Source organism: Sminthopsis crassicaudata, chromosome 2 (assembly GCF_048593235.1).
Source record: "Sminthopsis crassicaudata isolate SCR6 chromosome 2, ASM4859323v1, whole genome shotgun sequence".
Lineage (NCBI taxonomy): Eukaryota > Metazoa > Chordata > Mammalia > Dasyuromorphia > Dasyuridae > Sminthopsis > Sminthopsis crassicaudata.
This window is the reverse complement of record NC_133618.1, coordinates 271,456,055-271,525,167: the sequence shown is the minus strand read 5'-3', so window position 1 is coordinate 271,525,167 and position 69,113 is coordinate 271,456,055. Positions and strand designations below refer to the sequence as shown.

The 69,113-nt window shown below is 47.5% G+C and overlaps 3 protein-coding genes and 1 pseudogene across 8 annotated transcripts; 2 read left to right on the top strand and 2 right to left on the bottom strand.

Moving 5' to 3' along the window:
- Window positions 1-15,864: 15,864 nt before the first annotated feature.
- RPAP1 (RNA polymerase II associated protein 1) lies at window positions 15,865-40,454 on the top strand. Of its 6 annotated transcripts, none has more exons than XM_074289340.1 (26): window positions 15,889-15,957; window positions 17,832-17,861; window positions 24,327-24,592; window positions 25,555-25,703; window positions 25,936-26,028; window positions 26,236-26,368; window positions 28,252-28,464; window positions 28,797-28,934; window positions 29,910-30,025; window positions 30,283-30,384; window positions 30,565-30,666; window positions 30,876-31,043; window positions 31,331-31,501; window positions 31,669-31,803; window positions 31,887-32,057; window positions 33,289-33,446; window positions 34,425-34,595; window positions 34,798-34,999; window positions 35,396-35,505; window positions 36,911-37,106; window positions 37,313-37,465; window positions 37,657-37,799; window positions 37,937-38,693; window positions 39,530-39,706; window positions 39,912-39,971; window positions 40,128-40,454. In XM_074289340.1, the coding sequence occupies exons 3-26, from the start codon at window positions 24,412-24,414 to the stop codon at window positions 40,272-40,274; spliced, it is 4,146 nt and encodes a 1,381-aa protein (XP_074145441.1). In that variant the 5' UTR covers window positions 15,889-15,957; window positions 17,832-17,861; window positions 24,327-24,411; the 3' UTR covers window positions 40,275-40,454. The 6 variants fall into 6 exon arrangements, with proteins under 6 accessions (XP_074145439.1, XP_074145441.1, XP_074145437.1 ...); XM_074289336.1 differs by having other exon boundaries at window positions 40,098-40,454; XM_074289337.1 differs by lacking the exon at window positions 15,889-15,957 and adding an exon at window positions 16,164-16,247 and having other exon boundaries at window positions 40,098-40,454.
- LOC141552800 (ubiquitin-conjugating enzyme E2 N-like) lies at window positions 22,323-22,793 on the bottom strand (annotated as a pseudogene).
- A 184-nt stretch (window positions 40,455-40,638) lies between the features above and the next one.
- LTK (leukocyte receptor tyrosine kinase) lies at window positions 40,639-57,748 on the top strand. Its single transcript, XM_074284786.1, has 21 exons — window positions 40,639-40,750; window positions 46,411-46,587; window positions 47,731-47,877; window positions 48,123-48,327; window positions 48,742-48,892; window positions 49,021-49,167; window positions 49,323-49,482; window positions 49,589-49,771; window positions 50,772-50,870; window positions 51,718-51,870; window positions 52,475-52,573; window positions 52,713-52,908; window positions 53,208-53,298; window positions 53,719-53,783; window positions 54,038-54,167; window positions 54,355-54,452; window positions 54,676-54,768; window positions 54,898-54,999; window positions 55,172-55,306; window positions 55,410-55,500; window positions 55,809-57,748. Exons 1-21 carry the CDS (start codon window positions 40,639-40,641, stop codon window positions 56,310-56,312), a joined length of 3,138 nt encoding a protein of 1,045 aa, XP_074140887.1. The 3' UTR covers window positions 56,313-57,748.
- Window positions 57,337-68,261, bottom strand: ITPKA (inositol-trisphosphate 3-kinase A). Its single transcript, XM_074289335.1, has 7 exons — window positions 67,201-68,261; window positions 58,919-59,015; window positions 58,526-58,742; window positions 58,208-58,412; window positions 57,961-58,062; window positions 57,763-57,834; window positions 57,337-57,683 (listed from the first exon to the last, which is right to left on the bottom strand). Exons 1-7 carry the CDS (start codon window positions 67,921-67,923, stop codon window positions 57,480-57,482), a joined length of 1,620 nt encoding a protein of 539 aa, XP_074145436.1. The 5' UTR covers window positions 67,924-68,261; the 3' UTR covers window positions 57,337-57,479.
- Between the last annotated feature and the right edge of the window lie 852 nt (window positions 68,262-69,113).

The window sequence follows — 69,113 nt, the reverse complement described above, 5'->3', positions numbered from 1 at the left end:
AACTGGATTTTTAAAATTATTATTATTTCTAATTTATTATTTTCCTTTTTTTCATAAATAGATCTCCATTAGCATCCAAATTAATGAGATCATAGATACATAGTACTATTTAATGTCAGCTATTATTATTAGTCTCTTAGGTTCCTGCTAGGTCATAGGGTCATATAAAGTATGATCATATGTGTGAGGGGATATGTATATGTTATCTTTGTGAGGTGGGAATGAGTATGAAGGACAGTCCCTATTTTTGTGGGCAATATGTATAAAATAGTTTGCTTAAGTTTTGTGGATAGACAGGGAGAAAATTTTTATGTACATGACTGGGGGAGGTGCTTGTACAACTATATGCCTATAAAAAGCTTTCTCAAATTCATAAATTCATTGCTTGGAAGGAGTCTAATCAAATCATCAGGAAATGTATTTGGCCAAATGCAGCAGCAACAGCAGCTGTCTTAGAAGTTAGGACATAGTGCAGAGCCAGATCTGGACAATCCCATGGGGACATGGAGGTACCATGGAAGGCTGTGTGAGTGGGTAGAGACAGGAACAAGCTCTAATGATGCTTAAAACCAAACTTAGAGATTGTGCTGGACCCTGCTGGACATCTTTATGCTTCTTTCCAATCCAAGGGATCCTGACTCTCTGCCATTAAGAAATTTTGTACCTGGGGCAACTATCATGAATCCAAAAGAGTCAAGTCATATGGGAATTTAATTCAAATCTAATCTCAAATACTTACTAGCTGCCATTGTCTGGGCAAGTCACTTAATTCTGTTTCCCTCAGTTTCCTCATTTGTAAAATAAGCTGGAGAAGAAAATGGCACACCATTCCAGTATCTTTGCCAAGAAAATCCCAAATGGGATCACAGAGAGTTGGACACAACAGGAAAATGACTGATCAACAGCAAAACCTATGACACCCATTCTGTGATTTTAGGAAAATTTCACCTGCTCGTTGATGAAACTGTAAAATGAAAGAACAAACTTTTCATTCTCTTCTCCATCTATACTATTTTGCTTGATGAATTTATCTGCTCCTATGGATCCAATGATCATCTCTCTGAAAAAAAAATTGATTTTCAGATCTTCTTATGTAACTCTAGCCTTTCTTCTGATCTTTAGTCTCAAATCTCCAAAGTGCCTATTGGACATCTTGAACTAGATGGCTATAAGATGTCCAAAAAAAACTGACTCCCCAAATTGATCTTACTAAAGCTAAGACCAAAGGTGCTAGTCCTCCTTGAGCACCTTTTTCAGAAATGCTAATCCACCTCTGGGGTCTACCTATCACCCAACTTGTGGCTCCAAGAAGCTGTAGAATGCCATCCTAATAAAACTATCTCAGCAGATAGGCTAAATCAGATTTCTGAGGGTAACTGACAGGCTCCCAACTTGTCAGTGACTTAGAGGGCATGCCTACCCAAACCACATGAAGATGTCTCCCCAAAGAATGGGTGGGTGAGAACAATCTGTCCCAATGATGGCCACAGAGGAGGCTGAAGTAACCACTGTGGCAAGCTTAGAGCTTGGTCAGCACAGAAGATGCCATCATCATCCAGTGCATCCTGGCCATCATCAGTCATCCTGACTTTTGCCTTGCCACTGGACTTTGATGACTGGAAGAGAGAACATGGCTAACAATTTTGTGCAATTCTGCCTTACTTAACTCCAATTCACTCAAAGGTCAAGACACTAATTTTTGCACCCTGATCCCAACATCCTGATGTCATTGGTCTTCAAAAATGTCAACAACTAAAACTTAGGTTAGATCTGACTTTAATTCATTAATTCTAGTGGCTCCCAATTACCTCCAGCATCAAATGTAAAAATCTCCTTTCAGGTTTTCAAAGCTCTTTATAAAGTATCTCCTTTCGAACTTTCCAGTTTTCTTATTTTTTACTTCCTTCAATATACTTTATGAGCCAGTAGCAGTTACTTTCCCCCCCCCCAAGTAATTGGGGTTAAGTGACTTGCCCAAGGTCACACAGCCAGGAAGTGTCAAGTGTTTGAGACCAGATTTGACTCAGGTCCTCCTGACTTCAGGGATAGTGCTCTATCCACTGTACCACCTAGCTGCCCCTAGCATTTACCTTCTCATTATTTTTCTTACACAATACTCCACCTTTTTACTAGGTGTCCCTCATGCCTCATCTCCACTTTCTGATTTCCCTGGCTTCCTTCAAGTCCTTGCTAAAATTCTACCTCCTATAAGAAACTTTTTCCTCTTCAACAATTTATTCTGTATGTAGACTGTTTGTAGATAGCTATTTGCATATTATCTCCTCAGACTTCCTAGAGAACAAGGATTGCCTTTTGCATTATCAATGCTTATTTGTATTATCAGTGCCTGGCACATAGTAATTAACACTATTTATAAATGCTTTATTAGTTGTGTGTCTGTGGGCAGATCATTTAGACCTATTTGCCTTATTTATTCATCTCTAAAATAAACTGGAGAAGGAAATGTCAAACAAAGACAGCATCTTTGCCAAAAAAATCCAAAATAGGGTCATGAAGAATCAGGTATGATTGAAAAATGACTGAACAATAACAACAAAATGAGTGTTGACTTCATTTAGTTTGCCTTCACTTCACAATTAAGAGTAAAACTTAAAATGCAGTTCTTCGACTGGTGTGAGTAAAACCAATCAATTAGTGATTTATTGATTACCTAATATATAGCAGGCTAGTCTTTGGGAATACAAAGACAAAAAGCTAAATAATAACTAGTATTTATATCACAACTAATCTTTCTAAAACTTTACTTTTCTCTTTTTACTTTTCTTTACTGTTTTCTTATTTGATACTCACAACAGCCCTGGTACGTAGGTGCTATTATTATCCCATTTTACAGATGAGAAACTGATACAGACAGAAGTAAAATTGTTGGGGATGTGCAGGCTTTTGATGAGACAAGGCACAGGTGAAGTAAAAGAATTTACTAAATTAAAAGTAAAATTAGAAGTTTAAGTTTATTATAAATCATGGAGAGATCTCAAATGGAGCAGAACTCTTGGATGGAATTAGAGTTCTGTCCATTCTTCCCACCCTCTTATATAGGATTTGAGACAATACACAGCTTTTGGGTTTGAATAGGCTTCAGTAAAGCTATAGAAAGTTTGATTAGTGATAGTTCAAATTGTATAGAGCTTAAGTGGAGGTATTTAATGTAAATTCAGTTCTACTGAAAGTTAAGTAGGGGTACTTAGCATTAGTTCAGCTCTATAGAAAACTTGGGTAGTGTCAGTTGAACTCTATAAAGGTAAATTAGTGGTACTTAACAGAGGTGGGGTAGGTCAGGATAACGTGGAAAGTGACTCTTTTCCAGAGTCTCCAGCCTCAGTTTCCCTTGTCAGATTCCCGTCAGATTCCCCCCTGAGACAAGTCCCATCAAATTATTTTGGGGAAAAGGGACGAAGGTCTCATCTTCTGTAGCTTCTTCAAGCTGGAAATGGTCATAGAGATGTCCCTAGTTCATTTGGGGGGTCCATGTCAGGAAGGGAAACACGGGATCTGAAGATAGCAGCAGCTGAGTCTAGAGGGTGTGTGTGTCTCCTTGAGTCCCAGAGTCTGCAGAAGCAGCTGAAAGGTTGAAGCTCGAAGCCTAGAAGAAAGGACTCCCACCAGTAGTCTGAAAATACAAGGACCAAATATGAGTGACAAGACAATTATTAAAAGTGGAGTTAGGATGGGGGTTAAGAACCAGGGGCCCCACCCAGAGGAAGAGTCAGGAGAAGTAAGGATTTTCTCTTGAATGTCTTTCATCCAGCCAGCCTTTTATAACCTCTGTCTCTGTGGTGTGGTGATGGGTAGATATGAGATCCTTCCCAGCCAGAAAGCAGGGAACAGTTGGGTCAGAGTAGTTCCCCTGGGGGTTGGCTAGCACAAAAGGGGTGGCATCTATTGAGGAGCTGGTGGCCTGTGGGAACGGAGCCTTTGCAAAGAATGCATTAGGCCGCATGTGGGACCCACCCTGGGGGTGATGATGGCACACCCAGCAGTCCTGGACACCCCCATTCCCCGAAGAGTTCCCGAGTCTGACTAGAAAGTTGTCACCCCATTTCCCAGGATCCACAGAGTAGGACCAAGAAAGCTGGAGAGAAAGTATCAAGAATAGAGTCCTCATAACGAGAAAAAAAGGAGATTAGCCTGAGAAGCTTCTTTCTCCAGCGTCTTTCCTGGGTGTCTTGCAAAAGAGAAACTTCAGGTCCTCTATAGGTTCACAGGAATAAACTGGGTTATCTGAAACAGAAGCAACATGTTTAATCCTAGAAATATGAGTCCAGCTGGGGGACCCTTCCAGTTTAACTGCATTTGGAGCAGTTAAGATGACCTTGTATGGGCCTTTCCACTTCACGCCTAGGGGGTCAGACCCCTGGGCTTTCCAGCTCTTTAAATAGACCATATCCCCGGGATTGACAGGGGAATTGGCCTGAGTAGGAGCATCTGTGGGTTTGGGGAGATGCTCGTTTGGGTCGACAAGAATGTCAGTTGTTAGAATGTCTTCCATACAAGAGCTCAAATGGCCTGAGCTTGATAGATTTTCTGGGGGCAATTCTGATTCTAAGACGGGGAGATTTTTAATCCAACGCTTAAGTCTCAACGCTTAAGTCTCAACGCTTAAGGGTGTGGTTCATTTTCTCCACCTTCCCCGAGGCTTGGGGTCTCCAGGCTGTGTGGAGACGGTAAGTAATTTTAAGAGCCTTTGCTACAATTTGTGTCACTTGAGAAATAAAGGCAGGCCTATTATCACTTGGTAACGAGGCAGGTAAACCAAAGCAAGGTATAATTTAGTTTAACAGGCATTTGGATACCTCGTGGGCTTTCTCAGTCCTGCAAGGAAATGCTTCTACCCAGTTAATAAATGTGTCCACTAACACTAGAAGCAACTTGAAACCTCTGCAGGGGGGCATATGCGTGAAATCTAGTTGCCATCCTCGCCAGGGTAAGTGCTTCTCCTCTGAATTGGCTTCAGGAGAGGTGGGGGTTTAACGGCTCCCTCAGGATTCACCTGGGCACAAATTGGACAGGCCTGGCAGACTTTCCTGATCGTTTCCCCCAGCTTATGGCCAGTGAAAACGTGTTCAACCAAGGAGTGAAGGGCATTCCTCCCCAGATGTGTAGGCTGGTGCAGACCAGAGATCAGTTTCCACTGATTTGCCTCTGAAACTAAGAGGTGGTCTGAGAGAGTCTGGTACCAACCAGAGGGAGAAAGAGTGTACCCCCTTTGTTCTGCCAGAACTTTCTCCTGTGTGCTATGGGGAGGAGTAAAGACTCAGTTAGCTGGGGAATTAAAGGTGTCAATAGAGGCTTAAGGGCAGCCGTCTTAGCAGCTGCATCTGCCAGCCTATTTCCCTTAGCCTGAAGTGACTCTCCCTTCTGGTGCCCTCTGCAAAATATAACTAAGACCTCCTTGGGTTCGTGGACAGCTTGTAATAGGCGTAGAATTTCTCCCTAGTGTTTAATGGGAGAATTCCTTGCTGTTAACAAGCCCCTTTCTTTCCAAATAGCTCCATGAGCATGCAAATCATGAAAAGCATATTTGGAATCAGTGTAAATATTGACTCTCATCCCCTTCCCCAGTTCTAAAGCCTTGGTTAATGCTATAAGTTTGGATTTCTGTGGCTTAGCTTCCAGGGTTCTATAAAGGGATACCACTGCATAACCCGCGTTGCTCTCTCCATCCTTGAGGAAGCTAGACCCATCCGTGAACCATTCCTCATCTGGGTTCTCAAAAGGAATTTCCTTTAAGTCAGCTCTGCTAGAGTATACAGAGTCTATAATTTCCTCGCAATTATGGACAATCTCTCCAGATTGAGAGACGTCAGGGAGGAGGGTAGCAGGATTTAGCGTGTGGCAAATTTGAAGAGTCAAGTCAGGGGTATCTAGTAAGAGAGCAGGGGGGGGGGGGTGGAGGGGGTGGTGGTTAAAGCCTATAATGGCGACCCCAAGGTCAGTTTGGAGGCTTCCTTTATTAAGAGGGCTGCCTCTACTACCGCTCTAAGGCAGGAAGGCCATCCTAGAGAAACTGAGTCCAGCTTCTTTGAAAAATAGGCCACTGGCCTGGGATCTGGTCCCAGAGACTGAGTAAGGACTCCCAAAGCCTGCCCAGCCTTTCATCTACATACAGAGTGAAAGGTTTCTGTAAGTCAGGCAGGGCGAGAGCAGGAGCAGAGGTTAACTTAGCTTTAAAGGTTTTAAAAGCATTGGTCTGCTCAGGTCCCCATTCGAGAGGAAGGTTATCGGGACCTTGACTAGAATCATAGAGGGGCTTAGCAATAATCCCAAAGTTTGGAATCCAGATCCTGCAGAAGCCCGCCATACCTAAGAAGTTCTCAGCTGTTTCTTAGAAACAGGAGGTGGGATACTTAAGATAGCCTGCTTTCTCTCCTCAGTTAGAGAGCGAGAGGTGGGGGTGAGGTTGTGACCCAGATATTTGACAGATTGGCGGCAATGTGGGCCTTGGATAGAGAGACCCTGTAACCTCTTGAGGCTAAGAAATTCAAGATTTTTACAGTCGCTGCCAGAGACTCCTCCCTAGTAGGGCTACATACAGAGCAAGATATCATCCACATATAGAATAAGGCTACTGCCGGGCAGCTCAAGATCTCTCGAATCTTTAGCTAGGGCTTGCCCGAATAGATGTGGACTATCTCTAAAACCTTGAGGAAAGACCAACCAGGTTAACTGGCCAGGAAGTCCACCTGGCTTTGCTCATTCAAAGGCAGAGAGAAATTGGCAGTCCTCGTGCAGAGGAATACAAAAGAAAGCATCCTTTCGGTCCAGGGTAGTAAACCATTGAGTATTTCCTGGGATCTGGGTAAGTATAGTGTAGGGATTAGGTACTATGGGATGGATTGGGATAACTGCTTCATTAATTGCCTATAAATCTTGTACCATACGATAATCCCCATTTGCTTTCTTAACAGGAAGGATAGGAGTATTACAGGGAGACTGGCAAGAAATCAGAAGTTTAAACTTAAGGAACTTCTCAATCAAAGGCTGTAACCCGATCCTGTCCTCCTGCTTAATTGGATACTGCCGTCTATGTGGGAACACAGTAGGATCCCGTAGCTTAACGAGGGCTGGTGTAGCATGCGTCGCCCTTCCAGGAATGCCCTGATCCCAGACGGAAGAGTCTGTGTCCTCCCAGATTTCATAAGGAACATGGGACGGTCTCAGAAGGAGCACAAATATATCACTTGGAGATTTGAGCAGAGAGAATTGGGTTCCCAGCTTCTCCATTAAATCCCGACCCAATAGAGGAGTGGGACAGGAAGGAATAATTAAAAAGGAGTGTGGAAACAGCAAATCTCCATATCTACAAGGTAGAGGGAAAGTTTCCAAGCAGCTCTGGAGGTTCCCTTCAATTCCCATTACTTTATGGGGGGAGGGGCACATTGGACCAGAATGGGATAATAGAACTGAAAAACAGGCCCCAGTATCAAATAGAAAATTCATGTGCTTAGCTGCCACGTCTAGAGTCACCCTGGGTTCAGCTGTGCTGATGGAGAAAGGTGGGGCCTCGCCGAACCCTGGGCCCCGTCATACTGAGTCCTGAGAGGACTGGAGGGCGAGGCTTGAGGCAGTGGCTCTGCCCCTCTCTGGGCAGTCCCTTTTCCAGTGTCCTTCCTTGTGGCATGTAGGACAAGGACCTGGAGGCTTTTTCTGGGGGCATGTTCTCGCCCAGTGACCCTGCCTCTTGCATATAAAGCACAAACGGGTCTGATCTCTAGAAATGGCAGCCGCTAAAAGCTGAGCCTGTTTTTTATTTCTGGCTCTGGCCCTGCGATCCTTCTCCATTGCTGCTGCTTGGTCCCTATTATTAAACACCCCAAAAGCAACTTCTGATAATTGAGTCATGGGGGTCTGAGGCCCTAGGGCCAATTTTTGTAGCTTCCTTCTGATATCTGGGGCAGACTGGTTAATAAAATGCATGCTAAGAACCGTGACACCCTCCTGAGAAGTGGGGTCCAGATTAGTGTATTTTCTCAGGGCCTCTTCCAATCGACCTTGGAAGAGGGCAGGATTCTCCTCAGCTGTTTGAGTAATCCCCCTGAGCTTGTCATAATTGACTTGCTTTTTGATTCCTTTCCTCATGCCCTCAATGAGGCAGGCTAGTAGGTGGTCTCTCCTCTATCCCTGCTCCCCTCCTGATAGTTCCATGAGGGGTCTGATGGAGGTACAGCAACAGCCCCTGCCTGGTACCCAGCAGGGTAGGAGGAAGCCATCTCGTCCCCAAATTTCTGAGCTAAATCCCAGATTCGCCTTTTCTCCTCTATGGTACAGGAGGAGGAGATTATAATATTAATATCTCCCCAGGAAAGATCATATTGGAAGGTGATGGCTTTGAATCCATCAATATATTTAGTAGGATCCTCAGAATATCTGCCCAGTTTTTCCTTGATTTGGGAGAGATCTGACATGGAAAAGGGCACTTGTACTCTGAGTACTCCCCCTGAGGGTCGGGGACTTTCCTCAAGGGGAAGAGTTTAGAAGGAGGCTCCTGATCCACAGCTGTAGCAGGATCAGGCTCCCTGGAGGAGAAGGGGAATCTACAGCTTCAGCCCGAGGAGGGCAAAGGCCTTGAGACTGGCCTGCCTCAGAGGGAGGCGGAAGGGATTGGGTTGAGGAGAAAGGCAGCCCACTTCCTGTATGAGGACCAAGAAGTGGAGGTTGGGCATTTCCAGAACTCGACTCCCGTGGAGAGGGGAGTCCTATATCTTTGGACCCTGAGGGGTCCTGTTTCTGATAAGGAGGAGGTTCTGGAGTGCAAGCGTTCTGCTGAGAGCCAGAGGGCGGAGCAGACGCTTCTCCTGCCCTTGAAGGAGTGGAGAAGAGAGGATCCTCTAAAAGGTCAATTTCTTCCTCTCCATTAGATTTGAACTCAGTAGCCTCAGGTTCATGTGAGCATATGACAACCTGAACATATATAGGTATAGACAAAATGCAAAGTCTTCCAAAAGTCTTAATGCAATTTCAAAGCTAATTAAAACTATTGTAAGACTTTTGGAACATATGTCACTATGAGTCAATTTTCTCCCTCTAGCATCTGGGTGGGGATGGGGCTTTACCAAAAGGAGAAAAGAGGGTATTGGGGATGCTGAATGATTCACTCACACCTGAAATGCAGTTATTTTGCATATATATATATATATATAGTCCCTTCGCCTTTTCACTCTGTTTCATTTCTGGGGAAAATAGAAAGACTTGGATCCTATTGAGGGTATAATCCAACTATATCTAGACCCTCAGAAAAGCCTAAATTGCTTCTAACATATTTTGAATACCCACAGTCCTCTCTCCTTGGACCTCTCTCCTTTTTAGGTATGAAAAGTCCTTTCCGTTTTTTACCTTGACTAGAGAGAGAGAGATTACTGATACAAACTGTCCTATTTCCCCAATCTCCCTCTCTCCCACCCCTTTCATACTCAATGAAATAACAGAAAAATAGATCATATTTTTACAGTTTCGAGTTACAAAAATATTTCTCCACAAACCTCAGGTGGATCTATATGAATAAGGTGGGTTGTTGATGGTCCTGGTTATTTGTATGGGGAGGTGCTGAGAGTAGAACTATAGATTTGGAAAAGAGGGTGGATGTCTGAATCTGTCTGATATTCAGTGTAACTGGTGGTGTTATTCTTGGGAATGCATAGATACTGATCAGGATGCACATGTACATCTAGGTGCTATTGGAGGAGTCAAATGTAAATTCTTTTGAGATAGGGAATATATCACCTAGGTATTTGCATCTTCACTGCTGGGCACATTTGGGGTGCTAGATCTGTAGTTTCAATAGTATGTGAAAAGTGAATTTCTCAGGAAGATCCAAAGAGATCTGATTGCTGGCAGGATCCAGCCTCAGAGCTAAGATACTATGGACTTTCTATAGCTAGGTAGATACATATACATACATACATACCTATATGAAAGACTTTCTATCCCCATTTTAGGCACTGGCAGGCGTTTTATAAATATCTTATTGGATCAGTGGAACAGGTTAGGTTCACAGGATAAAACAGTCAATAACTATAGCAAGCTAGTGTTTGACAAATCCAAAGACCCCAACTTTTGGGATAAGAATTCACTATTTGACAAAAACTGCTGGAAAAATTGGAAGCTAGTATGGCAGAAACTAGGCATTGATCCATACACACCAAGATAAAGTCAGAATGGATTCATGCTCTTGACATAAAAAATGATATTATAAACAAATTAGAAGGACATAGGATAGTTTACCTCTTAGATCTGTGGAGGAGGAAGGAATCTGTAAGGGCCCTTTAAATGGGCGGACACAGTGCATCGGGATTGAGGCCCAGAAGTAATTTCTGTGGATATTAGGACTGCCCTTGGGCGGGATCCTGGCCATATTGAGATAGTTTTGTAATGGGTGACTCTCTCGCTGATTGGCTGTGTGTGTGACCTCACAGGCCCTATATAAGCCCACTGCAGGCAGCAACCGCCCTCTTTAATCTCCTGCTGTTCACCCTGGCTCACCAGCCTGGGTGGCCAAGCCAAGATGGGTAGCCGAAAGAGGTAAGGGTTTTGGTAGTGAACACATGGGTCTTCTGACCAGGTGTTCACTAGGGAACCAACAAGTCAGGGCATCAGTCAGGGCATTATGTGAGTAGGTATAATAAAGGCTTTTAAGATTACACGTGGTTGTTCTTGAGTGCGCTACCGGTTACTAAGCTATAGATTCAAGAGATTGTGGCCAGAGACCTTAGAAGGCCTCAGAGGAGGCGAGCCGGGTAGAGCTCACACTGCAAAGGACAGTGGTCAAAGGTGCTCTGGTGGGTCTAGGACAGACTAGTAATTGTAACTGCCAGGAGAGCACGCTACAAATGGCGCCCAACGTGGTGGACGCATCAGGAATTATCAGGTTTTGAAAATATTTAATATTCAGAATTAAGATTCTGAAAGATCCGGTAGAAACGCCACTTAAGAGGGAAGACAAAGAAGCAATATGGACCCAGGTAAATCTGGGATCAGACTCAAGGACACAGCTGAACATAATGCTAATATCAAGAGGTTAAAGAGCCAGATGGAAGATCTTTTAACAAAGATCACCACTGAAGAACAGCAGGAAGCTTGTAATCAAGCTCCCAGAAGGCTATCCCCACACCCAGTAAATATAGCTCGGAGAGGGAGCAACCTAGAGCTAGTGCGTATGTATGACAGTATAGAGTATAAAATGCCACAGCAAGAGTTGCTGGAATTGCAGGTTAAACTACAGATGGAGATAGAGAAAGAAGAAAAAGCTAGGTTACTACAGATAGAACAGGAAGAGTTCAAACCAGTGGCTGAAACTAAGGAAGGAAATAAAGGAACCACAAGGACTTCAGTTGTAGAAATTCTTCTTAGCGTTTTGTTGGTTTACCTCCTGCATTGTTGTTTTAAGGAATGTATTGATTACTCTTCCATTGAGAAGAAGTTTAGTTCTTTTTATGTGCAAAGCTCAGGTTTGATTTTAAATCAGCCTTTGGGGAATTTTCCAATTCTTCTTCCCTCTGCCTCACCTTCTTGGGCCAAGGGAGAAGGGGGAGGAGGAAAAGGAAGGGCGATAATATCATCAGCACTGCCCATTAATCCATTCAAAACTCCTGTGTCTTCATTTCAAAGGACAGGAGTAGGCTTTATGCCCCAAGGCAAAAAGGAATTGTGGGGTATTGAGTATAATCAGAAAAGTTTTAAAAATACAGTTCAGTTAATTTCTAAGAAACCTTACAGGGATAAGATCTTGCAGTTAGAGAGAGTGGAATTTTATACTTGTAAAACTGCTAGGATCGTCTTTGGAGAGTTGGAACTCCTCTTTTCTTACCTCGTGGATTTTCCACTTCCACAGGTGAGCTTGATTTCCCAACCCCCTACGGGTACTTATAAAACAGTGTTTATGCCTAGAATGGGTTGGAAAATTGCTGTTTTAATCACTAGAATAAATAGACAGTGTGTGATCTTTGACCCAGGAGGAAAATATCAGATTTATTGATTCACACTCCTGGAGTACAATTCGGTATCAGAAACTCAAACTTTGATTTTTAGGCAAAAGAATTCAGGGATATAGTCGAGTGTTCTAGTAAAGTCATTACTGCACAGACTATCCCCAAGATCTCTTCTAAACAAGAGAAGGGAATTTTGGGATATGTGATTGCTTACAATTTTTAAATTTTGATTTTACATTTTTAAACACTTTTGATTTTACATCTTCAAAGTATTTTGATTTTACATTTTAAAGTTATTTTGGTTTTATATTTTTAATCTATTTTGGTTTTACACTTTTAAATTATTTTGGTTTTACATTTTTAAATTCTTTGCCTTTTACCTTAGCAATGCACTTCGGGCATACACAGAAAGTGCAGCTAAGTGACAGACTTACTAACTTTTGTCTGACTTTTGTTAATCTTTTTGACAACAACTTTGTTTCCACTGTGATGTGGAAAGGCCTGGATGGCATTTGGAAAGGCCCAAGTTGGGCCCCGAGTACATTCCTTCCTAGGTGCAGATCCAGCAGTAGAGTTCATCCCCACCAGAGACTTTTGTAACCTGGGGATCCAAGAGAAGGACCAGACAACAGTCCAGAGAGACCAGCCAGAAGTCCGCAGCCCTCCAGACATGATGGCAGCAATGCCCCTCCTGACCATGACACCAGAGACACCAGACACAGTTCCAATGTTGCAGCTGAAATGGACTGTTTTGGGTGATACGCAATATAAAGACTGTAAATGGACAATGGGCCTGCTTGCTTCTCCCGTGGCCACTTGCCATATGGTGGCCTGGGAAGAGGCTTTGCCCTATGCTTTCTATTGAAGGACTATGCTTTTAAATTAGTGGGTGAAAAACCAACACACCCACCTGCCGTTGTTATTGAGACAATGTTACTGGACATGACTTTGCTTATGTGCACCTGTGAAACTAGAATTGTTCTAGAATTGTGAAAAGTGCAATAGAGAATTGTGATAAGCTAGAATTGTTCTAGGATTGTGAAAAGTGCAATAGAGAATTGTGATAAAGCTAGAATTGTTCTAGAATTGTGAAAAAGTGCAATTGAGAATTGTGATAAACTAGAATTGTTCTAGGATTGTGACAAGTGCAATTGAGAATTGTGATAAGCTAGAATTGTTCTAGAATTGTGACAAGTGCAATTGAGAATTGTGATAAGCTAGAATTGTTCTAGGAGTGTGAAAAGTGCAACAGAAAATTGTAAGAAACTAGAATTGGTCTAGAACTGTGATAAATGTAACTAGAATTGTGACAACCTACCTCACTGATATTTGTTAACTAGAATTGTGATGTTTTACCTTGTTGACTTCCCACCTCAGTGTTGACATCCTACCTCATTGGCATCCAACCTCTTTGGCATATTATCTCGAGTATGACTTTGATGAATGGGTTGAACACTTGGGCCACTGTTGAGCCTGGTTCTCATTGTCATACTTCTGTTTACTGATCTGCTGCTTTGAACCTCCTTGGGCATAACACTCTGTCATCTCATGGACCAAGTGAACTATAGCTGGTGCTAAAAGTTTAGCTTGGTGAGATGTGCGGTTCCCGCAAAACAAGAGAAAGGGAATTGTAAGGGCCCTTTAAATGGGCGGACACAGTGCATCGGGATTGAGGCCCAGAAGTAATTTCTGTGGATATTAGGACTGCCCTTGGGCGGGATCCTGGCCATATTGAGATAGTTTTGTAATGGGTGACTCTCTCGCTGATTGGCTGTGTGTGTGACCTCACAGGCCCTATATAAGCCCACTGCAGGCAGCAACCGCCCTCTTTAATCTCCTGCTGTTCACCCTGGCTCACCAGCCTGGGTGGCCAAGCCAAGATGGGTAGCCGAAAGAGGTAAGGGTTTTGGTAGTGAACACATGGGTCTTCTGACCAGGTGTTCACTAGGGAACCAACAAGTCAGGGCATCAGTTAGGGCATTATGTGAGTAGGTATAATAAAGGCTTTTAAGATTACACGTGGTTGTTCTTGAGTGCGCTACCGGTTACTAAGCTATAGATTCAAGAGATTGTGGCCAGAGACCTTAGAAGGCCTCAGAGGAGGCGAGCCGGGTAGAGCTCACACTGCAAAGGACAGTGGTCAAAGGTGCTCTGGTGGGTCTAGGACAGACTAGTAATTGTAACTGCCAGGAGAGCACGCTACAGGAATCTGTGACCAAAGAAGAATTGGAGATCATTATTGATCATAAAACAGATAATTTTGATTATATTAAAAAATTTTTGTATAAACAAAACTAATGCAGACAAGATCAGAAGGAAAATAATAAAATGGGAAAACATTTTTACATTCAAAGGTTCTGATAAAGGCCTCATTTCTGAAATATTGAGAGAATTGACTCAAATTTATAAGAAATCAAGCCATTCTCCAATTGATAAATGGTCAAGGGATATGAACAGACAATTTTCAGATGAAGAAATTGAAACTATTTCCACTCATATGAAAGTGTTCCAAATCACTATTGATCAGAGAAATGCAAATTAAGACAACTCTGGGACACTGATACATTGTTGGTGGAATGGTGAATACATCAGCCATTCTGGAGAGCAATCTGGAACTATGCCCAAAAAGTTATCAAACTATACATACCCTTTGACCCAGCAGTGCTACCACTGGGCTTATATCCCAAACAGATCTTAAAGAAGGGAAAGGGACCTGTATGTGCAAGAATGTTTGTGGCAGCCCTCTTTGTAGTGGCCAGAAACTGGAAACTGAGTGGATGCCCACCAATTGAAGATTGGTTGGGTAAATTGTGGTATATGAATGTTATGGAATATTATTGTTCTGTAAGAAATGACCAACAGGAGGAATACAGAGAGGCCTGGAGAGACTTAAATCAACTGATGCTGAGTGAAATGAGCAGAACCAGGAGATCATTGTATACTTCAACAACAATCCTGTATGAGGATGTATTCTGATGGACGTGGCCCTCTCCAGTAATGAGATGATTCAGTGCCACTTGTGCAGTGATGAGCCTCTGCACCCAGAGAGAGGACCGTGGGAGCACAAGGAAGCACTCTCACTGTTTGCTGTTTGCTTGCATTTTCTTTTGCTTCACTTTTCTTTTGTGCGGCATGATAATTGTATAAATATGTATGCTTATATTGGGTTTAACATATTTCTACCATGTTTAACACATATTGGACTACTTGCCATGGGGGGAGGGCGTGGGAGAAGGGAGGGAAAACAGGAACACAGGGTTTTGTGAGGGCTTATGTTGAAGACTTGTCCACGCAGGTTTTGAAAAATAAAAAGCTTTAATTTAAAAAAAAAAATACAAATATCTTATCGGATCCACAAAGCGGTCATAGAAGGCAAGTGTTACTATTATCAGCACCAGAGGAAAATGAGGCAGCCAGAAGTCGAATAACTTAATCAAGTCACACAATAAAAACCTGAAGCTCCCTTTGAACTCAGGCCCTCCTGACTCCTTTCCAGGGCTCTGTCCACTGCTTTTTCTAGCGTTTGGAGGGGCAGGAAAGGCCGCGAGCCCTGGGACTCCTTTGATGCGGAGGTTAAGGAGAGTGCATTCCAGGCATGAGGTACGGCCAAGGCAAAAGGACGGAGGTGGGAGAGAGATGGTGAGCGTTCATAAAGGAGAAGAGTCCGGCTGGGTCTCAAACCGTGGGAGGGGCGCCAACGAAGCTAAAGCCAGGAAATTTAAGGCAGGAGATGGCGCACCTGAGCGCCAACCAGTGCGGGCCTGAGGGCACCAATATGGGCGTTTCCCCGACCCTCCCGCTTCTCTCCTAAAGCACCGAAGAGCAGGAGCACGAACACCGCCTACTCTTTCCTTGCTCCTCCAGACCCCGCCCATCTCCAGCCTTGCTCCGCCCCCTGGGCCCGCTCTGAGAGGGGCGGAGTTCAATGCTGCGGGGCGGAAGTGTTTTCTTGGCAGGGGAAGCGATTGCTACTGCGGGGCAAGATGGCGGCGCCCAGCGAGGCCTAGAGCAGGTTTGTTGGGGGTCTCTAGCGGACTATTTCCCGGGGGAACTTCAGCCTCCCTCCCCAGCTCGGGGGTCTACTTCCTGGCTCGTTTGCCCAGCTCGGGCGCCGTCTTTTTGGAAAACCCTCGGGTGCGCGCGGGAGAGTGGGGGGAGAACGTCTCGGCCGGGGGTGCGGGAGAGTCTGTGGGGTTCTCCGAGGCCTTGGGGAGGAGAGGTTCGGGCCGGGGAGCTCGCCCCTCCGACTCCTGTCTTCCGCTCTTCCTCCTGTGGGATTTGCAATAGCCCCGCTATTTCGTTGTGAGTTCTCCCAGGGTTCGTTTTTTTTCAGGAGTTCAGTTCAGTAAGCGTTTAGTGAGCATCTACTCGGTGCCGCGCCCCCAGCGTGAGGGCGGGGGCCGTTTTTGCCTTTTTCTCTGGGTTTCCCAGCACTTGGCACGGTGCCCGATGTGTTTGTACAGTGCGTATAACCACAGAACAGCTGCTAGTCCCTGAGAGCTTATTATGGAAAAACGACTTAAAAACAACAACCCAATCGACAGACATCGATTAAGAAAGGATCATCTACTAATGTCTCACTTTGAGCTGGTCCTTTACAAATATCCACCTCATTCATATTAGCCCGCTGTTATCCCCATCTCGCCGCGAGAACGTGAAGCGGACAGGTGACCGCTCAGACTCGTATCTAGTCAGCCTCTGGAGTCAAATTGGAGCCCGGCTGTAAAGTCTGAGACCTGCAGGTTGCTGCTCCGCTGCCCGCTCTGGCTGACGGGGGCCAGCACTGCGCTGGGGGCAGAGACACGTAAAACGGGAAAGTCACTGCTGCTCCTAGAGCAGAGTCCTTCCTTTTATCCCGGAAGTTTCCTTGAGCGTTAGAGTTTGTGGGAGCTTGTAATTTGCAAAGCAATGTCTAGACAGTCTCTATTAAATGTAAATGGAATGTAATTTTGGGTCGTTCGCTCCTTTGAAAACGAGGGAAAATAGCTCATGTTATTGCAGCGTAGTGCGGTGGGGATTGGATTACTGGGGGAGACTCAAGTCTTGGCTCCGATATTTAGAAGCCATGGGATGCCAGTCCCTTGTCTGAGATTCGGTTTCTCAGCAGAACGGTGTGGAGGTGGGTGGGGGGAGAAGTTAGTCTGAATGGTTACAGGGCAGGGTGCAGCCACAGTTTTCCTGTAATATATTCTTCGTGTTTACATTGTAGCCTTCTCCCAACAAGAAGAGTTAATTGTGTTTACTGTGTGGCAGACACTGGGGTTTTGCTCTTGTGCCATTTCAGTCATGTTCCCCTCATGGTGAGAGTCATTTGGAGTTTTCTTGGCAAAGACAATGGAGAGGTTTTCTGTTTCTATATCCAGAAAAGAAACAGACAAGTAGGGTAAGAGACTTGCCAGGATTACATGTCTAGTAGGCGTTGAGGTCAGATTTGAACTTGAGAAAAGGAGTCTTCTTGGCGCCAGGCCCATCACTATCCCCTGGGCTCCCTAACTGCTGGGGACACAGATGCAAAAAGAAAGAACCTACCCTCAAGTTGTTCATGTTCTGATCTGGGCGTTGTGGCCTAGGTGGTTGTTTTGGTTGGGAAAGTCATTGGCTTGATGAGTAGAGCCTGGAAGCAATAGATTGACATGGAATCTTAATTGTAAAGGGGATGTGGGGAGGGAGAAAGCTTAGCCACATTCTGTGAAGATCAGAGAGCAGCAGCATCACGGGTGTGTAGCCATGGAGAACTTTAACCAGTCAAGATTAAGGGCCCCAAGGTGCAAACTGGAGAGCCAAGTGAGAGGCCAGGAGGCATGCTCTAAAGGTGGCTGGAAAGTAGGTGTTCTTTTCACTGTACCATGCAATTATATAATAGTGCCTTTTTTCCCATTTCTGTAGGACCAGCTGGGGATGCCTGCCTTTTATGAAGTAAGCAGCCTACCTACCTGTGGGTGTTTTGTTCAGTTAATCTATAAATATTCATTTAATGCTTACAGTATTCAAGCTGCTCTAAAAAGACTTGATCCCTACCAAATAAAAATTTAGATTCCCAAACTCTATATATTTCAGGACTAGATAGATAGGTCAGAGCAGTCAAACTTTCTTTTTTTCCTGGCATTTAAGGCCTTCATTGTGGCTAATTGCCTCCCCCCCTAACCTTTCCCCCACTCTTTGCCACTGTTTCTCTCCCAGAAGCATGCTGTAGCCATGAAAAGAATTCTGGATTTGAAGTTCTTTCTGGATGGTCAGACCAAGCACTTTTGAATGTGTCTCCCATGAGGCTTTGCATTGTTCTGGAGCTTGATGTGTGGAAACAGGAACCTCTAGAACACAGATTTCTTAACTTTTTTTGTTTGACAGATACCTTTGGCATTCTAGTGAAGCTTATCAACTCCTCAGGAAAATGTTTTTAAGTACATAAAATTAAATAGCTAGGATGACAAAGGAAATCAGTTATACTGAAATAGTATAAGTGCATATATATATATATATTTACTCATGTGCATGTATCTCTCACAAACCCCTTAGTTAAGAACCTTTATTCTAGAAAACCTCAACATCCTTCACTGTGAGTTCTGTGCTAGATCTTCAGCTTGCTTTTGGCTTTCATAATGTCCTTGTTATTAATATGGTTAGAAAGTTATTAAATATAGTTGAATCTATTTTATATCTTTCAAGAAATCTTAAAGATTTTGTTGTCTGAGTGGAAAGGGAACTGTTCTGTTGTGAAGGCCAGGAAGGAAGACTAGAACTCTTTGGGAATGCCTTAACCTTAGTAATTCTGTTCTCTGTAAAAACCAAAGCCAGAAACAGAAACAACCTAAGAAAACTTTTTTAAAGGGGGAAAAATACCAAAATAAGTTTGGAGAGTGAGAGTAAAAGTATTTTGCTCTACAGAATTAAATCCTTTTAAAATAAGTATTTGGGGCAAGCGGATGGTACAGTGAATGGAGCATTGGCCTTGGAGTCAGGGGGACCTAAGATAAAATCTCAGCCTCATACACTTAACACTTATTTAAATAACATGACATGACTGATCTTTACTAGACGCTTAGGGCAAGTCACTTAACTACAATTGCCTTGCCTAAATAAATAAGTAAATTCCAAGCATTCAGAGCAGTGGCCTCTCGTATAGTGTAGTGGTAAAGATGTGTTCCATCACTTGTGAAAGCCTGGCTGTTCCCCAGGTTCAACTCCTTGAACATGTCTTCTGTGAGTGAAGATGATTCTTATAAAAATTTTATATAGAAAGGAAAATAGGATAGACAGGTTCATAGTTGTCAATGTTCTCTCTTATTTTTTTCACTCTATTAACAAGATTTTTTTCCTCATCTTTCGTATCTTCTTCAAACATCTTGTGATTCTATCAGTACCATCACAATGGCATCACCTGTACAGCCCTTTATGAGCTCTTGGTCAGATTTGACTGGTATCCTCAGCTTTGTTCTCATAGCAATGCTATTTCTACTTCCTCTCTAAACTCACCTAAGTCTGTGATGTCTGAGTCTAATTAGGGTAACTGTACTGGCCTATAATATTATTTATAATAAAAAAGAAAAATTTGTTATAAAAATATTTGCAATTCTTTTCCATCTTGATTTTGTTTGTGATCCTCATTTTTGTCCTTAAACTCTCTTGAATAATTGTTTAGTTTTGTCTTTTATAAAGTTTTCTTTAAAATAATTTAAATCACTACTGTTTGTGTTCTGAGACAATACTGCTCAAAATCTTCCCATCATCCTTGATTGTAAAATCTTTTTTTCTCCCATCTCCTAAACTTGTTTCTTCTCCCCTTTTAAAAATTTTAAAGTAATTTCTGGTTCTGGCTTCAGTGTTTTGGAGAATAGAAATAATAAGGATTAGGCTCTGTGAAGAAGAGCTTTATTCTCCCCTGTCTGGCTTTCCAAATTCTTATACACTCCAGCTTACTTATACAACAGTATTTACTAAATCCTTCCCAATTAAACCTCTGCTCTAGTAAGGCAAGTGAACTCACTGTTTTTTATTAAGTTCAGTCTTGTCCATATACCTTTGTTCATTGCATATCCAGTCTAATCCAGAGTGTGCTAAGAGTCAGTTATGTACAAAACACTGGGGTCATAGTTGTTGGGGATCAAAGACAGAAAAAAAGTCTACAGAGAAATAACAACGTGTATGAACACATAGATGATAATTTGAGGGGGAAAGAGGCACTAATAACTAGGGGGAGGCACTAGCACTTGACCTCAGCCTTGAATGAAGTTAGACAGAGATAGAAAGCACCTTGTTTGGTGACCATCCTGTGGTATAAGGGAGTCCCTTCTGAGAAGATACAGGACTGCTTTATTGAGTTCTCAGTGCCCTTCCTCCCCCAGTGTAGGTGTTGCTGTCAATAAGTTAAGTCCTTATCTGGTTACCCTGTTTATGTCTAAGGAAAGGCCCATGAGCCAGCAGAGATATTGGGTGAAACAACCCTTTCATAAGTGTAGCTGCTGAGAATGGCATATAAAAACAATGGGAGTTGGTCCAAAGCAAAGCTTTATTGCCAGCAGTGGGGAATTGGGGAAGAGGGAGAGAAGAAAAGGAGAAGAGACACATAATTCCGGTATACCCACTAACAGAGCATAACTCAGGCAAAAGCAGCTCTGCATGGGAAAGCACAGACATGATCTATTCAGCAGGAGGGGGTGCTCCAGCAGAACTGAGGTTCTTGTACTCTAGTTTTGGGTGGTCCCTTATGGGGTCAGGACAAAATATCATTTTGGAATGTTTGTTATTGGGGAGAAAAAACAAACTGGTGGTAGGCAAAATATTGAAAAGTCATCAGGGAGAAAAACAGGCTGGTGATAGATGAAATATTTTTGAGGAACATAGCTGTACCAACCTTTGAAAAACACTATTGTCAGTCTTCCATGAGTATATTCTATAAGCTTACAGTCTCAAGATCATTAGGCCCAATCTTATACACTATTCAAAAGCATTGACATAAGAGAATCAAATACAAAGTTCAGATAAAAGTAAATCCAGTTTGAAATGTCGGTATGTAAAGTGAAAAAATGTGATGAAAGCCTAGAAGGACTGGCTAAAACATGATTGTGAAATATTTTAAATGCCAATCAAGGAATTTGTATTTTATTCGAAAAGTAATAGGAGCCACTGAAAAATATTGAGGTCATTGACTTGGTCAGGCATTATTTAGGAAGATATTTTCAAAGATGGGGAAAGAGTAGAAATTGATTTTTATAATAATCTAAGAGGTGGTGAGGGCCTAAATTAGGTTAGTAGTTGTGAGAGTAGATACAAGATAAAAGATAAATTTTTATTATAAGGTGTTTTGGAACCAAACCAGTATGTATAAGGAACAACAGAGTTGGTGCACATGGATTGTAGAATGCATAGAGGGGAGTAAAGTATAAAAAGACTGGAGAAATTACAAATGGCCTTAAAAGCCAAACAAAGAACTTTATATTTAATCCTGGAGGTTATAGGGAGTCAATGGAATTTATTGATTGGGGGGGGGGGGGGAATGTGGACAGACCTACATTTTAGACCTGCATTTACTTTGGTAACTGAGTGGAAGATAGATAGATTGAAGACGGCAAAGAGACCCACCAGAAAGCGATTGCAATTGTAAGATAGTTATGGTCTGAACTAGAATGGTAGTTGTGTGAGTGTTATGTCTGTATGAGACATAAAGGGAAAAATGACAAGAGCAGACAATAGCTATGTGGTGTAATTGTGGAGTAAGAAGTTGAGGATGATACTCAGTTTGAAAATCTGAGTAATAGGGATTTTTGAATAACTAAAAATATTTTGCTAAACTTACTAATACATAAGACTTGCAGAAGACTTTCCAGACAAGTGATGCAAAATGGTTACAGACTTTTTTCTATACTTTATAGCAGGATTATCATATTATTAAGAACTGTGATGTTTATGTTTGTTCCCATTTTTTGTTCACCCAACCAAGTTTAAAGAGTTAGACTTGGCTAGGGGCAGATTCTAAAGTACAACTGCTTTAACCTATGTTATTAGCATAGGTTAAAAGGGGAAAGGAACTCACAAAACTGGGGGGGGGGGGAAGACATAATCCTAGTAGCTAATTGACTATTCTGTTCAATCACAATGCTTATACTCAAATCATGATGGGATAAATGGATAAAAGCAGATTTGGGTCACTGTTTTTAAATAATTTCACTACAATCCAGCTTCTTCTAACCTCTTTTCATATGTTGCAGTGAATCTAGACAAGTCATAGATTTGCTCATGTGCATTTAATTGCCAAAGGACTGAAGATGGTCTGCATTTGTATTCTGTAAAATGTTTCTAAGACTGTCCACTAAATGCAAACAAAAAAGGAAGAGGTCTTAACATAAGAGAAGTAATGCATACGTGATGTTGAGATTAAATTTATATATTTTCCATGGTATGTGACCTAGTCCATGCTCTGGGTGTTTTCTATTACTTGGGCTTCTTTGCTCTTCCATTACTTTGCTACATTATTTGGTAATAGATTTTCTGGATCGGGAGTACTTAACAAAGTTTGGATGGAGAACATCCAAGTGCTATAGATTTGCAGTAGAGACCATTTATCTTTCAAAACATCTAAACATTCTTCCTAACTTGTATGATTTAGAGTGATAAATTTTGGTCATGAAAATGCTTTAAGAATTGCCTTTGGGTATTCTTTTGGAAGAAATAGTTCAGGTTTAAAAGTCTCTTCCTTGAAGGAGGAATTCTGTGGGCCTACAGAACCACATAAAAATAGCATGGGTTGTTTTCATCTGGATGTGCTTTTATCTCAGGAACTAGTTCTTCCAGCAGATGTTGGGTTTCCTTAAATAAACCTTTGGGACAGACTTTGTCTGATCTGGAATTCATCCTCAGGCCTCATCTCCAGCTTCATTTACCTCATGAATGATTTGTATGGTGACAATTAAAAGAAAGTTCAGAAAGGGAGGGTTGGGAGAAAAGATAAATTTAGCTTTGAACATAATTGAGTTGGAGATGTTTATGGGATAGCCATTTCATACATTTCACAATGTTCAAAAGGCAGGTGATGATATGAGATTATAATTCACAAGAAAGACCAGGACTGAATATATAGATCTGGGGGTCATCTATTAAAGATGATAATTGAACCTGTAGGAACTGATGAGATCAAATGAGAAAGAGCAAAAAGAGCTTTGGGAGTGTTCCCTGTTAATGAGCATGGAATGTATGGAAAGGGTTATTAAGTAATTGCTTAGTGAGGCAAATAAGAGGATCAGGAAAGAACAGTATCATGAAATCAAACCTATAGAGGAGTTTGGAGAAAATGTCATGAAGGTTTGTAAATCCATATGGTTGAAAGGATAGCAGTATCCTCAACTGGAATAACAACATTGGAAGTTCCATTTTGTACATGGTTTGAGGTGCTTCTGGGATATCCAGTTGAAGATGTCTAAGAGACTGTAAGTGATGGGAAATCAGTGCTCAGGAGAAAAATTAGGCCTGGGTTTAGATTTGAAAGTCATCTTTCAAAAGGTTTTTGTGTGGATCAAAAGAAATAATAATTGTAAGGCATAGCACAGTGCCTGGTACATAACAAGTACTATATAAATGTTAGCTATTATCTGCACTGAAATGACAAGATATTTTTTCTAGTATTTCTTTTTATGATTCTTCATTGTGCACTTGTCTCCTCCATTCTCTAAGAAGTACCTTTTGCTATGAACTTTCTCTGAACTCTTCCTTCTTTGAATTTCTATCTTTAGCAGCCAAATGCCCTGGATTTTCCAGAACAGACCTAATTCCAAAAGAAAGTATAGTTTTGAAGGAGACTTGGCAGGTCCCATGTCTCTGGTTTTTGTTTTTGTTTTTTGTAGATATGGTTATTTTACTGTTATATGCCTATTCACCACCATGTAATTATTCTCCAATTGTTTCATATGTATTAGTTTTATCTCTTTCAGATTTTCAATTCCTTAAGTATAGCAACGGTGGCGACTATTTTTCTTATAATCCTCATAGTAGTGCAGTTCTGAAACATGAGAGGTCCATTTAAATACTTGTTGAATCATAGTAAAGCCAAAGTAACCTCACTTAATAACATAACAAATATAAAAGAGCAGAAGGGTGTAAGTGCCAGCTCAAGTAGCCCTTCATCCATAGACAAGAACTTAAAGCTCCAGGAAATAGAAATAAGACATCTATTAGCTGTCTCCAAGTTCTTTAGGGAAGAAACAGTTTGCACACTATCAAGTCCTTGTACAAATGTGTAAGCATAGGAGGGTTGGAATAGAAAGCAATCCAAAAAAATGACATAGGAAGGATTTAGTTAATATAGACCCACATTGGGACACTGTGCCCAAAAGTCAAGTGTACTATAGGGAGACCCGATAAATGACATCTGTTGTGCTGAAATCTGAGCAGGGACTCTTGTGTGGCTCCTGCCTGGGAATAAGAAGAAAACCCCAAAGTCTGGATTGAATCTCAGTGGGGACGCTGCAGTGACAAAATGCTGTCGAGACCAAAGCCAGGAGAGTCCGAGGCAGACATGTTGCAGCTCCAGAATCAGTTCCTTTCTTCAGGGGCCACTCCATCTGTACGAATAGTGAAGAAGGCAAACAAGAAGGGCAGATGTGCTGATGAAGAACTGCCCATTCTGCAGGATCAAAGAGACATGGTGACATTAGACAGTAAGTTGTCATGATGCAGGGATAGGATGGAGGGAGGTAGTATCCATCTCTTGGGATTCTGAATGCTTTGTCCTTGGTCCTCATCTTCACCCTCTTCTCTATTTTCCTTTCTTTCCACCCTCTTCTATGAGATTCAATACATCCTCTTTCCTTCTGTGTCCCATAGTGCCTTTAAGTACTATAGGTAACTCTCCCTTTTCTTGTTCCAAACTTTTAATGTGTTTTTTAAATAGTATTTTATTTTTCCAAATATATCTCTTACCTATCCTCTCCTTAAGAAAGCAAGCAATATGATATAAATTAAATATGTGCAATCCTTTTAAATGAATTTCCATGTTGTGGAAGAAAAATCAAATCAAAAAGGAAAAAAACCATGAGAGAGAAACAGACAAACAAATGAAAGTGAAAATACTATGCTTTGGTCCATATTCAGTTTCCCAGGATGCAGATGGCATTTTTTTATCCTAAATCTTTTAGAATTGAATCACCTTATTGTTGAAAAGAGCCAAGTCCATCAGAGTTGATCATCACATAATCTTGTTGCTGTGTACAATGATCTCCTGGCTCTACTCATTTCACTTAGCATCAGTTCATGTAAGTCTCTCCAGGCTTTTCTAAAATTATCCAGCTGATCATAGAACAGTTGTATTCCATAACATTTATAATACCACAACTTACTCAGCCATTCCCCCACTATTGGGCATCCACTTAGTTTTCAGTTTCTTGCCACTACAAAAAGGGCTGCTGCAAACATTTTTGCACGTAGGGGTCCTTTACCCTTTTTTACTATTTCTTTGGAAGATAGGCCCAGTAGAAACACTGCTGGAACAAAGGATACCTACAGTTTGATAGCCCTTTGGGCATATAAACTCTTGTTTACTAATTTGCATTATAGTCTCCTTTCAACCCAGACTTCTTGGCCAAGGGTGGCTGTCCTCATATTGTTTTTTTTATCTTGTCAGAACTTCCAGATTTACCCCCCACTCTGGTTCCTGGTCCCCCAAAGAGGGCCAAGCCCAGTCCTCGCTTCACACTGCCTGAGAACCAGGACCCTGAGGAGAGGCTAGATCAACATGACCGGCACATCACGGCTGTCTTCACTAAAATCATTGTGCGTCCTGCCCCTCCTTAGTGGGGGAAAAGATAGAGCAGGGCAGTGCTGCAAAGAGTCCATTAGTTCTCCTTGTTGGAGGGAGAAGTCATTAGGGATGTATATTTTCTCTAGCTAGGCACCAGTCTCTTTGTAAGGGGGAAGGGGAAGTCTCTTCTGTAGGCTTTTCAGCGGGATCAGAAATCACCAGTGGAGGCTTTCTCTCTTTAGTACATTTGTTTTGCTTCCCCAGGAACGTGATACCAGGGCAATGACTGTGACTCTGCCTCTTCCCAGTGGAGTGGCTTTCCCCCTTGTCTTCCGTCTTTCCCAGAAAGGGAGCCAGGTAAATGGGATCCTACCAGGTGGTAAGAATAGGTGGCTGAAATAGTTGAATGTCTACGGGAAGCTAGGGAGACATTTTGTCAGCCTGCCTTCCCTTTCCCAAGGGCTATGGCTGTGGTCCTCCAAGGCTGAATATGGCTTCTTATACTTTGTCTTAGAGACAAAGATGTTCGTCATTGTTTACCTAGCTTTTTTTCTCTGTTCCCAGAGAAAAACAGCAACATCTGGAAAGAAAAGTATTTTTGCTCAGGAGATTGCAGCGAGAAGGAATGCTGAGGCAAACAGCACACCAATGGAGGTGATCATACCTGCCCAAGCCCAACAGGAAGATGAGCTGCCAGGTGAGAGACTCTTAGAATGAGAACTTTGAGGGATATACTCACGGCTATACTCTTTTCCCTTCCTGATTGGAAAGTGCTTTGGGACTAGCCATTGTGGCATATGCCTGTAATCCTTACTACAGGGGTGGCTGAGGTATATAGATTCATTGAATTTGGGAGTTCTGAGTGGTTAGCAGGAATACAGGAGATCAAGTTTCTGCACTAAATTGACAATTTGGTGCAACTCGAATTTAGTGTGAATTGAAATATGGTGCAGGCTTGAGAGCAGAGGGCCACCAGGCTACTTAAGGAGGGGTAAATTTTCCCAGATGAGAAAAACAGCATTGGGGTAGGGGCTGTATCTCAATAGAAATTTGTCCCCACGCACAAAGGAGTTGGGTTCAGTTTTGGAAAAAAAGCAAAAAATTATCTACCTATTGGAAAAGACTAAGGAAATAAGGAACCTCTTTCAAAAATTGTAGTAATGGTAATGTGAGAGAAGAATCCCTTCATTCTCCAAATTGCTAGTAGCAATCTGGGATCAGATTGCAGCCCAAAAGGTGAAAGAGAAACCTCCAGAAATCAGTTGAGCTGAGAGCCAGCCATTGTAGCACAATGGAGGGGAAATTGTATGTGGAAATACAAAATGAGCTGATGAAAAGTGAATCTGATTATGCCAATGTAAACACAATAAAATAATTCCAAATGTAGTGGATGATGCTGATCCAGTGTGGTTCAGGAGAAGATGAGCATGGAACAGTAAATACATCAGATTGTCAGATATAGTTGGCATTTTTGTTGGATTTCCTAAATTTTTTTTATTTTTAAAATTTTGCAAGTCTTGCTGCAGCTTGTACCCCTTGAAAGAAAGATAAAGAAAGATAAAGATTCAAAAATGAACAAGATGTTCAATCAGAAGGCATCGGTTAATTTTTTTTTAAAGAAACAAAAGTGTACTGGACTTTGAGGTGTCAAAGACCTGGATTGAAATCCTTGCTGTAGCTGTCACACTCTGTGACTCCAGGTATCAGTTTAGCTCTAGGTGCCTCATCGTGAGTTGGGCCTAATGCTGTCTGAAGTACTTATTTCATTGAGAAACTGTATAAAAAGCAGCTGTTATGCAGATCCCACCTCTTGGAAGTCCCGTGTCTAATGAGATATATTTGGCATGAGAGGGAGAGAAATAGTTGCTGAGTTGTAAGCCCTTAGGACAGTGTGATGATGCTTACTCTCCTCCATGCTGGAATATCCTCCCTCCTCACTGATGCCCCTTAGAGCTCCCGATTCCCTTTCTAGACTCAGATCAGATGCTACCTCTTGCAGAGGACATTTTTAACAACTCTTGTTTTCATTTCTTTTCTGTCCCTTCTCCCAGTTTAATTTGTATTTATTTGATATTTACTTATTTGTTTATATGTTATTTCCTTCTGATAAAATGCAGGCTTTTTTGAAGATAAAAGTTTTTATTTTTATCCTAGTAGTCCCATTGTCTAGCACAGTGTCTGCCATATAGTAGGTCCTTAATAAATGCTTATTAAATATATTCAACTGTAGTAAGTTTATTTTATTTTTAATACACATTGCTCTATGAATCAGATTGGGAGAGAAAAATCAAAAAAAGTGAAAAACCATGGAGAGATTTAAAAAAAAAAAAAAAAGTGAACGTAGCATGTGTTGATTTACATTCAGTTTCCTTAGGTTTTTTTCTGAATGTAGATGGCATTTTCTATCTGAAGTCTATTGGGATTGCTTCAGATCACTGAATTGCCAAGAAGAACCAAGCCTTTCATAATTGATCATCACACTTTCTTGCTGTTGTTGTGTATAATGTATACCTGATTCTGCTTGTTTCACTCAGCATCAGTTCACATATTGAATTTATTCAAACCATCAACTTTTTTCAGGAGCTCTGATATCCAAGAAATTAGAACTTGGGGAGCAGGGCTCATGTGTTCCAGAGAGTTCCCAGAGGCCCCAGCTCATCACTGGAGAGGGCTTCCAATGTCAGAATGCCAAGCATGAGATCCAGACCATACATGAGGAGAACCTGGCAATACTTCGTGCCTTGGACCCAGAGGAGCTCTTTCAAAAGCAACAGAGCCTACGGACCAAGCTAGGTAGGGGGGTCAGGACCTTCTTGACTGGATCCTTCCTGGAAACTCAGCTTTTATAATATTGAAAGACTGGTCACCTTGCTTAGTTGGAAGAAAGTGAGAGAGACTGGTCTTCCTAATGATGACTTTTTCCATAAAGCCCTTATCTGTTAATGAGCTGTGTAGGCTTGATGGCTGAATGGGAAAAGTGCAGGAAGTACACATAATAAAAGAAAGCTATGAATTTTATTCTTAGCATTCAAGGGTAGAGACACAAAGAGACCATGTCATCTAGAAGAGGTCAGCCTGACATGTTCTCTTTATTCTCTCTGCCTGCCTTTCCCTGTGCCTCCCAGATCCCAGCATGATTGCTTTCCTAAAGTCTCGATGTAGCATCAATGATCAGACAGGAGTGGAAAGTTTGGAAGAGCAGAACTTGGGGACCATGGCTTGTGAGACCCCCGAAGAGGAGCCAATGGGGTCACCCCCTCCCAGTGAGTGGAAACAGTCAAAGCTGGCTGCCTCAGGTTTGGAGGAGTGAGGGAAAGAGTATCCCAAGGTTATCAGAGGGGCGGAAAGGAAACATGCCAGTCCTGGATATCCAGCCCCAGCCCCACTACAGAATGTCCTTTTACTTTGTTGGGAAGATTCACCACGGTATAAGAGCTAAGACCTGAGCAGAGAACCAGTCTTTTGGCATTTTTAAATTTCTGTTACAGCTGGCTGACTTGGCTGGTTCCACCCCTGTGGTCCCTTCTGCCCTTGCTTGTGGTGGGGGTGGGGAAAGGATGTTGCCATCATGATCCTGATTTTGATTTGTGCATGTATGCTAGAACAGAAGCAGAAGGGGCCAATGGGAGCAATCATTTTCCAGGAACAGGATGATTTTATTAGTGATTAACAAAAGAACAAATGTAATTAGTGGCGCTGGGAACCTCCTGCCCCTAGCACAGCTTGAGGGCAGCGGGGCAGGACTGGCAAGAGATTGAGGGATGGAGAGAAGACAGAGGGTATGTCTCTGTGGGCTTGGAAGTGGAGGAGGGGAGTGATTATCCTGCCCCTATAGGTACAATTTCTTCCTCTTCTACCACCTCTAACCCCAATAAATACAGTGTTCACATTGTATTCTGACTTCTGAGCATGAACTTGTATCATTTAACATGGAGAATGAGAGCCATAATTCCCTCTGCACCATTTTATCTGTCTTCTTAAACAGTTGCTAGGCCTCGCTTTAGAGTGAGGTCAGTAAGAAGGGCTGGCCTGCCTGGTGCTGTGAGGCATCTCGGGGGCCTTGGGGCTCCCCAGCTGGTGAGCTCTCTAGCAGCTGGATGACACTGGCTCTCTGGGTCTGAGTTGGGAGCTGGTGTCGAACCTTCCAGCTCTGGATCAGGCCCCTCAAGTAAGGTGAAACTTTGGGGACTGGCCCCTAACATCCTAAAGAGTCGACCTCACCCTGTGCTCCTTTCTAGCCCCAGAATTGCCTGTGACCCCACACAAAGAGTGGCTTCACATGGACACTGTGGAGCTGGAAAAGCTTCAGTGGACGCAGGATCTGCCCCCGCTCCGGCGGAAGAAAACACAGGAGGTGAGGAGTGTGGGCCCAAGAAGTTTCTCAAGAAGCTGAGAACGCATTGGGTGGTGAGGGGTCCTGCAGTCATGATTTCTGCTGCTTCTCAGCTGGAGGTTAGTTTCTTGTCTTTTCTCCTGTCATCACCTTGGCTTGGACCCCGAGGAGGAGTTTGAGCCCTGACTTACTGGGATCATGCAGGTGGAGGTAGAATGTATGGGGGAAGAGGAGGGTGCTGGGATCTAAGACCACAAGCCCTTCTTTCTTTGGCTCAGGGGATGAAGCAGGCACGTTTTGGGCTCCAGGGAGAGCTGCTGGCCCCTGATGCTGACCTTCCCACTCATCTGGGCCTGCATCATCATGGCGAGGAGGCAGAGGTGAAGCCCGGGCCCTGGGGTGTGGAGTCGTGGGAACCACGCTGGTGGCATGCCAAGGATGCTTTAGATCAATAGTGTAGAGGAAAGCACCCTCTGGTTCTCTGCCATCATGGAGCAAGGGATGCCAGGGAGTCCCAGACTGGGCCTGAGCACCAATCTCATCAGCTTGTTTCCTCCCAGAGAGCAGGATATTCCCTTCAAGAGATATTCCATCTGGCCCGAAGTCAGATCTCCCAGCAGAGAGCTCTGGCCCTGCAGATGTTGGCCCGAATCATTTCTAAAGTGAGTGAGCCTTCTCTCCCTCCCCTGCTACTTTCTCTCTCCTGAGTCCCCTGCTAGAGGAATCCTGTTTCACTAATTCAGAAAAATCCTTCATATGAGCTAACAGGAGAAATGAGGAGTGCAGGGCCCGGGGTGGTGAATGGAAAGCTAAAGCCCCATTAGGTACTGCCCTCTCTGAGAATTCTCTCCTCTCCCCCAACCCTTTCCAGGCCCAAGCAGGTGAATTTGGGAGTCAGCTGACAGACAGTGTCCTGCGCCTTCTGTTGGATGCTGGTTTCCTCTTCCTCCTGCGTTTTTCCCTGGATGACAGTGTGGACAGTGTTATTGCAGCAGCTGTGTGGGCACTGCGGGCCCTTTTGGTGGACCCTGGAGATGAGGTAACCTTTGGTTAGAGGGATACTTTCTCCTCGCTTGGAGGAGACACAAAGGGAAGAGTTGGATATAAGGTGTGTGTGAGGGGGAGAGGGGGGTGTTAGCATGGAGATAGACGTAGTCCCTGACCGGAAGCCCCTCCCATCCTTCTCTTCCCATAATGGATTTGTTTCATCCCAGATCCTTCCCTTCCTTTGTAGGCAGGCCTGCACACAGGAGTCACTGAGTGCAACAGCCTGGCTCTGGGCCCAAGCAGGACTGCTTTCACTCCAGGCCCTTCCTTTTCTGGCAGGAACTCCTGGACAACACCTTCTCCTGGTACCAAGGAGTAGCTGTATTTTCTCTGATGCCATACCAAGAAGAGGAGGAGGAGGAGGATGAAGAAGCCCCAGCAGAAAAAGCAAGAAAGAACCCCCAAGAGACCCGGCCCCCCCCAGATCTGGCCCGACATGATGTTATCAAGGTACAGGGGCTTGGGGGCCAGATTGATGTCTGCGCACACACCTCTAACCGTGGGCCTGAGGGTGTCAGGATGTATGCGTCAGCAACAGGTCAAGAGGGGGATGGTTTTCCCCAGAGCCCGGGAGCTTCGGCTTCCCTGAATTACTTGTTTCCTTCCACCCCACTTAGGGTCTCCTGGCTACTCAGCTGCTTCCTAGACTTCGATACCTACTGGAGGTAACTTGTCCCTCCCCCACTGTGGTCCAGGACATTCTTGCTGTGCTGATCCGAGTGGCCCGGCACTCTCTAGAGTCAGCTACAAAGGTAGTGAAGAGGCTGGGCTGGGATGGAGAAGGGGTCATCAGAATCTGCACCTTGATTCCCAGTGTTTGTCCTCTCTTCTCTAGGTGCTACAGTGCCCTCGGCTGATAGACACTGTGGTTCGGGAGTTCTTGCCCTCAAGCTGGTCACCTGTGGGGGAAGGGCCAATTTCCCGCCTGCATGGTGTGCCCTGTGCTGCTGCCATGAAACTGCTCCGAGTCCTGGCATCAGCTGGCAGGAATATTTCTGCCCGCTTGGTAAGCAAGACAGGAAGGCCAAAACTGAGAATAGAGAGCAGGGAACAGGTCACTGAAAAAACAAGTTTGAGAAAGCCCATCTGAGTGTCGCAATTAAAATGTAAGGGTCATACCTGTCATTTAAACCAGGGCCCAGATCCTGTTTCTCTTTGCTCTTCTTAGTCTCTCTCTCCCTACTACTTAGAAAACTTGAAAAGATCTACTGACTAGGAGCCATATTGAATAGATTCTAAAGCTTTTCTCAGGCCCACCCTTCTGATTGTCACAGTTCAAGTATGTTTCAGTCTAACTACATTAGAGATAAGAAGCCACTCAGAGGGAGACCATGGGTCTTTTTTTCTGGTGGGTACTTTTTAGGCACATAGAGCCCTAGGCCAGAAGGAAGTAGTCTTATTTTTTTTAAGACGTTTTTATTGACATTGTCTTCTTTTTTTCAGTCATCATAATTATCCCCAATATCTTTCCTCCACCTCCCAGAGACCGATCCTCTATTACAAATACTTTTTTTAAATGAGCACATTTGATCAATACATTGAAGAAGGCCCAAAATATGCCATGCCTAACATCTGTGGATCTCTTTGGGAATGTCCTCTTTTATTGCATGAAATCTTGCTTGATCTCTGTAATTTTGTTTTGCTCACTTTTGATTTTTTTGGGGGGGTATTCTTTCCATTTATATTGTTGTAGTCACTGTGTATAGTTTCCTTGGCTCTGCTTACATCTAGTTTATATAGATCTTTCCAGGTTTCTCTGTATTTACACACATCGTTTCTTATAGCACAATCCATTCGCGTACCACATTTTGTTTAGCCATCTTCTAACCTGTGATCATCTATTTTGTTTCCAGTTTTTTCCTACCAAGTCAGACCACTTACATATACAAATTCATCTTTTATCTGGACCTAAAAACTTTATCTTCATCAATTTTTGCCAGAATCCTTCCCCTGTTACTGAACTCTTTGTGTACACCTTTGTACAGAGTGCATTGCATATGGTTAGGAGAGCCCTACAAATGGGAATGACTGAATTAATTAATTAATCTTTGCCCCTTCACCTGAAATGTCATACCAGAGTGGACAAAGATAAGGTCAAGACTCTCCTCGGGACCTGGATAGAAAATCCATGACATTCGGCTTTTAGCCCTGTTTGAGCCACAGACATATTCCCTCTGAGAACAAAGGATGGAGAGGGGAGTTCTGACGTGCCTTCTGGTCTCTGGTGCTGTTTTTAGATGTGTGGTTTTGATCTTCGAAGTCGCCTGTGTCGTTTTGTGTCTGAGGCTCCCCAGGAATTGGCCATGCCCATCCAGGAGGCTGAGCAGCTGTGCACTGAATCCTTTCGGCTCTGGGCAGTAGCTGCTACCTATGGCCAGGGTGGAGACCTCTACAGGTGAGAAGGGGTTTGAGAAATAGGTGTGTGCTTCAGGCTGGGAGCCATCTTCTTTGGCTGCTCCCATGTCAGGGACTTAGCCAGCCTTTTTGTCTGTACTATGCTCAAGGATCACCTACAAGTTGTGAAGATTTAAGAAAGCTATTTGTATATGTATGACAGGGATCTTGGAAATTAGAACTGGAGAAGGCAGTAGAGATTGACTAGGTAGTGTAGCAGATAGAAATACCTGAGTTCAGTTCCTTCCTTAGACACCTACTAGCTGTGTGATCCTGAGAAAGTCACTTCACCTTTTCACTTAGTTTCCCCATTTGTAAAATAGGGATAATAACTATATCTTACAGAATTAAGAGATAATCTTTTTAAAGTGCTTAGCACATCTTAAAGCACTCTACAAATGGGAGTTGGTTGTTGCTGTTAATTCATCCCCCTTTTATAGGTGAGGAAAGAGAAGTGAAACTTTCTCAGAAGTTCCAAGATTAGGGCCAGGTCTTGGGACTTCAAACCATTGCATTCTGCACTGTGAGGCTCCTTCCCCCCCACCCCCACCCCTTTACACTAGGGGATGTCACAGTCTGGTAGTGCATTATCCCAGTACAAAGGCAAGTCGCCTTTTTTATTTTCATCTGTTTGAGCCATGTGCAGAGCTGTTTTGCGTGTAGTAAGTGCTCAGTGCATGTTTGTCAAGTTGAATTGAAAGCAAGCCTTGGGAAAGAAGTCACAGAGAAGGATACAGCTTATGGGCTGTGGTCCCTCTGCCTGCCCTGACCTCTCTTCTTTCCAGTTAATTCCTGCCCTACTTCAGTGTCCTTCCTTTGGGAAGTCTTTCTGTGGGCCCCTCCTCCAGGCAGAACTTATTCTGTACCACATGTTGGGTCTTTTGTGAATTCATATTTCTAGAACTAAGCACAGAGCCCTTCACATAACAGGCATTTGATAAATATTGCAAGTTGTCCCCTCCCCATCTTTCTTTAACAGAGAGCTTTACCCAGTGCTGATACAGGCCCTTCAGGCCGTGCCCCAGGAGTTGAGCACCCAGCCCCACAGCCGACTTGCCATGCTTCGAATCTCAGCCTTAATCACCCTGCTCACCCACTTGACCCAGGCTTCAAGCAGCAGCAGCACAGAGCTCCATGCCCCAGCCAGAAAGTGAGTGCACCTGGGAGCCTGCTCCAGGGCTGGGTTCTCTGTCCCTGGGCTGCCTGCACTGCATTGCCTCAGGGGAATTATAGCTTCACCCTGAACCCTCTTTCCTCCAATGCTTCCAGATTGCAGGAGCATTTGAGTAGAGATGAGGAAAAGAAAGGAACTGCAAGCCCTTCTTTTCCACCTATTATTTTTGTCCCCATAGTAACCCCGTCGAATCCAATCCATCACCTGCCCCTCCCTCCATCAGTTGGGTGCAAGTATCTGGGCTCCGTCCTCTCCTAGAACCAATTCTACGGCAAGTTCTGAGGGAACTGCCCCAGCCTGATGCCTGGAAGGCTCTGGCCCCATTACCCACTGCCTGCCTGCTCTACCTAGCAGCCTATTATCAGGCTTGGAGTCAACAGGTGAGCCCCTGTTCGTCCTGAACTCACTTCCCACCTGTAGTAGATCACCTTTTTTTTTTTTTTTTTTTTTTTTTTTTTTTTCCCCCTCTTGCCTCTGTCTCCCCTATACTAAATGAACTTCAAAGGACCATGATGAGTATTCATGGAACACCAGTCATCCAAAGAGAGGCTACTAACTATAACCCCTCAGCAACCAAGAGAGGCTCTTGGGTATTTCATTCTCCTGGAACTTCTCCTTACTTTATTTTGTTTTGTTGGTAGAACCAACCAATCAGCTTGTTCAGGGAGAATAAGGATCCTGGAAGGATGAAGAAGGAGCTTTGAACACCAACTTTTTCATTAGGGTTGATGACTTCTCTAATTCAGATAATTTTCATATCTCTTGGTTCCTTCCAGCCAAAGCTGTGTCCTGGAGAGTGTCTTCAGGATGTGGAACGACTTTCAGAGGAGTTGGTATTGCCCCTGCTGAGTCAACCTGCCTTTCGGGGCCTATGGGATTCACTCAGGTATGATTGCCTGGAGTGGGACCCCATCTCCTGTGTGCTATTTCTCAGCTGTCTCACCTGTCCTGCCTTTGAGGGCAGCACAGTTCTAGAGAAGTGCTGACACCTTCTGGGAAGACATCTGAACGCAGGTAGATGGAATATAGCTCCATATTCACCATGCCCACAGATACTACCTGGACAAGCTCCTCCTCTAGGAAGCTGGGTGTAAAGCTGGGTGTACTTTGGGGGCAGAGCCCATGTAGCCCCACAAATCCAACAAGGAATGGGCCTCCTTCACAGAAGCTCCTGCTTCAGTCTTGGTCCCAAGTTCATTTCTTCTCAAGGAAAGATGCCAGGAAAAACAAAACCAAATAATTTCTTTTCTCATCCCTGGCTTTTATTAGTTCAGTTCATTCATATATACATATAACACCACCAAAAATATCAAGTCTCTGCCTTCTTATAATCTACTGGAGGAGTAGGATAGGTATGTGGATAAATAGAAAAGGGAAAAGAGAATACTGACATTTTGGGGGGTGGGGGAGGGTTGTATAAAGATGGCATCTGAACTGAGCCTGGAAGAGAAGGATTCACAAGGCAGAGATGGGATGTGGGGGTGGGATATCTTCCAAGTATAAGGGACACAACCTGGACAGAAACATAGGGAGGAAATTTGGGGAAGAGCCTGTAGTCCAGGTTAGTTGTAATATAGGGAATATTGTGAAATGGGAATAATGTAAAATTAGTTGATAAGGTTGTTAATAGCTAGGTGGGGAAGGCCTTTGATTGGGAAAAGCATTGGGAACTGCTGAGGTTTTCTGAACCAGGAGAGTAAAGTGGTTAGACTTGGACCTGAAGAAGGCTTTTTGGGTAGTTATGTGAAGAATGAATTAGAGAGGGGAGAGATCTGACTCAGGAAGAAGAGTTGGGAAACTGTTGCAATAATTGTCTGTGTGACAGGTGGTGTCAGATGGGGGAAGTGTGCATGAAGAGGGGGTGAATGTAAGGGAGGCTACAAAGGTAGGATGAGCACATCTTGGTAACTGGTTCAGTGTAGGATGTGAGAGAGGACAATTAAGAATGAATCACAAGTTGGGAAGAACCTGAGAGATTGGTAGTGCACTCCGCAATAAAAGGGAACTCTGGTGCAGGATGTGGTTGGGAGGAGGAAGAGAAATCAGTCTCATTTTGGACATGTGAAGTTTTAAGATGCCTGTAGCTCATCTAGAGGGGTGTCCAACAGCCCTTTGGTTATACTGGCCTGGAGCTCAAGAGAATAGAGCTGAAGATGTAGAATCAAGAGTATGGTGCAAATGGAAGCTGATAGATTACCAGGAGAGAAACAAAGCTCCAGAGAGAACTTTCAGGGACACAGCATGAGGAACACTTTGAGGAATCTAACTGGTCTTTGTTCTGCTCTCTGCAGGCCCTGCTCCCCGCTCTGCAATCCGCTGTCCTGCGCCCCAGCCCCCGAGTCCATCCCTAGCCTTGTCTCCTTGGGTTGTGTCGCAGGCTGTCCCCCACTCAGCCTGGCTGGACCGTCTTCGGCCTTCCCTTTCCTCACTTCCCTCCTCTGTCTTCTCAACGTTCTGACCCGAATCCACAAGGGGCTCTGTGGCCAGGTAAGCCTTTGGACAGGGAGTGTCTGGATGGGGGTTTGGGCCTTGAGCAGCTCAGTAATATGGAAAAAGAAGAGGACAAGTAGGCGAGCACAGCAGATTGCCTAGGGTCTGCTTCCCCTTGGGATTAAACAAGAAGGGATACAGACCAGGAGTCTTGGGGAGGGATGGGAGCTGGCTCCCAGAAACTGAGCAGGTTCCCTCCGCAGCTTGCTCCGGTGTTGGCAACCCCAGGGCTCCAGGATTACTTGCTTCATTGTGGAACGCCCTCTCATGTCCCCCGACTTACCCTCTACTTTGCATGGGCTCTGAGACACGAGTACCACCTACAATACCTGGTGCTCTCCCTGGCACAGAGAATGGTAGGTCTTATGTTTTTCCCCTTTGTTTTTTGCTTTTCTTTGCTAGCCTTCCCCTCCCCGGCCCATCAGCATCCTCCTCCCCACCCTGTTCCCCTTCCCTGTCCTCTGTCCAGTGTGGGACTGAGTGCTCTGGGAAGTCCCAGCCTCGCCACCCTGGGCATCTCTGCTCCCTTGTGTCCTCTGCTCTGCAGGCCGGGCTCAGGCTGGATCCCCGCCCAGACGCCACCCTCTATCACACTGTGGCGCTGACGCTCCTGCATTACCTGCTGCCAGGCAGCGAGTATCTGGCCCACCAGCTGCTGCTGAGCTCCATCTTCTTGCCAGAATTTCTCCCGTAAGTCTGGGATGGAGCTGGGGAGTTTTTAGGGAGCTGTGCCTCCCTGAGTTCCATCTCAGGATGGTCGAAGCTGTTTATCTACTGATAGAGAGACAGTTGCCCTTATTTGTTCTCCTTGTTCCATTGTTCTGCAGGGAAGGAGCTTCAGGGGGACCAGAGGCAGCCGACTTTTCTGACAAGCTAACCCTGGGCAACGGCGGGAGGCCTGGATCAGGACGAGGGGCCCTCCTGGCAGAAGCATGCCGGGACCTCCCCAGTATCCGTGGCTGCTACCTGGCACATTGCAAACTGCCCGGCCCTGCCCTGCTGCATTCCCAGGCCTTGTACCAGGCAGAACCCCTTCACATTCCTTCATTGCTACTCCCCGTGCCAAAGGAACCACTGCTGCCTGCAGATTGGCCCTTCCTCCCCCTCAATCACCTCTATCACCAGGCCTCTGGCCCTGGCGCTGAGGCCCTCTCCCCCAGCTCCTTGGGCACAGCTACCCGTACCCTGCAGTGGGTGCTGGTCCTGGAGAGCTGGCGCCCTGCCAGTCTCCAGGCAGTGCCTCCTGCTGCCCGTCTGGCGAGGCTCATGTGTGTATTCCTTGTGGACAGTGACCTGTTCCGTGAGGCCACCATCCAACAGTACATCACAGCCCTGCTTGCCCAGCTTTGCCAGCCCCAGGCACTGTCTCTCCTAAAGCTGGACTGTCCCTTGCCTGGTCTGGCCTCCTTCCCGGATCTCTATGCCAGCTTCCTCGAGCATTTTGAAGCCGTCTCCTTTGGGGACCCTCTCTTTGGCACCCTGGTTCTGCTCCCCTTGCAGCGTCGATTCAGTGTCACTTTACGTCTTTCCCTTTTTGGGGAACATGTGGGAGCCCTTCGAGTCCTCAGACTGCCCCTTGCCCAGGTAGCTACCTGACCAGTCAGCAATAATAGTTCAAGCCTCTTTCTTGACATTAGAGGAGGTCCCAAGAAAAACAAACCCCATGTTCTCTCCCAGAAGACTTTCCAGTCAACCTGATAAACAAAACAAAAAGTTTGTTTACAAAAATCAACAACAAAAGGCCAGTAATCCAGTGCCATTGAATTATCAGGTTCTAACCCTCAGTGCTTTAGAATTGCATACTAAGAGAGATGGACAGAGGCTGGGGGAGGCAAGGAAGGCTTCATACACAGTGTCCCCAATGTCTTGGTGCAGACTTAACCTCCTAAAACTATCAAGAAACCCAAAACACTAAGACATTTGGGACACCTTTTCTGGAGGTTATGAAACATGGGCTTGATCTGGGCCTTAAGGGATGAGCAGGACGGAAAAGATGTGCAGGGTAACCCTGTGCAGAGCCTGGACTGAGCAGAACTTTGTTGGGCAATGATGAGGAATGGGGCCAGATTCTAAAGGGCCTTGAGGGAGGCCTCTGTACGTTCCTGAGTATGGAAGTATTCTTTTAGGAATGGGGTTGTGGCCAGAGTAAAGAAGGAATTAAGAACCACCTGGCTCCAGGCTCTTTGTATGGCAGCATCAATTCCAGCTCATTTTACTGTACCTCAGAGCCAGAGTCCCTGTGGATGGAGTTTCATGTGGCTTTTAGCCTCCTTGCCTGGCTCTTCAGGGATCTCAACAGAAGAATAATGCCCTTTGCTGGTTTTGAGTACTTGTTCCTGGCCCCACAGAAGAGGAAAGGAAATAGGGATCAGCTGCATAAAGGAAACTTTGTTTTTAAATGTTGTCTTTTCCCCTTACAGTTGCCTGTATCCCTGGAAAACTACACATCTCCCCCTGAAGACAACCTGGATCTTCTCAAACTCTATTTCCAAGCCCTGGTAATGGGCACTCTCTGCCCATCCTGGTGTCCAGTGCTCTATGCTGTGGCTGTGGCCCATGTTAATAGCTTCATCTTCTCCCAGGACCCAAAGAGCTCAGTAGGTTATGCCCTCATTTCAGTAGGGAGCTACGATGGGGAAGAAACTGATAACTGAGCCTTTGTGGATGGGATTGGGTCTAGCTCCAGAGGTGAAAAGCAGCCCCAGGTAGTTAGGAAGGAGTTGTTATTTAGTGGTGATGGGAGGACATGTCCCTTCCTGAATCCTAATGGGGTGTTTGACTGTTGGTCTTTTGTGCTCCTAGGACATGGTGGTAGCTGCTAGCAAATGGATGCTTCAGAAGACTTGGCTGCTGACCAATGAGGTGAGTCAGGCTGAGGTGGGGGCAAGAAGGCTAGGAAGCATCGAAGAGTGGGAGCAGGGTTTTAGGAGGGAGGCAGATGTAGTTCTTTCCTTCGGCTTATATGGCTGCCTCTGTCATTTCCCTCAGTGTCTCAAACAACACCTTCTCTTCTACAAGCTCCCCAATGTGGCCCTGCCTGAGGGCTTTGAGCTATACACTCAGTTGCCTGCCTTGCGACAAAACCACCTTCGGGATGTAACCAATGGAAAAAACAGGAGGCCTTCCTCCAGCCCTGCAGGAAGCCTGGTGGCCCAAGGGACTTAGCTCCCTTCCACAGGCTTGGGTGTCACTCCTCCCTTTCCCTGAGGATGACTGAGCCGAGTTCCCTGCCCTGGTGCCACAGCGAGAGCTGGGACAGTCTATCTGTACTAACTCCTCCAGGACCGGAGTCTGAGAGTTCAGTGGCTGTGGGTGTGCACTGAAATAAATCGTTTTCTTCCTTTATACTCTCCTGGCCGCCTGGCCGCCTGATCGCCTCTGGTGTTGATCATTGGAGTCCATGATGCATAGCAGCATTATTTCAAATTATGGATGGCTGCAGGGGGAGCCTCAGCTGGAGGAACCTGTGCTTGGCAGGCCCTCTCTGGCCCTGCATTCTCTGATCAGAATACCTATTGTTGATAACTAAATGCCAGAGTGTCTGCTGTTGCTCAATTCCAAGCAGATCCCATATCAGAACCGAGAACAGCGGTCGGTCACAGGACGGGTAAAAGTGGTGGGAAATTGTAATGAGGAACTGGGTAAGGAAAGGTTAAGGACTGCGGGAGAAGGGGTGACTTGGGCCACACTGGAGAGCAAACAGATGGATTTTTCCTTTAAACCCGTCCTCAGGATTGGAGGCCAGTCCTGATCAGTACTGGGTGCAAAGAGCACAGTGTAAATCATTGCTCCTGGATCTTTCCCTTGGTCCTACCTAAAAATGAACCATCTCAGCAGCCCCATTGGAGTCAGCAGCAGCCTCCTTAGTAACAAATGATCAACATCTGGAAATTTGGAGAAGAAAGAAAGTGCTTCAGAGGCACTAATGGAGCTATCACACTGTCCATATGTACAAATAGATAAAAGTCGGTGTTCTCGGGTTTTTCATACCTTTCCTTTGGTTTCCATTTTAACTTTGAATTTTCTGTCATGTAAAACCAAGGCTTAAGATGCCCAGTGGTTTGTTAGCAAAGAAACAATAAATATAGTGTAAAGCAAGGCCCTCTCCTCATACAGCTGTGATAATATTAGAGCACTGAAAAACACACATTCCTTTTCCTGGGCAGAGATACAAAAGCAACACACCCATCCCATTTCTCCTGTGGCTTTGGACAAGATGTCCCAAATCATCCTGTTGAAGAAGTTTTTAAGTTCCTTAGGGAGATTTTGGTGTTGGAAGGGATGTTTAATTTTGGTGGTGTAAGCAATTCTTTTCATTATAACTTCTGGCCTTAAAGAGGTGCCTGAATAACTTACTCATGGGCACTAGCTGGAGTAATCTGAAGGATCCTAAGTCCTGTCGCCAAGTCCAGCTCCAGCCACACTATCGCAGCCTTAGCGCATAAGGAGTGTTGGGCAAGAAAGACAGAAGATGGCTTGGTCTGATGCTTTCAGTAGATAGAACTTTTGGCTTAGAACCAGAAAGACCCGAGTTCAAATCTAGCCTCAGATATCTAGCTGTGTGACTGGGTATGTTATCTGCCTTAGTAAAATGTGGATGTAATAATGGCACCTCCCTCCCAGAGGGATTGTGAGGGTTAAATTTATAAAGTGCCATCACTTGACACATAAGACAGTAAATGCTTGTTCCCTTCCTCCAAGAAACTACCAGGTCTATTAATCTCTTTGAGCTTCAGTTATTTTTTATAAAAAAAAAAAGGGGGGGGGCAGGGTTAATAATTCTAGCACTAATATTTACATCAAATGACTGCTTTAAGGCACAAAAAAAATTTAGAATGAATGGTGAACAAATAGGAAAGTATTAAGTACTACTTATTTATATGCCAAGGAAGTTCTGGAGATATGGACATAAAAAAGGATTCCCTGCCCTAAAGCGCTTACATTCTATTTTTAATAGGGGAAAGACAACATATATAAGAAATATATATATATATATATATATATATATATATATATATTTTTTTTTTTTTTTTTTTTTTTTTTTTTTTTTTGAGGCTGGGGTTAAGCGACTTGCCCAGGGTCAGACAGCTAGGAAGTGTTAAGTGTCTGAGACCAAATTTGAACTCAGGTCCTCCTGAATTCAAGGCTGGTGCTCTATCCACTGCGCCACCTGGCTGCCCCTATAAGAAATATTTTAGTATGAGTACCTGAAACTATAAAGGAGTAACAAGTGACATTTTTTTGAGGGTCTCTAGACTACTTCTCACATTTGGCACTCTCAAGTTTCCAGACTTGGTCTCCAGCTTGTAACAACTACTCACAGATTCTTAGGTTAGATGAAGGATCTGTTTCTCCCCAAACTATAGTCCAAAAGATCCATCTGGTGAATTTAATAACCAATAGGCCTAGTTCAAAGCAAAAGAACTCTTAACTACAAAATGCCTTCTCCCATAAGTCCAGGGTATCATTTCCCTGATATTCACACATTACTGGGAAGAGGGGAAACAAATTTAGAGTACATTGGTCCTGAAGCACCACCATCAGAACCTATCTGACAGTGCATCTTATGCAGAACGCTATTAATACTTTGCTTCATGGTGGAGCTCCTGCTCCACCCCAAGTATAGCATCTCTGCTGGTTAAGATGGCCAGTTAGGATCTCTAGGCAGGTCTGCTGCCTTTCAATTGCCAGGGCTAGCTCTTGATTGAATCCAAAATTGAGTCTTTGCTGCTAAAGGTCATATGCCTCTCTGTGAGTATGTATTTCTGTTTTCTGTCTTGAAAGCCACTGAAGCCTTTGAATTGCTCCTTCCTTTGGTGATCCCTGTTGATTAAGTAGCTCCATGTTCAATTACATAATGATGGGTTTGGGAAAGGAAAAAATTCCCTACCTGCCTTCTGGTAGGATCTCAGAGCCATACTCCACAAAGCTGCTCCATGCCTCCAAGACATCACAGTAAATCAAACTATCTTCCAGGCAAGACAGATTTAGTCTTTTTTTTAAATGATTTTTTTTCCTATTAAACATTTACTGCAAGTTAAAACAACTTTGAGGTACCATCTCACATTTCTCAGATTGACAAAAAATGATGAATGTTGGAGGAGATGTGGGAAAACTGGATACTAATGCATTGTTGGTGGAGTTGTGAACGGATCTAGCCATTCTGGAGAACAGTCTGGAACTCTGCCCAAAGGACTATAAAATTGTGCATACTCTTTGACCCACCAGTGCCATTACTGGGTCTGTAACCCAAGAAAATCATAAAGGAGGGAAAAAGACCCACATGTACAAAAATGTTTGTGGCAGCAAAGAACTGGAAAATGTGTAGATGCCCATCAATTGGGGAATGGCTGAGCAAGTTGTGGAATATGAAGATAAGGGAATAGTATAGCTCTATAAAAATGATAAGCTGATTTTAGGAAGGCTTGGAAAGATTTACATGAACTGATGCTGAGCAAACCAGGAATGTATTTTACACAATAACAAGAACATACAATGATCAATTATGAAAGACTTGATTCTTCCCAGTAGTTCAGTGATCCAAGGCAATTCCAATAGACTTTGGACAGAAAATGCCATCTGCATCCAGAAAAAGAATTATGGAGATTGGATGTAAATCAACACATGCTATGCTCACTTCTTTTTCTGCTTTTTAGTCTCTACCATAATTTTCCCCTTTTGCTCTTATTTTTCTCTCCCAATATGATTCATAAAGCAATGTGTATTAAAAATAAATAGTTTTAAAAGAAGCATTTACTTTTCTCTCCCCCACTAAAATAACAAAAAGTCTTGTAACACATAGAAAAACAGAACTAATTCCCACATTGGTTTGGCCCAAAAATATGTGATCTACTGAATATGTAGCCCAAACACATCATAAAAGGGGAAAAAGCCCACATGCAAAGATGTTTGGAGCAGCTTTTTTTGTGGTGGCAAGAAATTGGAAATTGAGTGGATGCCCATCAATTGGGGAATGGTTGAATTAGTTATGGTATACTAATGTAATTGGATATTATTGTCCTAGAAGAAATAATAAGCGGGCTGATTTCAGAAAAGCCTGGAGAGACTTAAATGAGCTGATACTGAGTGAAGTGAGCAGAACCAAGAAAACATTGTACAGAACAGCAAGTAACAGCAAGATCATATGATGGTCAGCTATGACAGACTTAGCTTTTCTCAACAATACAATTCCAATAGACTTGGGATGGAAAATGCCATGTGTATTTAGAGAGAGAACTACGGAGACTGAATGTAGATTAAAGCATATTTTCACCTTTTGTTTGATTTCTTTTTCTTGTATTTTCCCCACCTTTTGGTATGACTTCTTGCACATGACAAATATGGAAATGTGTTTAAGAGGATTATACATGTATAACCTATAAATGTGTGTGTAAAAGAAAGGAGGGGAGCAAGACAGAGGAAAAGAAGGGGGAGAGGGGCAATAGAGATGGAGAGAAAGGGAGAGAGAGAGGAAGGGAGGGGGAGAGAGAGAGAGGATTTATGCATTTCACTTTAGAAAGTCAAAATATACAGAAAACATAGATCTTGTCACTGTTTACAAAGTGTGGGGAGGAGTAATCTGATTGAATGGGAAGGGCAAGTAGCTATTGGCTAGGTGGAGATGGACTTGAAAAAACTAATCCTGAAACAAATTTTTAAAAAATACTCCAAATCCACTAATACATTGTTGGTGGAATTGTGAATACATCCAGCCATTCTGGAGAGCAATTTGGAACTATGCTCAAAAAGTTATCAGACTGTGCATACCCTTTGATCCAGCAGTGTTACTATTGGGCTTATATCCCAAAAAGATCTTAAAGAAGGGAAAGGAATCCACATGGGCAAAAATGTTTGTGGCAGCCCTTTTTGTAGTGGCCAGAAACTGGAAACTGAGTGGATGCCCATCAATTGGACAATGGCTGAATAAATTGTGGTATATGAATGTTATGGAATCTTATTGTTCTGTAAGAAATGACCAGCAGGATGATTTCAGAAAGGACTGGATAGACTTACATGAACTGATGTTGAGTAAAATGAGCAGGACCAGGAGATCATTGTACACAGCAATAGCAATACTGTATGATGATCAATTCTGATGGATGAGGCCCTCTTTGACAATGAGATGAACCAAATCAGTTCCGATAGAGCAATAATGAATTGAACCAGCTACGCTCAGGGAAAGAACTCTGGGAAATGAGTGTGAACCACTACATAGAATTCCCAATCCCTCTATTTTTGTCCACCTGCATTTTTTATTTCCTTCACAGGCTAATTGTACACTATTTCAAAGTCCGATTCTTTTTGTACAGCAAAATAACTATTTAGACATGTATACATATATTGTATTTAATTTATACTTTAACACATTTAACATGTATTGGTCTACCTGCCAACTGAGGGAGGGGGTGGGAGGAAGAGGGGAAAAGTTGGAACAAAAGGTTTTGTAATTGTCAATGCTGGACAATTGCCTATGCATGTATCTTGTAAATAAAAAGCTATAATAATAATAATAATAATAATAATGCTCCAAATCACTTAGTAGAATAGAGAAATGCAAAATTTTAAACAGCTCTGAGTTTCTACATACAACCTTGAGAGATAAGCAGGGTAAGTAGTATCCCCACTTTACATTTGAGAAACCAAGACTCAGACAGAGTTAAGAATTTGCTCAATCTCCCACCAGGAGAAACTAGAACTCAGGCCCGAGGCCTGAGTTGCCAAGATGCAAATCCTTGCACATGAAATGAACACAACAAAGGGTTTTATGCAGCGAAATGGGAGGGTGGAGGAGGGTGTAGTCTGTGTCAGTTTCTGGACCCATCAACTCTAAATTACATCTCAGGGGACATAAAACCCCTCCACTCCACCTCTCCCAGGGAATGCCTAGTAAAACTACACCCGATACCACGCCTGACTCTGGCTGTCAGACGGAGGGGAAGAACAGACTCCTTTGCCTGACTGCTCTGCCTCTGAATTTCCTTCCTTAGCTCCCTAAGACACCCACCTTCTGGAACCCCAAAACCCAGGGCATCATGAGCTGCTTGCTGTTTAGCCTCTCCCCATTCTTAACCGAGTAATCCGAGGCATCCACAGTCAGTGCCCAGAGTCCAGGGTGATTTTTGATCCTAACGCAGACCTGCCTGACAGGACCCGATGCAGACGCTTTGTGTCCCCTACTCCTCCCTGATTCCTGAGCTGCTCTGGCCACAGGTCTGAGACGGGTGTGGCTTGGGCGGGCTTTAGGACCCTGAGGTACCCTGGGGCTGGTGGACACTCCTATAAGCCTCGGGCTGTCTGGCAGTCCAGCACAGCTGCTGCGGAGTCCTGGCCCGCACCTGGCTGGCCCGCGCAGGCAGGGCGATGGAAGGCCTGGTCCGCTTGCTGCTGTGGCTCAGCTCTGGGGGTAAGCGCCATCGCCAGCGACCGCTTGTGTCCAGGACCTGCCGGGCCCCACCCAGCCTCGCCCAACCTTCGGGAGGTCGGGAGGGGACTGGGGTCTTCTAGCCCCAAACCCAGAAGCTCCTATTCTCTTGCAACCTGTCAGGGTGGAAAGGGGTAGGTAGAGGCGCTGGGGGGATCCGGGAACAGCCTGCACCTCCTGGATCCACCATAGGGCGAACTACAGTGGTCGGACCCGAGCTGGCCCAAATGATCCCTCCACTTTTCCTTCAGGGGGCCCCTACCAGAGTAGTGCATCAGGATCCAGTCCCAGGAGATCAAGGGCACTCCTGGCTCCGGTCCTTTCACCTGAATAGATCTGAGGCCCCCCGGGAAGTTGAAGACTCAGTTTGGGGAGAGCTGAGGGAGAATATGATTTTGGGATTGGAAGGGAAGCGGCCCAGTCCAGGGGGCCACTGAGCTGATGGAGGAGCAGGGTCAGTGTGTCTGGGAGCTCTGGATTCTGCTCACCGAGAACAACAGGAGGATCTGACACTCGGGAGAGGGAGAGGGGAAAAGGAGTCCTCACGTGAGAAGGAGGCCGCACAGATAGAGTTCTCTTTGTAAGCCCGTGGTGAGGGTCCGGATTGTTTTGCCAATGCAACGGTTGGGTTCTGTCGAGGCTGCCTAAGCCCTCATTCTTCTTAATTCCCTGCCCAGTAAAACATCTCATTTCTCTCTACTCCTCACCGTGCTTTGAAGGTGGAGAGCTCTTTAACCTAAGATTGGGAAGCAGGTTTGAGGGGTTAAGCCTAAGGGAGCCCCTGCTTTATTTGCCCACCACTAATACTAGAATCACAAGGATTTTAGAGCCAGAAATATTAAAGATTGTGTAGGGATTTTTAACCTGGGATCTACAAGCCCAGGCTCGGCTAACTTGGATGGGGGAAATTCCACTTTAATTTCATTATCATTGTTTTTCTTTCTAATCCTCTGTATTTTATTTTCTTCCGAGAAGGCATCCACACCCACGAGACTGCCAGAGGGTTTATGACCCCTGCCCCCCAAAAGCTAAGCATCTCTGATCTAGAACTAATTTTACAGACCAGGAAACCGAGGCTCAGGGTCATACAGCCTTTAGTGGTCGGCCTGAAACTCAAGCCAAACCCTGTTGCCACACCTTTCCATTGCACGCCCCAGCCCCACTCCCACCCCCGTTATTCTCTGGATTTTTTTTCTGCAGGTGCCATTCTCTGCTCCTCGAGCTCCGAGTCTCCGGTGCCTTCCCTCACACCCCCGCCTCTGCCGCCTCTCGTCCTCGGTCTCGAGAGGACCGCTGTCGTCTCTCAGAGTGGCACTCAGGAGCCAGCAACTTCCCATGGCCTTTCCGGTGAGACTTCAGGTCTCCCTAGCCGAAAGACCGCCCCGCCCCCCCAAGCCCGCAGCTGCCCTCCCACTCCCCTTCTCCCAGTCTCAAAGCGCTCCGCCCAGACACTTGTAGCCCCACCACCCCGTCTCGGTCTCGCTGCTCTAACTCCTAGGCTCGCTCTTGAAAGCCTTTCTAGAATCCCCTATGAGGGGCTGGACTGGACTAGGGGAGGGGCGAAGCTTAAAGGTTCGGACAATGACCCTCAGTTTCCCCTTCCTCTCCTCCTCCCCGGTCTCCGGGACTAGAAGGTCAGTGGCAGTTTTCCACCTGCGGAGCTAGCGGGAGGCGCGGCCCCACGCAGGCGCAGTGCGACGGGGCGTACGCGGGCGGCAACGTGGCGGTGACCGTGGGAGCCGAGGGCTCCCTGCGGGGAGTGCAGCTCTGGAAGGTGCCGGCTCTCGCCCGTTATCTGTAAGTGCTGGGCAGGAGGAGGACGGGGCGAGGCTCGGAGTGATTCACGTTAGCCCAGACACAGTGCTGGCCCAGGGACTGCCCCAACCGTGGTTAGGAAAGCTAAGTGCTGAAGAGATAAAGGGAGCACAGATTCGGAGGGTCTCTCAGGAGACCCATCAAACCTAAGCTCTTTGGCTAGAAAACCCAGTCCAGCCAACCTGGCCTGTCCTCGCCCCTTCTCCCTGCCTAAACCTCCCACTCCTGACTCAAACAAAGCAAAAAACCCTTATGGAGACGGAGACACGTCCAGGGAGCAAGTTCATCCCCCTGAAGTCACCAGCACAGGCACGCAGCCCGAAGCCTCCCTTTCCCGTGGGGAGGGGCTTGCGCCCTGATGGGGATGGCTAAGGAGCCAAAGCGGGCTTCCCCCAGGATCTCTGCTTACGGGGCCGCCGGAGGCAAAGGAGCCAAGAACCACAACTCCCGGGCCCACGGGGTCTTCGTCTCGTCTATCTTTACCTTGCACCAAGGGGAGCTGCTCTACATCCTGGTGGGGCAGCAGGGAGGGGATGCCTGTCCCGGAGTAAGCGGGGGGGGGGGGGGGGAAGGGGAGGGCGGGGGAACGGAGACGGCCTGGAGTGTTTGGGAAGCGGGACCAGGAAACGAGGGGCTGTCGGAACCCCCTTGTCCTGTCCCATTCTGTGCTGTCAGGGGAGCCCGGAGAGCCAAGACGTTTGCCTCGGGGCGTCTGCAGCGGCGGAGGAAGAAGAGAAGGCGGCTGGAACCCCAGGATCCCTGGGTCGCAGGCGCTGGGCTGGAGGGGGCGGGGGCGGGGGGGGCGCCTCCTACGTCTTTCGGGTAGGTCCCTCCGACTCCCCCGCCTCCCTCAGGGCTCCCTGGCTCCTTCTTCCTGGCTTGTGTTTCAGGACCCGAGGGCCCTCCTTCATCCTCCCGACTCCACGAGGAGGGTCCTTGGGAGAGCGATCCCCTGACAGCGGCCATGTCCTTCTCAGCGGCTGCAGTCGGGGGAGCTGGAGCCTCTGTTGGTGGCTGCGGGCGGCGGGGGCCGAGCCTACCTGAGAAGGCGACCGAGAGGCCCTCTGGCCCCGTCCTGGGAGAAGCTGGAGAACCGGACCTCTGCGCCCGGCAGTGGCGGGAGGGGCGGGGCCGCAGGTGAGAAGGCGCCTGGGCCCCTCAAGGACCGGCTGGCCGGGGAGTCCGTCCCCATCCCTATCTCTGGGACTGCCTGAGTCAGCGGAGGCTCTCGTGCGCTCTGCAGGTGGAGGAGGCGGATGGAGATCGGGAGCACCCTCGGCACAGGGCGGCCGCTCTCCGCTGGAGGGAGCGGAGGGCGGCCGAGGCTGTCCGGAAGCCTGGGCCGCGCTCCGCTGGGCTCCGACTGGCGGCTTTGGGGGCGGGGGCGGACCCTGCACCGCGGGAGGCGGCGGCGGCGGCTACCGGGGTAGGTGACTCCCCAGCGGGGCTGGCGCGGAGAAAGGTCTCCCCGAACGGGGAAGGACGGTAGCTCGCCCTATTCTTGGGCACCGCGGGCGTGGCCGTGGTTTGTGGGACCGAGGATGGAGTGCAGCACGTCAGGGATCGAGAGCTGCACAGTGATTTGGGGCTGTAAGCTGAGAGGAGGAGACAGCAACCACACAGTAAAACGAACAATAAAACTTTGTCTTTAGCCTATAAACTCGTCCATTTCCCCCACTTTTCCTTTGAGGATCCTGCTCCGGGATCCACCTGGCAGATAGACTTCTAACTATGAACTTGGGCAACTCAACCCCATTGCCTCACTAAAAAAGAAAAGGGAAAAAAAAAAAAAAAAAGACAAATAGACGTCCCCTCCAGCGGCCAAAGTAATTCTGAGGCCCTGACGTTCGGTTTGCCTTCATCCCTACTCGATGTATGATCGTTTTTCCTGGCACCCCTGAAATCACACTGTGTCTTACTATAAGCCCAGGGAGGAGGAACCCACTCTTTAGACGTAGGAGGGAGAGACGCATCCGAGAGAAAGACTGACGAGCATGCATAGATTTCAGGAGCGGCAAGAAATCCGTTGTTTCGTAAACAAGCATCTCCGAAAATGCTGGAGCTTTCTCCCTTCAACCTCAGAAACACAAAGGGATAGTTACAGCACTCACTCCATACTCTCCTCTAGAAATCCCTCAGTTCTTCATTTCCTCTTCTCAGATATGTCCCAAATGGAAGGAGCTTATGGGACCTTCTGAGTTCCGGACTAAGTCCCACTGTGCCGTTTTAGTAACAGCGGGCTTGCTGCTAAATAACCTGGGCTGGAATTCCAGCTGTTCAGTGACCTTGGGGATAGCACTTAACCTCCCTGGGGCCGAGTTATCTCATTTGTGAAATGAGAAGTTGAATTCAGGGATATCAAAAGGCCCGACCAGATTAAACCCTAAGATCTCTGTCTGTCTGTCTTTCCCTCTCTCCCTCCCCAGGGGGTGACACTTCAGAGACAGATGATCTCTGGACAGATGGGGAGGATGGTGTTTCCTTTGTACATCCCAGCAGTGAGCTGTACCTGCATCCTTTGCAAGGTAAAAGTCTCCATTCTCATATTCTAAACCTTTACCCTTAACCTTCTTTGAAATCCTTTGCATGCCCAATGCAATAACAATAGATGCCTTTATTGTTTAGTTAGATTCTTTGTGACCACTTTTGAGGTTTTCTTTGCAAAGGTACTGGAGTAGTTTGCCCTGTGCTTCTCCAGCTCATTTTATAGGTGAGAGAGATTGAGGAAAACAGAATTTAGTGACTTGCCCAGGATCTCACAATGTCTGAGGCCGAATTTGACTTCAGGACTTCCTGACTCCATGTTTAGTGCTCTATCCACTGTACCACCTAGCTGTCTAGATGCATTCACACTGCATTTAAAAAGCTTTCCTACATTGTCTCATTTGATCATTGCCATAACCTGACCTTTGAGATGGATCCTATTATTATCCCCAATTTTTTATTTATTTGAATTAGAAATGGAATAATTTATGCAGAAAATACATAGAAAATATCTCATACTGATCACTCCCATTTTAAAGAGAAAAATCAAGTGACTTGTCTTGGATCATTCATGCATCTAAGATGGATGTGACTTGGGCTGTACTCCCATCAGAAATACTTCGAGGTCATTCATGTGTCTATTTTGATGTGAGCCGGGTTTACTGGGTGTGTGGGCTGTTTCTTAATGAAGCTGGGACCTTCAGTGCTGCTCCTTGGGGCTGTTCCGATAACCACTTATTCCTCCTGCAGCTTTGACAGCACCTCTAGGCTCAGGAGTCTCCCTAGTGAAATGGCAAAGACTCCGTCTCTGCTCCTCTCCTGGCTGTGGTAGGCTTCCCCAGACTCTCCCCCTGTCTACTCTGACACTTCTTGTTCTGGGCTCAACAGTCACAGAGAACCATGGTGAGGTGGATATCCGGCTGCACCTCAACTGCAGTCACTGTCCTTTGAAAGAATGCCACTGGAAGCCTGAGCTCCGGGAGGCTGTGTGCATGTGCCCGGTCGGCACCGCCTTGGCTGGGGATAACGTTACTTGCACAGGTACCACCCTTTCCCCTCCCCGCCCCCCTCAGGCCAACCCCTCCTCCAGACCTCTCACACAAGAGCACACAAAGTCCCAAGTGGGGTAGGGCCGAGTTACAGGGGAGGCAGACAAAGAAGCAGCGTTTCCTCCTCTTCTTCCAGCTGGGGAGAGGCACCATCCATTAATGATTAGACGGTCCAGAACCTTAACTGTGGCTTCGGGACTGGGACTTTGCCCCAAGCTACCAAAATTTTGAAAGGTGCTGATAATATTTTCAGTCCTTCAGCAACATAGGGGAAAAAAAAAAAAAAAAAAAGCATGACTTGGTTGCTAAGAATAAATAGGAAGCTACCAACGACTGCCTTGCCCCAGCCCCAGACAAGCTCTTCTCCAACCCAGCCCTGCCAGCATTAGAAGGGATCTGACAGTCTCCAGAGATCTCTGCCACGTTCTCCGCTCTCCCCATACAACTTTGTGACAATTGCCCCCAGGGGCTAGAAATGGCTAGTTATAGCAGAGGGGGTGCTTAACCTCGAATAACCTTGCCAGCGGGAAGTCTGGGGGAGCAGACCTTTCTGGGGTTTTCCCTTGTACGCAAGCAGGTGGGGCTTCTCTTCACAGAGCTGCCCGCTCCCCTGAGCCCTCTGGTCCTGACCATGGTGGTGGTGGTGGTGATGGCTTCCACCCTGAGCCTGCTCTTGGTCTGTGGAGGTCTGATAGGTAAGGAGCGCCTGTGGGGCCGGCCACAGAGGAAGGGAGAGGAAGCGAGGGGAGCCTCCAGGTGTCAGGAGGAGAGCTGGGGAGACGGATCCGGAGGATGTGCTCAGGTACAATCAGACCCCATGCTTGCCGCCTGCAGCGCACCAGCAGAAGCGGTGGGGTTTGTGGGGGACAAGACTGCCAGGAGCCGCGTTCTCTCTCAGCAAACTTCGAATCTCGGCTGTCAGAACCGCCCCCAACCCCAACTACTGCCAGGTTGGGCTCTGTCCACCGCTGTCCTTGCCCCTCCCTCCAGGGCTTCTGGAGGTTCCCAGAGACAACATCACTCTGCTCAGGTGAGATTCCTCATCGCTCTTCTCCCTCTGCCCCCACACACTGTCCCCCTCTCCTTCCCTCGAACTTTCCACCGCTCTTGCTCCTCGATGTATAGAATTGTTGTTTCAAGTCTTGGGTTTTAAAGGGTTGGAAGGTTTCAGGGGGCCACGGAGAGCTCAATCACTCCAGATCCCCCCAGCTGAGTATGCAGTAGGTGTTCAGTAAATGAAGTGCAGGTTCTTGTTCACTCCGTGCAACGCCAGTCCTCTGAGATTCTCCCCAGAGCCCTTTCTCCCACTTCTAACTTGTCTTCCTGCAGAGCCCTGGGACATGGTGCCTTTGGTGAGGTCTATGAGGGCTTGGTGCTGGGCATTGCTGGTGGCCCCAACCCACTTCAGGTGGCTATCAAGGTGAGAAGGAGCCTGACCCAGGGTGCTCGGGGTGGGAGTAGGGTCATGGACTCAAAGCTGGGAGGACTGCTAGAAGCCTTCAAAGCCAGCCCCTTCAAGAAACGGAAGCCCAAACGGACCCAGGGTCACACAGCGGGTGTTTTGTCCCTGCACGACTCACTGTATAAGGACGGACTGAGACAGGCATTTATTAAGCGCCTCCTGTGTGTCAGGCACTGTGCTAAGCACTTTACAAATACAAATTTGATCATCATCATGCTGGAGGGAGGGAGGTGCCATATATGGGCACTGGGTCTAGAAGGAGGGAGAGGGAGGATGGCCTTCTCCCAGCTGTTGTTGGCCCTGTCCCTCCCCGGAAAGATCCCGAATGATGGTGTCTCTCTCTCTCACCCAACCTTTCCTCTTGCATCTCCTCCTTAGACCCTCCCTGAACTCTGCTCCCAACAGGATGAGATGGATTTCCTGATGGAAGCGCTTATCATCAGGTATCTCTTAGGGCTGGGGGGTGGGGGGGGCGGGGAGGCTTGGAGCCTGATTGAGAGAGGAAGCCTAGGGGAGGCAGTGGTACCCTCAGACTCCACCAGTTCCCGGGCTGATCCCCAGTATCTGGGGGAGGGGGGCAGGTCAACATCCCTTGTTCCGCCCTCTCCGGCACTAGGGGCATGCACACCTCCCTCTGAGTGACGGTTTGTGTCTGTTTTGCGGTGCCCTTTGGTCTGCCCTTTGTGTGTGCTTTCAGTAAGTTCAGCCACCAGAACATTGTGCGGTGTGTGGGGCTCAGCCTCCGCGCCACCCCCCGGCTCATCCTGCTGGAGCTGATGGCCGGCGGGGATATGAAGAGCTTCCTGAGGCACAGCCGGCCTCACCTGGTAAGCCCCCTTCCCCATATCTGTTTCCATGAAATCTTCCGAGTCCCCTTCTTACTCCCTCCTGGAGACGCCAAGTTCCCCTTCCAGTGCAGTTCATCTCCAAGTCATCTTGGCCCTCTCCAAGTCCCCACGTTTCTGGCCTTTGGATCCTTGGCTGGAGTGACCCTCCACCTCCCTTGCTCCCCAGGGCCAGCCTTCCCCGTTGAACATGCAAGACCTACTTCACCTTGCCCGAGACGTGGCCCAGGGCTGCCATTATCTGGAAGAAAACCACTTCATCCACAGGTTGGGGGGACTAGGGGAGAGAATATTGGCTCAGGGGGCACAGCACCTTAGCCATGGAGCCCCCCAGTGTGACTGTATGCCACACAGACTGGGGAAGACAGACTCAGAGGAGGGAAGTGGCTTGGGAAGGAGGGACAAGAAGGGGCCAGTAAGGATGGGCAGGGGCGCTGGGGAGAGCTGCCGGGCACCTCCTTCCCTGGGGATTGAGGCAATGGCTCTACAGGGACATTGCAGCCCGGAACTGCCTCCTGACCTGCCGAGGAGCTGGCCGAGTAGCTAAGATCGGTGACTTCGGGATGGCTCGGGACATCTACCGGTGAGGGAAGCTGGGAGACACCTACAGGAGGGGGGAGAACGTACTGAGAAATGGCTGGCATAGCAAGGACCAGGGAGTCACGTGTCCTGGGGGATGTGTTGGCACTAATTCCATGCTGCCTTTTTATAGAGCAAGTTATTATCGAAAGGGAGGCCGAGCTATGCTGCCTGTCAAATGGATGCCCCCTGAGGCTTTCCTGGAGGGCATTTTCACCTCTAAGACTGACTCCTGGTAACTTGTCTCTTACCAGCCCTACCCGGAGGGGGCTGGGCTTTTCCTTGGTCCGGAGGTGGGCTTCCTGCCCTGCTGGTGTCCGTGTGGGACCTGAATGTCCTGGGGGAGGTCAGGGAGAGAATCTGGAGGTGTAGCTGTTGTGCCCAGGCTGACTCCTGGCTTGGCACAGGTCTTTTGGGGTCCTGTTATGGGAGATCTTTTCACTGGGCTACATGCCTTACCCGGGTCGCACCAACCAGGAGGTGCTGGACTTTATCATTGGAGGAGACAGAATGGACCCTCCTCGGAGCTGCCCTGGCCCAGTGTGAGTATGGGGCTGTCAGAAGGTGGAGAACACTCAGAGAAGCGGGGGTGGGAGCCCTTAGCTGCCACTGCACCGAGGCCGTAATACCCAGAATTCCCTGCAGGTATCGGATCATGACCCAGTGCTGGCAACATCAGCCTGACCACCGGCCCAACTTCACTAGTATCCTGGAACGGCTCCGCTATTGCTCCCAGGTGGGATGATGCAGGGAGGTGTCATAGTGTCTATACTCTGGAATCCTAGCACTTGAAGGGACCACCCCCCAGGTTACAGATTAGGAAACAGACTCAAGAAGGTCATAGGGGACTTGAACCCAGGTTCCCCGACTTCAGAGCCAATGAATGATCTTTCCACTACATTGTGATGCTTCTCCTAGGAGATCTCAGGTCACATGTAATGGAAACGAAGGGAAAGAGAGGTCTAAGTGACCTCCTCCCCTCTGAATCGCAAAAACAAGCTTCTTCACAATGGAGTTAGGTACAATCATTCACTCCTGTTCCAGGACCCGGATGTGCTGAACATACCTCTGCCAGCTGACCTAGGGCCAGCCCCAGAGGAAGAGGGGGCGTCTGTGCTGGGGAATGGTCTCTCACACCCCCTGCTAGCTACAGACGGCCTGAACGCTCCCCAGCCTCAGGAGCTGCAGGTGGACAACCTTGAGTGGGGACTGAGTTCCTCTGGCCCCAAGCCCTCCAAGGCCAAGGGGCTCCAGCGGCTGGACAAAAGACAGAGTCTGTGGAATCCCACGTATGGGTCCTGGGCCTCCCCCTGTGCTGAGGGTGAAGACTCGGGCATTGAAGAGAACAGCCCTTCCTCCCCCAGCCCTTCCCCCACCTTTCCTGGTGACCCTGTTCATCTGAAGCCCAATTCCCTCCTCCCTCTGACTCACCACCTCCCAACCTTCAATGATGGGATATGCTGTCTGTCAGGGTGGGACCTAAAACGGGGAGTCTCTCAGGCTGATGTGGAGGGACCTCGATCATCAGAAGCCACCACTGCCTTCTAAGGGCATGATTCTCTCCCTCCAGCCACCTCAGCTTGACCCTGCTGCTGCTTCGAGGAGTGTCCCACTCCTTCCCTCACATGCATCTCTCCCCCTGATCAGCTCCCAATCCCCACCATGGTTCTCGTTTCCTCAATGTGTGGCAGGCCTAGGACCTCGAACTCCTTTATTTTTGCTGATTGCCCTCTGAACTTGTATTTATAATACGCTGGAATAAAAAGCTGCCCCGGGATTTTAGGTTACTTATTGTACTTAGGAAGGGTTGCGTAGAGGCCATTTTATCAGCTGGGCTCCGTTGCCTCAGGCTGCTGCCCAAGTGAATGGCCACAAGCTAGACAAGACAGACCAGGTGGCCCTACGGTTTCTGCCCTCATCTGGCTGCCTCAGGCTGACTTCAGACCTCACCATACTTTTCCTTCTTCCAAGGCTTCATTCACCCTTGCTTCTGGGCTTGGACAGGCAGCCCTGCTGGCTGGGAGAAAAAGGGGGTGATAGTGGGATTACAGAGTATGTTGGATGGAAGCTCAGAAGTCACAGAGTTCTCCCTCCGTTTAGATCAGGAAACTGAGGCCCGGAGACTTTAACCTGCATGGTTTTACACCATGCCGTTGGTCAGGTCAGGACTTGGTAACAGCCCAGGTTCCTTTCAAATTCTGAATTGTTGGGTTTTAGGGAAGGAGAGTGGGGCAAGGAGACCACAGACCCTTCCTCAGTGAGTTTTATTGGAGAGGGAAGGGAAAGAGAAATTCACCCCGCCCCTTCCCCCCTAGTGTTGAAAGGCCGGACCATACAGGTCAGTTGTGAATTAAAACTCCCAAATCGGCTCCCTTCCCCCACCCTCCTCATACCCGCAGGATTCGGCAGCAGTCCCTTTTCCCCAGGGACCGGCAAGGGAAAGAAAGAAGAAAGAAACTTGCTCCTTTCCTCCCGATTAGTGTCATTCCTCTTTAGGAGGGCCGGAGCTCTGACATATGAACACGCCTAGACGTCAGTCAATCTGCAGGCCCCCCTCCCGAGGCAGGCCGGGAGAATTGCGGGGTCTATCTCGGAATCCTCGGGGTCGCAAGCCTGGATTCCTTAAGTCTTGTGCATGCAAGACCAGCAGCAGCAGCCGCCGCGGGTCTATCCGATGGCGGCCCGAGGAACTCTGGGGTGGGGACGGGACCAGCCTCATCTCTCCGCCAGGCTCGCCAGGATGCTGATGAGATTGTCCAGCCCCAGAAGATACCCGTCCTCTCGGTTGCCTTCTTCCCAGGGCCGCCTGTGGTCCAGAGTCTGCCCATCCGGCAGCTGGGTGGTCTTGCCGAAGTCGATGAGCCACACGCCTGTGCGACGGCTGTGGTCGTGCACGAAGAGGAGGGAGCTGCCGATTACCTGAAACGGAGGACGCTCAGCGGCCGGCGCCCGCGCCCAACAGCCCCCCCCCCCGCCCCCTACCCGACGTCCTCCTCACCTCGTGTCTCCGGAAGAACTCGGACACGCTTAGGGTGTCTCGGATCTGCTGCAGGCGGTTCAGATATTTCCTCTGCCCGGGGAAAAGGGCGGGCCAGCGTCCGAGAGGGGGGAGAAAGGGGAAGGCGGGGTTATGACTCTCCCGGTTAGGACCTGGGATTCGACGCTAACCATCCCCATTCCCACGTCCAGCTCTCACCAAGACCTCGGCATCCTCTTCTACGAACTCGGCGAACACCCGAATCACCTGCTCCCGGCTCCGGGTCGTCTTGAAGTCGGTGCTGCAGGAGCCGTCGGCTTTCTAAAGGAAGTGGGAAGGGAAGTGGGAGGGGGCTCGGCACTGACAGAAGGGAAAGAGGCGGACGGGCTCAGGCCGGGGACATCTGGGGGCTAGGGGGACAGCGGCTCCGGCTGGGAACGCCCGGCGGGGCGGGCGCAGAGCTCACCTTGATGCCCTCGATGCGGAAGCCCAGCGTGGTGCTGGAGCTGATGCCCTCCCGCCACTGCATGTAGCGTGGCTTGGTCACGGCGCGCTGCGCGTGTTCTTCCTCGGTGGGGGCGGAGGGGTCCACAGCCACCATCTTCTTGTACATGTCCTTGCGAAGCTTGGGCCGCTCCCGCGCCTTGGTGAGCTCCTCTTCTAAGTAAGTCCTGCCGTAAAGGGCCGGGAGGCGATGAGGGGGGCCGTGGGGAGCGAAGGCGGCCGAGTCTAGGTGCTGGACGGAGCCCGGCTCCAGCCACGCCCCCCCTTCGCGGGCGCTCACCTGACCCCCATTTTGCAGTCTAGCACGCAGGGCCCGTCGAAGCCGGCCAGCAGGTCCTGAAGCTGCAGGTAGCTCTCGCCGTCCCGCTCCACCACGCCGTGGAAGGTGGGCACGCAGCCTCGCAGCGCGTCGCTCATCAGACTCGCGAGGCAGCTGCGCTCCGGCTCCGAACAGCGCTTCAGGATGATCCCGTTCGTTCCCGCGGCCTTGAAACTCCCTGAGGAGGGAGGCGGCCGCCGCTCAGCTCCCCTCCCCAGGCAGAGGCAGCCCCGCTTCCCCCTCCGGCACCCAGCTCGATGGCCCACGCTCCCCTTTCCCTGACCCACAAGCCATCCCGCGTGGGGCTGGCGCCCTTCTAACGGCACCCCCAAATGACCCATTCGCGCTCCTCACCCGTGTGACCCGCCAGCTGTACCCAGGCGTAGCGCTTTTTGAAGGGACTGATCACCGGCAGGTTCACCATGGTTCGGATCTTCTGCCAGGGGTTTTTCTGAGGAAAAAAGACAAGGGGACGGGAGTGGGAGCTGGTGAGCTCGACTCTCCACGCACTTAAATGACACGTCCCGTGGCCCCTCCCCTTGAAGTCGATTCCCCGGCCCCTTCAATCCGCAAGGTCCGAGTTCTTTTTATTATTATTATTAAAGCTTTTTATTTTCAAAACACGTGCATGGATAACTTTCAACATTCACCTTTACAAAACTTTGTGTTCCCAATTTTTTCCCTCCCTTGCCCTCACCTCCTCCCCTAGACGGCAAGTAATCCGATATCGGTTAGACAGTGCAATTCTTCTCTACATATTTCCATAAATATCACATTGCACAAGAAAAATCATATCCAAAAGGGGACAAAATGAGAAAGAAAACAAAATGCAAGCAAGCAACAAAAAGAATGAAAATTACTTTGCTGTGATCCACACTCAGTCCCCACAGAGCCTCTCTGGTTGCAGGTGGCTCTCTCTTCATCACAAGGTTATGGGAACTGAAGGCCCGAGAGTTCTTAAACTAGGGGCGGGACATGGGGACAAAAGGTCTCACCTAATCCGCCCTACACGCTCAACCGTTGGGAATCCGGGTGGGTGGACGATCCCGAGGGAGGCAGTAGCGACTACACCTTGGGCCCTAGGTTCTACGCTCATAGTGTCTTTCCTTCCACTTTAGCATCCGGCTTAAAGACCTTGCCTCTTATCTGACAAGAGTCCTGGGTATTGGAGCTCTGCCACGTGGCTAGGGACCGTAGAGCACAAACAGAGACCAAACCACCCAGCTTCCCCATATCCAGTCCGGATGGGGTTGCGATCAGAGCCAGGGCAACCCCAGGAGCTGAGCAAAATTAGGGGAGACGTTTGTGGACAAACACTCGCAGTGCCAGTAGTCTGACCAGTTTCACTTGTCCTTCCCCACACCCCTGCCCTTTTCCTTCAGCCCGCCCCAGATCTTACCTCCCTAGGTAATAGTCTCCTTCCCTTCCCCCCACCTCTGCCTCTTCTCTCTCCATAAAAACAGTGTCCCGGTTTGCTTAGGACATTTATAAAGGGTTCAGCTTATTAACTTAAGCACATTTTCAGCATTGTGTTAACCATGTTAATTCAATCAATCAACTAATTAATCAATCAACAAGCTATGCTTTATGGGCAGCCTGAGGAAGGGGAAGGAGTGCTGGATTGGAGCCCAGAGAAACTTGAATTTGAAATTTCTGGGCATTAGTTATGTGTCCTCATCTGTGAAATAATGATAATAATACCACTATCTTACAAGACTGTCTTTGTGATCAGATCCCTTGTCCCCAAGATACCCTGTCTTGACTTGATTGTGTCAAGTACTTTATTAAACCTTAAAGTGATTACTATATATCTCTAATAGTGATCTTAAAGTCTTTGGGCCTAGAATCAGGAAGACCCAGTTCAAATTCGGCCTCCAGACTAGCTGTGTGACCCTATTCAAGTCATTTAACTTCTGACAGGAGAAAGAAATGTCAACAAAGTAGTGTTGGAAGAACTCTATTAAAACTGATTTTTGAAAAAACAAGCTGTACAAAAGGGACATTTGTGGTGCCATATATGATTCTCTTTTTCCGTTCTTTGCAAGAAAGATTTGTTAGGTTCATAATAAAAAAAAAGAAGAAAAAAAAAGATTAAAGAAAGATCAAACTATTCCAGTGTCTTTGCCAAGAAAACCAGCACATGAGGTCACCACTGAACAAGAAGCTGTTTTACATGATTGTAGAAGAGATCAAATGAGATGAATATGTCAAGTGCTTTTTAAACCTTAAAATGTCGTTTATTGCCTGCAATCAGAACACCTGCGTTTTTATTTCCACTCTGCCATTTGCTACCTGTGTGATCTGGGATATGTCACATGAAAGCCTGGAAGCCTCTGCTTCCTTATCTGTAAAATAAAGGAGTTAAACTAGAGATGGTCCAGTACAGCTCTAAATCTTCTGAACCTGGGAGGGTTTTTAGGGGAGGAGTTTCCATTCCTTCCCTGTGGGAATCTAGGCAGATAATCCTGTGGAATCAGCAATCAGACCAGAGATCTGTGAAATAATGCTTGAAGACTGAAAATGCTTGGACAATCAATCAACTGGCTATAGAGCACTGGCTTAAAAAAAAACAACTCATCTTCTAGTGACAATCCTTCCCCTGCTCATCGAGAAGGCAAGCAATATAATATCAATTATACATATGAAATCATGCAAAACATGTAGGAAAGAATATTGAATGGAAGCTCCTGGGGCTAGTGTGGGCTAAAAGCTCTTTCTTTCTTTGTTTTTTCCTTCCCTCCCTCCTTCCTTCTTTCCTTTCTTTCTTCCTCCCTCCCTCCTCCTTCTCTCTGTCTTTCTTTTCAAAATAGCTTTTTATTTTTCAAAATACATGCAATGCAAAGATAGTTTTCAACATCCACCCTTGTAAAACCTTGTGTTCCAAGTTTTTCCTCCTTTCTTCCCTTCCCTCCCTCCCCTAGACATCGAGTAATCCAATATTAGGTTCAACATGTGCAATTCTTTTACACATATTTCCACAGAAAGAGCAGTTTCAATAGGTTTCTGGGCAGAGAGGTCTCTATTACCCAGTCCCGGGAAGCTAGCCCAGGGAGTTAGCAACCTAGTCACTTCTCACATTCTATTGCACTGAGGCATTGAAGAATTCACCTTTACAAATCCTCTCCAACACAACCACTTTCTCTCCTCTCATACTGCTACCACCCTCATTTCTTCAAGCCTGGCCTTCTGAAATAGCCTGCTGGTTGGTATGTCTGCTTATTTCCATCCATCCTCTCCCCATTCAGCCACTAGTCCTAACGAACAAGTTCTACCATGTCACAACCCCTGCTTAATAAGCTCCAGTGTCTTTCTGTCCTCTCCAGAATCAAATATTGTTTTGTTTTTAATCCTTTGTCATTCAAAGGTCTTCATAACCTAGCCTCTTCCCTTCCCTTCTTACACCTTATACAAATCCCTACCACCTCACCATGTACTTTTTTTGATCTAGTGCTACTGGCTTCCTTGTTGCTCTAACTTACACAAGACACTGTGTAATTTCACTGGCAGAGTCCCACACTTAGAGAACTGCTCTCCTTCATCTCTGCCTGCAGGATTTCAAGTCTCAGCTAATATTCCAGCTCCTACATGAAACTTTTCTCAGTCACTCAGTTCTAAGGCTTATTTCTCTGTTGATTATTGTTTACATGTAGTTTTCCCCAATTTATTGTGTGATTCTCAAAGACATGGACTGTCTTTCGTCATTCTTTCTATCTACAATGTGTAGCTCTATGCTTGGCACATAGAAGGCACTTAATAAATGCTTATTGACTGATTGGATAACTCTTGGAGAGAGGGATCTGGGCACTAAAATTTGGTGTAAACAGAAGTCCTTGTCCTTCTTAGGGGCCCTACTCAACCTACCCATAATGATCAGTGATGTCTTCCTGGGCTGGGAAATAGGGAGATGACATTTCCATTTGCAATATTCCATAGCAAGATGTAAAAACAGAATCATGATAATAAATAAGAAAAACACAGTAGCTTTAGGTTTAGAGGATCCGTACTCAGCTCACTTGCTTCCTTTTGTGATCATGGGCAACTTGCTATTCCCTCTGGACCTTAGAGGTCACTTATCTGTAAAATGAAGGGACTGGGCTAACTTTACCTATTAAAGTCTTTCTATCTTTAAATTTATGCTGCTGAGAATTAGCTTCTACTCCTCTTTCTATTAATTTACTAATTGGTAACCTTAGGCACAAGTCACTTAATCCCTCAAAGACTACTTTGATTTTTTCACCTGCATAATGGGGTTAACTACACACCTGCCTTACCTATCTTACATACTTAGGGTGAGGATCAAAAGAAATACTGCAAGAAAAAGCCCAGTTAGATTAAATGAACCCCTTTTAAAACTTCCCTCGATTATGTGGGTCAGGTATTGCATTTTTGCCTGGAGAGAATTTTCAGCCTCCGAAGGAGGTGGCTGCAAGGGCCCCTTTCCTCCCCACCCCCAGCAAAATGGATGAAGTCTGTCTCACAATCCCCTACCATCTCACGGGACACCTTCCCCAAGGAAGCCTCTATATGCAAGGGTTCTTCCCAGAAGACTTTTTGGGCCAGCCAGACCTCTACCAGGGCCAGCCCTTCCCCCTCTCCTCCCCACCACCTCCACTCTAAAATTACCTGCACTTCCACCGGGCCACCCAATCAAAAGCTCCATTCCCACCGGTAAGAAGAAAGCAATTTGCCTAATCAGATCAAGTAATTCACAATTCACAGACCTAAGCCTCCCTTGAGGGCGTTTGCATTTGAAAAAAGCCTGAGAACCATCCAAATGAATCTCTAATTGTTGGGAAGTGGGGAAAGTGTGGAGAATGAGGGTGTCCCAGAGGCTAAGAAAGCTGTAGTGGAGTACAGAAAATCTGGATTTTATAGTTCTGCCATAAAACAAAGAAGGTGATGGGAGATATTTTTGAGCTTGGAGAGCCCTCTGCCTCTTTCCCCAACGCAGGAAAGAACAGAAACATAACAGCCACCTCTGAGTCTGAAGCATCCTCATGGGACTGATTGCTATCCCATAAGCAAGTAGGGATGGAAGGAGAGGTTCAAGCGGGAGGCCATGGTGAGATGGATTGCTCCAGAGAGGAGCTGGGTTCAAGTTCTTACAATGCCACTTATCGGTGATGTTATCTTGGGCAAGTCACTTCTTCCTAATTCCCCCTCTGTAACCGGTCGGGGATACATCTTCAATCTCCCTTCCAGCTCTTGAGCTTTGAACACTAGATCTGAGACTCCGTTCAAGTCCCAGTCCCAAGTCCCTCACCACAGCCTCCAGACAGTCACAAAGTTTGGGGAAAGACCCCAAAGTGGTCATGTCCTAACCTCTCCCCAAGAACCTCCCTTCTTCGGGTAGAAGGCTGGTTTCCTGCTAATGGTCTCGGACAAGATTGTTTGGAAAGGTCAGAGATGCCCAGGGTCCAGGCCCCTTGGCTTCCAGGGCCAGGGGCCTTAGGGAAAGGCAGCGGTAAGGCTGAAGCAAACGGCACCCCTGATCCTAGGCAAGCCTTCGCCTTTGCCCGTCTGCGCCCCGCCCTGCTGAAAGTAGTTTCCTGGCACAACCCAACTTGGGACAAGGAAGGGGCGGGGGACCTGAGGTGAGTGTCGTTGGTAACCCCCGCCTGAATCACAGCCCAGTAAACTGGCCAGAAGCCAGCTCCAGTCTGAACCGGGCTGGGCAGGTACAGCTGGGCCAGGAGCCTGACCAAGAGGGGAGCCTGTGTATGCCCTGCTGGTATTGGGGCAGTCTGCCGAACCAGGGGGCCCCGCCTCCGAGCGCATCCGGCCCCTTCCCCCGGGCAGGTGCATCCTCTCCCGGCGCCGCTTCCTGCCTGTGGCCAGGGAGATGTTGAGCCGAGCTAGGTGTCGTCGGGTCCCAGGGTAAAGCAAGGGGTGAGAAAAGACAGAAGGGATCCCCGCAGTCTCGAGTTAGGCCCGGGGCAGGAGCAAGGCCTCGAAACTCCTGGGCGGGGAGGCAAAGTCCGCCCGAGTCCCGCCCCCGTCCCCCAGGCAGCTTCGGTCAACAGTCCCCAGCTCGCTTATCTCCCGCCGCCGCTGTTTGCCTTCGGGGAGGCCCACAGCAAGGCTGGGGGATGGTAAGAGATTGGGGAGTGCAGCCTAGAGCTCCCAAGGCTTGGGACCATAACCGGCCTTTCTGTACCACACCCAGTCCGTCCTTAACCCAGGCCTGAGACCCGAGTCAAGAACCCCCTCCCCACCACAAATCCGGCTCTCTTGCTCCTTCACGACCCACGCCTCCCTAGTATGATATCTTCGAGCCCAGGTAGGAAGGGGGCAGGAGAGGAGGGAGGGGGAATAGCGAGTGGCTGCCCCCGCGAGACCCTCCTCACACCTCGAGCACCCACTGACTGCGCCCCCGCCAGCCTCTCAGCTGTCGGGTTTGAGTGGCACGGCGGCCGCCCCCGAACTGCTGCTACTGCTTTTAGAGTAGGGGGGATGGGAACAGACAGGGGAGATGAGTCGCGACTGAGGCCTAGGCGGGAAGGACACCTAAGGAGTCCCGTCACCCCCTTCGGGGTGCTGTAGTCCTCCCGTGCTGGACTTGCTGTCTTCCATCTGCGGGCTCTTAGCTTCCTACTGGGACTGGGCAGCAGGAAGTCTTCCAGGCTTCTGGCCCTACCTCAGTCCCCAGAACAACCTGTCTTGTGCTCAGGCACACCTTGGGAAAGGGAGTGTGTGTTCAGGCGTGCGCATCCGCAAGTGTCCCTTTAAGAAGACTTTTATTCCTTCTTTTGTCATTAACACCCTCAAAATTCCCAGGAGACAAGTATTTTTAGCTCTAGATGGTGGGGAATTGAGTCACGGAGAGATTACGTGACATGCCCAACAACGTATACCAAGTTTCCTGCAAAGGCAGGAGCAGGACCAGGAATGTCTTCAGTACAGGGATCTCACGGACGGGTCTGGCACTCCTCTGCCTCTATCGCCACCATTCCAACCTCTGCCCTATCCCTCAGCCCTACTCATGCACTCCGGCTTTCAGGAGGCCGGAGAAGGTGGTGCTCCACTCTTGGGGTAGGCCGGGAGCCAAGGGGCAGAAGAACTAGGAAGACCTGAGAGAGAGATGGCTGCTTTGAACGGAAAGATCCTAACTTCTCCCTCCTCCCTAGTTAAAGTGAGTGCCACTGGCTTCCCTCCTCCACTCCCCCCCCCCATTCTACTCCCCGGGGCTCTTATGTAAGCTCGAAGATGGAACAGCTCCCTCATTCTGGCCTCAGTTATGAAACGTAGGAGCCTATTTTAAGTATTTTATGGTCAGAAAGAGAAAGGGATAGGAAAGATTGATCCCCAGTTGGGGTCCACACACGGTGTGTACAGCGTAGTGCACTCATACACAAGCGCACAGACACGAAGAGGAGGCCGACTAGCCCAACCAGTCACGAGGGCAGAATCTGTGGCCAAATCCCCAGGCCCGATGACCCAAAGGAAAGAGGACATGGGTGTGGGGGTCGAATGTGTTTTAAGCAGTGGCAGGGAAAGGGAACTCTAATCGCAGTTTTTCCATTTCCGTGAGTTTCCAGCCAAAACGGAAGCAAGGGAGAGATGCTCTGCCTCGATTTACCTCCTTACAGAATGACCACCTTCCACTCTACCTCCTCCAGTGAGACAGGGTTTTGAAACTCAGGTAGACTCTTTCAAGTCGTGCCCCAAGGCCTGGACTGGAAGAAGGGAGGGGGGTCACTTTTCCCTTGGATTTCTAAGCCTTCCCCCAACCCAAATGGTCCCCAGTTCCCAGTCAAGAAAAAAGCTGCCTGCCGGGAGCCCAGAGCAGACGGCGGCAGCTCTGAGAGCAGGAGCCCGGAGAGCCACTCCACACCCACTCGGGAGAGAGAAACCGTAGCAACTGCGGAGGATGGGAAAGACGACGCCCTGGGGTGGGGGAGGCAGCACCTTCCATTCCAAGAGCTCCAGAATTGTTCGCCAATACTCGGGATCCCTCTCAATGGGAGCCAGAACGGGTGGAGTGTTGTCATGCTTTCCTACCATGCAATTCAATGCAATAAACATTTATTAAATGCCTACTGTGTACAAAATCCTGTGCTGGGTGCTATGGAGAGAGCTCCAATTTCAAGTTCTTCCCTGGAGCATAGTCACGTTAGGGGGAACCAGGCTTGGGACCACCTTCTCATTCTCAGATATTCGGTCCAGCAGTTGAGGCCGTCAGGGTGGCCCATCCCTTGAAAAAGTGTCTGACATGTCACTTTACCCATTCCGGGCTGTGGGGGTCCCCACTCAAAGCCTAGAGGGACCAGTCCGCTTAGGCTGGCCCGCCCACTCGGGGAGCTCAAATAATTTTCTTCTAGTTTGTTAAGAGGCGTTTTAGGGCGTATGGGCAGCAGACTGCACCCGGAAGGGGGGTAGGTTCCAAGGGACAGCGGCGTTGGGGACACATTCTAATGCAGCCCAGACCCCAGGTTTTGCGTCCCCCCCGGCGCTTGTCTTCCTCGTTAACCCTCCGATGCTCCCAAGGGGTTCTCCAGCCAGTCACCAGCCAAGGAAGTGATGCGTCCCGAGGGCGCAGCCCCCAGCGGAGATGCCACTTCTTGCCCTACCCCGCCCCCAAAGCCGACCCTGCCCCGCCCCGGTCCCTGCCGCCGCTCCCCGCCCCCTCCCCATACCTGGACCACTTCTTCGCTCTGCTCCAGCTGCACGTTGCCGCGGCTCCGGCTCTCGCTGTCACTCAGCAGATCATCCTCGGAGTCCTCGGGCAGCGACGAAGAGCCGGTGGAGGAGACGGACGAGGTAGAGAGGCGGCGGGGCTGCTGCAGGTGCGTGGAGCCCGCGGTCTTGAGGCAGCCTGCCTCTGGCTCCGGAGGCCCGGGGCTCGACGGAGCTCCGTCCGGTTCCTCAGCAGTCACGGTCAACTGGGGGATCATCACCGGAGCCGGAGCCGGAGCCGGGGCCGGGGCCGGGGCCGGAGTCGGAGCCGAAGCCGGGGCCGGGGGGGTCGGAGTTGGGGCCGGGGCCGGGTGCGACAGCCCATTAGGGACCCGTCCCCCGCGCCGCTTACCCCGGGGAGCCCGAGGGCCCCCGGCCGCTGCTGCAGCCGCGGCAGCGGCACACCGAGCCTCGAAGAGCAGGCGCAACTCCCCGACGCTCCGCCGCGGGGCCCGAGCCAGCGCGGGGCTGCCATGCCCGGGGTCCCCCGGCTGCGCCATGCCCGTCGGGCCACCGGGGAGTGTCATGTCCCGGGCGGAGCAGCAGTAGCCGATCCCACCAGCCCGCGGCGCCGCGGGGACTGGGGAAGCTCGGCGCCCACAGCTCCGGTCGCCCCGGGGGGCGGGGCTGCGTGGGGGCGGAGCTACCCCGCACGATCCCCACCCCCTGCCCGCTCCTTTCATTTTCAGAGAAACCCTCGGGCTGAGAGAGGCGGGGCTCTTCGCGGGATCGGGAGTAGGAGTGAGGTGGGCAGAAATTAGCGCCCCAGCTCCACGCCGCGCTCTGGGAAACCCCGGGGGGGGGACCTGCGGAGGAGGGGCGGAGGAGGAGACGCGAAACCTAGAACCCAGAGCCCCCAGTGGCGTCCGTGGGGAGGAGGCCACTTCCCAGCAACTCAGTCCCCGCCTCCGGCCGTATGGCTGAGGATACCTGGAGGCCTGCCCAGTCCCTAGCACGGCGTCCCTAGGCTTCGGGGCTGGAAACGATCGGGGGCGGCTGAGGGCTTGTTCCTGCGCAGACCCTCACAGTTACAGGCCACGTGCCTTTACCTTCTGTGCTGGAGGGAAGGCGGGGGCGGAGGAAGAGGAGGAGGAAGCCAGACCTTCTTGGCCACCTATTCTTTCCTCCGTCTTCCCTCTTGCATTCCTTTGCTATTCCACTCCCACTCCCGCTGTCTCCCGTGCTTTTCCAGGCTCTCAAACTGCCTCCCAGCCCTCCCTCTTTTGCCCAAGGTTTTCTGCCACTCGACTCTCTTAAACAGCTCCCATCCTGTGGGCGTGGGCAGGAAAGCTGGGGACTCTGGGCTGGAGAAAGAGCCGGACTACCGAAGCCGAAGTCTCTCCTCCCTTTGGCCTAGCACAAGGTCAGGGGGCGGAAACCTTTCCTCCCCAGGTACCGAGAGCGTCATCGTTGGCTCAGAGCGGAGACTCACGCTTGTGGAGACCCTGGCACAGAGGGAGGGATAAGCAGTCCCACTGATTGCTTCACAAAGCCCCTCAATGTAGATACAATGTAGAGTCCAGGAACTCAGGTCTAAAAGTTAAAAGACCGGGTTCTTATCCCAGATCTCCCATTAATTGTGTCACCCGAGGCAAGTCACTTACCCGAATTTCCTCATCTGTCAAATAAATTGTAATAAAAATATACACCAACTACTTCACAGAGCCGTAGTGAGGTAGATAACACATGAAAGCTCTTTTAAAAGATTTGCAAATGTAAAGGATGCTTGACATACGGGAAGCTACACCAGGCCTCAAAGAGACCGAGGTTCACAGCATGCTGCCGAAAACCTCGTTAAACGGCAGGATCCTTTTCCTAATCTATAAAGTGAAAATCATTCACCTTAATCGCTGTTAAGATCAATTGAGATAAC

Bases quoted from the DNA above. Each gene is read 5' to 3' on its own strand.
- ITPKA (XM_074289335.1), bottom strand. From the start codon at position 67,923: ATGAAAGGAGCGGGCAGGGGGTGGGGATCGTGCGGGGTAGCTCCGCCC. The intron at 58,413-58,525 runs GTGAGCGCCCGC...CCTTTACGGCAG, and splicing joins GACTGCAAAATGGGGGTCAG to GACTTACTTAGAAGAGGAGC. The intron at 57,835-57,960 runs GTGAGAGCTGGA...TTCCCCGGGCAG, and splicing joins AAGAGGATGCCGAGGTCTTG to AGGAAATATCTGAACCGCCT.
- RPAP1 (XM_074289338.1), top strand. From the start codon at position 24,412: ATGCTGTCGAGACCAAAGCCAGGAGAGTCCGAGGCAGACATGTTGCAG. The intron at 25,704-25,935 runs GTGCGTCCTGCC...TTGCTTCCCCAG, and splicing joins CTGTCTTCACTAAAATCATT to GAACGTGATACCAGGGCAAT. The intron at 31,804-31,886 runs GTAGTGAAGAGG...TCTCTTCTCTAG, and splicing joins CTCTAGAGTCAGCTACAAAG to GTGCTACAGTGCCCTCGGCT.
- LTK (XM_074284786.1), top strand. From the start codon at position 40,639: ATGCCAGAGTGTCTGCTGTTGCTCAATTCCAAGCAGATCCCATATCAG. The intron at 48,893-49,020 runs GTAAGCGGGGGG...CTGTGCTGTCAG, and splicing joins GAGGGGATGCCTGTCCCGGA to GGGAGCCCGGAGAGCCAAGA. The intron at 49,483-49,588 runs GTGAGAAGGCGC...TGCGCTCTGCAG, and splicing joins CGGGAGGGGCGGGGCCGCAG to GTGGAGGAGGCGGATGGAGA.